The 60,948-nt window shown below is 37.8% G+C and overlaps 4 protein-coding genes and 1 non-coding gene across 5 annotated transcripts; 2 read left to right on the top strand and 3 right to left on the bottom strand.

Annotated features, from left to right (window-relative positions):
• Nucleotides 1-2,053: 2,053 nt before the first annotated feature.
• Nucleotides 2,054-4,334, top strand: LOC125203649 (cytokinin riboside 5'-monophosphate phosphoribohydrolase LOG3). The gene is made up of 7 exons (XM_048102041.2): nucleotides 2,054-2,335; nucleotides 2,755-2,852; nucleotides 2,999-3,029; nucleotides 3,532-3,631; nucleotides 3,714-3,784; nucleotides 3,857-4,000; nucleotides 4,090-4,334. Exons 1-7 carry the CDS (start codon nucleotides 2,216-2,218, stop codon nucleotides 4,180-4,182), a joined length of 657 nt encoding a protein of 218 aa, XP_047957998.1. The 5' UTR covers nucleotides 2,054-2,215; the 3' UTR covers nucleotides 4,183-4,334.
• Nucleotides 4,335-4,398: 64 nt separating this feature from the next.
• LOC125203648 (Phototropic-responsive NPH3 family protein) lies at nucleotides 4,399-6,757 on the bottom strand. The gene is made up of 4 exons (XM_048102040.2): nucleotides 6,583-6,757; nucleotides 6,342-6,411; nucleotides 5,044-6,261; nucleotides 4,399-4,968 (listed from the first exon to the last, which is right to left on the bottom strand). The coding sequence occupies exons 1-4, from the start codon at nucleotides 6,639-6,641 to the stop codon at nucleotides 4,516-4,518; spliced, it is 1,800 nt and encodes a 599-aa protein (XP_047957997.1). The 5' UTR covers nucleotides 6,642-6,757; the 3' UTR covers nucleotides 4,399-4,515.
• Nucleotides 6,758-25,619: 18,862 nt separating this feature from the next.
• Nucleotides 25,620-27,882, top strand: LOC125208071 (CASP-like protein 5A2). Its single transcript, XM_048107622.2, has 3 exons — nucleotides 25,620-26,058; nucleotides 26,631-26,763; nucleotides 27,369-27,882. The coding sequence occupies exons 1-3, from the start codon at nucleotides 25,856-25,858 to the stop codon at nucleotides 27,558-27,560; spliced, it is 528 nt and encodes a 175-aa protein (XP_047963579.1). The 5' UTR covers nucleotides 25,620-25,855; the 3' UTR covers nucleotides 27,561-27,882.
• Nucleotides 27,883-27,891: 9 nt separating this feature from the next.
• On the bottom strand, nucleotides 27,892-29,064 carry LOC125208072 (acyl-CoA-binding domain protein). Its single transcript, XM_048107623.2, has 4 exons — nucleotides 28,639-29,064; nucleotides 28,414-28,525; nucleotides 28,218-28,280; nucleotides 27,892-28,137 (listed from the first exon to the last, which is right to left on the bottom strand). Exons 1-4 carry the CDS (start codon nucleotides 28,770-28,772, stop codon nucleotides 28,051-28,053), a joined length of 396 nt encoding a protein of 131 aa, XP_047963580.1. The 5' UTR covers nucleotides 28,773-29,064; the 3' UTR covers nucleotides 27,892-28,050.
• A 16,370-nt stretch (nucleotides 29,065-45,434) lies between these two features.
• LOC125208724 (U6 spliceosomal RNA) lies at nucleotides 45,435-45,537 on the bottom strand. Its single transcript, XR_007174205.1, has one exon. It is a non-coding gene; the product is annotated as a U6 spliceosomal RNA (small nuclear RNA).
• Between the last annotated feature and the right edge of the window lie 15,411 nt (nucleotides 45,538-60,948).

The raw sequence follows: 60,948 nt of genomic DNA, 5'->3' as shown, positions 1-60,948 counted from the left end.
TAGTTGGGTGATAACACTAAGATTTTAATTATATACACATGTAGTCATTTCTATAATTTAGAAATATAAAGATGATTTAATAATGAAATAATTGGATGTGAATGACTATAATTATTTATTTGGATGACAACACTAAGAAATTATTATACATACATAAGTCGTTTTTATAACTTAGAATTTTAAATATTATTTAATAATAAAATAATTTAGATGCGAATAATTATTTCTTTGGATGACCACTAAGAAATTAATATACACATAGAGTCATTTTTATAATTTAGAATTTTAAAATAATTAGATGTGAATGACTATATATTACTCCCTCCGTCCCATAAAAGTTGAGTCGTATTCCTTTTTAGTCCGTCCCAACAAAGTTGAGTCATTTCCTTTTTTAACTAAAGACAAAACATCTAATCACTCTTACTTTATTCTATATTTACTTTACTTTCTATTATCTTTCCTACTTTTTTCATATCTCCTATTTATTTAATATAAATTCTTAATCTCCGTGCCCAAAAGTTTTGTCTCAACTTTTATGGGACGGAGGGAATATTATTTTGTATTTCATTGGATGCAAATACTAAGAAATTAATTATCTATATATAGTCATTTTTATAACTTAGAAATGTAAAGATAGTTTAATATTAAAATAAATAGTGCAAAAGATAATTTAGTTTGTAGGGGAGAGTTTAAATTTAGTTTAAATTATGTAAGAAGAAATTATGCAACTAATGTATATTATCTACATAATTTACATAATTTAGTTTGTTGGGTAGAGTTTAAATATCGAGAATAATATATCTACATGATTTAGTTTGTACGGTACTGGAGTTTAAATTTTGAGAAATATCCTCTTTCTTGTTAACGGAAGAAGAAATTATGCCACTGATATAAACTACTCCACTATTTACCTGATTGAAGTGTGCAATTGATTACAGAAGACTTAATTAATCTTTCCTAAATGATCTTAGAAGGGTAACTCGGTAATACATGAAATTAATTAATAATTATAACTTTATTTTACATTAAAATACCTAAAATGTTCAATTTTGTATATACAATTTTTGTTAATTTATCTCTACCCTATAGAAAATTAGAATGTATTCATCCATAAAATCAAATGCTATTATGATTGAAGAGTTTCATCAATTTGACCCGGGCGTCATAATTTATAGCACCAAATCTAGGATATTTATAGAAAATTAGAATGTAGTATTTCTCCATAAAATCAAATCGGTGTACTATGGTGGCGCAAAAATGTGCTCTTCAGTCTTCATTTTATGATCCGTCAGTATCATTCTTTTCCTATTTTATCGTCAGATGAGACAGTGGTTCCAATTTAATTAATTTGTGAATCTTGTCCCCACTCGAGCATTGCTATCATAACATTAAAAAACGAATATCACGTCGAATTAATTGTTCACATTGAGCAATGCAATATTGAGATTAGTCTATTTCCTCTCGATTTTTTCTTTTTTCATTACTCTACATTTTATTGACAATATGCATTAATTTCTTTCTTGTTATATACTTCTCCCGTCCCCTAAAATAGAATTTTTTCTATTTTATCCGTTCTGTAAAAATAGAAACTATTTCTTTTTGATATGGTGAGAATCATTTTTCACTAACACACTTTTCGTTTATCTCTCCCTTACTTTATTAATTTTATATTAAAAATCATTTTAAATATTTTTTAATTATTTTATGAGACCAAAGAGAGTATTTTCAATTGGGGGAGGAGACAATGGAAGATTGAAAGAATGAGTGACCATGAATGGACGAACTCTAGCCTCTATATTAATATGGAGGGGCGGATCTTTTACGATTATAATTTTGAGAAATAAAATTTGTGGAGCATATGGCAAGTTTGAATTTTAAAAAAAATAGAAATAAAAATAAAATACTACTCCTAGTAGTAGCATAGGAGTATTACATAAAATCCAAAATAAAATAATGCAGTGGTCCACACGTGCCAGTTACGCAGCACTTTTAACACGTGCCAATGCCCTTATAAATAAAATCCTTAGCAAGCAAGAGTTGTCTCTCATTGCATAAGGCATTATATAGATGGTTTTGTGCCCACAAACTAGTTAGGTCCATAGACTACATTAGAAGCCAGAATCTTATTATATCCAAGTTGTAGCCTACGTCGGGAGATAAAAGACAAATATATAAAGTGGGGTGAGAGAAGAAACAAGAAGAAGAAAAAAAGGAAATGGAGAGAGAGAGTGAAATGAAATCATCAAGATTCAAGAGGGTCTGTGTTTTCTGTGGCAGCAGCCAAGGCAGGAAGGCTACCTACCAAGAAGCTGCTATTGAACTTGGCCAAGTTCTGGTAAATAAAATACACATCTCATTTTCTTCAATCTTCATATTTTCATGCAAGTCTTTAAATCATGAGCTTTGCATGTTGAATCCTTCTTCAGATTGTAAGAAAGTTACAATCTTTACATGTTTTTGGCTTCGTATTTTCTGTAATCCACAAGTCTTGTTACTTTCATCAAAAGGGTCTCTCTCAGTTTCTACCTCAAATGGATAAGAACATGATATTTGGGTGTACTATAACAAGTAGTCTTCACATACACATAGTACTATCTGCAGTTAACCATGGTAGAAACTTGAAACCCATTCAATTTTTGCCCCACACTGTAAAAATCTATGTGGCCCAACTATCTTTTTTAGTTGATATTGAGAAAAGATAGAATCTTTTTTTATATCAAAAAGAAAAGTAATGAGTTTGGTGTGTTTTTGAAGGTTTCAAGGAACATTGATTTGGTGTATGGGGGCGGCAGCATAGGCCTCATGGGGTTGGTCTCACAAGCAGTTCATGATGGCGGTCGGCATGTCATTGGGTGAGTGAGCCTTGCATTCTACTCTTATCCTTTGACCACTTGTCTCAAATGATTAGATGGATTTAATCTGTCATTAAAGTTTGTGTTTTTATGATTAATTCAAATAAAACTGATTACTTTTTGTCATGTTATTGTCTCCTCTGCAGGGTGATTCCCAAGACTCTCATGCCCCGAGAGGTATGTTCTCCTATGGTTGAAAATTGTCTCTCCCCTTTTTATCATTTTTTTTTTTTTCTTGAACCGAACACACTTTAGTTTTAGCTAAAAATTGCTTCCTTACTTCATTTTCTCTTTTCCACCTCTTTTGCTATTGGCTTTAAACATGGATATTTCTCTAACTCGAGTATGTTGATTATCTTGATCTGATTTAAATGCTCTTTGCCCCTTTTCTCTGGTTCATGTTCTGTAACATTAAAAGTTGTTGGTTGTTAGTTGGTTCCTAATCCACAGACTGAGGTTGCATTTTATGGAGTACTTCCTCTGTTTTGACGTTTTCCCATTTGATTAAATTAATTGCACTTAAATCCACCACAGGCTCTGACATTAGTTATTTTCACATTTACTTTTGTCTGCAAAGATAGAAAACAAATCATGATTGCTTGACTGCACTACAACCAATACAATTAAACTCAACTCTACTCTGCTCATGCTTTTTCTTTCTTACTTTATGTTTTTGCAGCTGACTGGGGAAACAGTAGGAGAAGTGAAAGCTGTTGCAGATATGCACCAAAGGAAAGCTGAGATGGCAAAGCATTCTGACGCTTTTATTGCCTTACCAGGTTTCCACTCTCAAATCAAAATCATCACAACCTCTATTTTTGCAATCCTATTGTTGTTTAAAGTGTGGTTTGATGTGTGCAGGTGGTTATGGGACTTTAGAGGAGTTACTTGAAGTCATAACTTGGGCTCAACTCGGCATCCATGATAAGCCGGTATGAAATACGGAGTATTACATTTTGCGAAAGATGGGAAATGCACAAGTAATATGTATTGCCATTTTGCAGGTGGGATTGCTGAATGTGGATCAATATTATGACTCTCTGTTGTCATTCATCGACAAGGCCGTAGAGGAAGGCTTCATTAGTCCAAGTGCCCGCCACATCATTGTGTCTGCACCAACCGCAAAGGAGCTTGTCAAGAAATTGGAGGTAAATTTATACTACTACTATAGTCTATATACTGGTATATTAGTAGAAACAAGAAAGTTGTGGTCTGAATTGGTGAATTGTGGCTGCAGGAGTACGTGCCTTGCCACGAACGAGTTGCTTCGAAACTCAGCTGGGAGATGGAGCAGCTGGGCTACTCTCATGATTATGATCTGTCGAGGTGAAAATTGGACCAGTTTCAAGAAAGCTAACCTGGGATTTTAGGAAAATCTTTTTTTGTAAATGTAAATGGTAATCAGCTATTTGCAATCTGTAACTACTGAATTGCATTATGTAATATCCTCACTGATGGAAAAGTATCATTCCCTTTATGTAACTCCATTTTCATTTTGCATCTGCACATACTTTCATTTTCTCATCACAAAACAAAGCACAAAAGGTAAGCCGTAAGAGACAAGTGATATGCATTGAGGAGATTATTTTGCAGGGAGTTGTTTTAACAGATGATGAAAAAATTGTCTTCTTCATTAAACCATTCATACAAAGCACAAAAGCTTTTAACTTGCCAACTCGCTCTTTTGATGATGCTTCTTCTCGTTGCTGCATGGTTTCTGGGCCTTAGCATTGCTTCTTCTCCAAAAGATATTCCAACTCCTCTTTGCTTTAAGCTTCCTGAACTCCTCTCTCATGGCCTGGCACTCCTTCTCAAGCTCACTTACACGTTCCCTCACGTCGTCCATGTCCAATGTCCTGTCATCCCTATAGCGCCACTTGGATGTTGGAAGAACCGAGCTCGGATCCTGGGAGCTATCTAGGTTGTCTGAAACAAAGAGCCAGCCGGAGATTGATGTGCGCAGCCGCAGCTGCTCAAAGAACAAGACTTGCACAATCACCCTCAGAGGCAGCCTCTCATTTTGTGCAGCATGAGTGCTGGCCTCCAGCGAAAGCTTTTGACAGTTCATCAGTCGACACATTTGCTCCCTTTCAGCGTCTCCCAGCCAAGCATGCGCCTGATCCAGTAAAAAATACTCTAATACAAAGATGCATAGATATTGTGTTTAAAGTGAGCAGTGAGATCTATTTACCTTGAGATATATATCAATAGCGCGATAAATTCCATCAGCAATCGGCCTAGCATAGTCAGGAATGGCAGCAGCAAGAGAAAGGAACTTTGGAAACTTCAAATTAATATCAGGAGCAACTTCAGCAAGATAAGCATCTACAAGATTAGCAACCATGGTTAAAGATGTCAATGAATTCGTCCCGTCTCCTGCTAGCTGACTTTCTTCCGTAATAATGCACGGGGAAACAGCCGTTGAAGCCTGTTCTATCGACATAAAATGGTCCAGAATTCTCTGAAAACAGTCTATATCGTACAGCGTTTCCACAGAATATCCAATGTTTGGTATCAAAAGATCCTCCAAAGCAGATTGATCCAACTGCAGCCCAATTCGCCTCTCCAGATTCTCCCTGCACGGCTGACTCGCCTGCAGCACCATGGCAGTTCGTAGCAGCCTGAGAAGGAACCTCGTATGCACCACCCCTTTCTTGTAAGGCAACAACTCCACTAGCTCCTCAAGGAGCGACCCTTGGTCCGACTCAGATGGGATGGAGATAGTCGAACAAGTCTTCAAATTCTTGAAGCTGGACTGCCTGTTCATCTGCGGTATATACTTCTTGGCATAGAACACTACTGCCCCTGCCACATTCTCAGCCTTCATCCCTCCTGCCTCCACAGCTTGGATCATCCGTTTATACAGAGGCATACTAAGGAAGGACACATCCTCATACCACCAATCATCAGTCACTGATAGGTTCTTCGAACCAGTGCATATCCCGTTCCAAAACCCAGCCCCTGAAGGCCGCCCTGCCTCGCTGCATCCTGCTACAGGCCAGCCAAACAAATTAGGATCCGCGCACGCCTTCACTGCCAAAGAATGTATGCATCTATCCACAATGTGGAGCTCCTCCGCGTGCACCAGAACCTCCTCACAAGTCTCAAGAGCCTTGATCGTGTCCGTCCAATTGCCAAACACTTCGGTGAGAAAAGTCTCGGTTTGTGCAATCAGATTCCCCTCTCCGTACTCCTCACTCATCTGAAGGTACTCAGATGCACATCGAAGACTAACCACATTCATCGATGTGAGCTCGATTTTGACACCATAGCAGAATTTCGCAACTAGCTCAAACGATTTCGCTCCACCGGGAAGCTGACTCAATTGTAAAACACAAGGCGATCCATCAGCATTAGGCATTTCCGAAATAAGCTTCTCAAGCAGTCCACTTCTCGATAGCAGAGGAAACTGTAACATGTAAACAATTCGACATCTATCAACTTCTTATTTATTTAGCTTTCCATGAAATCTTCAAAATTAAAGTTCACCTTGTGAAGATGAAACGACATTTCCCCAATTTCAACAGTTACATCGCTGATTAAACCAGAAGTGCACTGCCTGTAAAGGAAAAATCACTATATTATTAGGAACATCTGTTGGCATTACATTCGATTCCAACCGATAATCGATGAAAAAAAACGAAAATAAAAAGCCTAGTTCATATACTGAAATAGAAAAAAGCAGAATGAGTATATGAACACAGAATTGGAGGCGTGAAATAGTGGTTACCAAGTATGGCCGTCACGATGAAAGGCTTCAGATTTGGAACCAAGCCGCATGTAAGCCATGGATGAAGCAGTATAGTGAAAAGTGCAAAAAAAGAAGAAATTTGAGAATTGAAGGGTTTAGTTAAGTTTTATAGTGTCAACAACTACAAATATGAAGGCAGTTATCCAACTGTCCACCTTCTCCTTCTTTTTTGTTATAAACCAAGTCATATCTGCAACACTGACACAGTCTTCCTTTTACTATTTCTTTACTTACCACTCTCACCTCAATATAATCAAATTACTCGTATTTTATCTGTTAACCTTGATCACTTTCAATAAATTCATTATTAATATCTCGTCATATACTCATAATCTATATATATCTATACATTATACAAGGGGAGTTTTCCAGATATTTACATAAATGTTATTGTAATTTTCTTCATCTATATAATAATTATAAATCCAATTTCCAAGTTCCATTATGGCAGTTTAATGATATAAATGTATTTCACTTCTCAAATTCCAATCACAAAGTTAATACAGTAAATGCAATCCACGTCTCACTTCTCAGATTCCAATAACAAATTTCATGATTTAGAGACATAATGTGTCTATACCATAATATCCCTATGTCTATATGTCATAAGTATAATTCTTACTTTGACTAATTTACCCTAGGAATGCTATTTAAAGATAGATTTGTACCATTGAATACTACTCATTATACATATTCACTTCTTTGAATATTGAACAAGATTTGTATTTATAAATTACCAAGATAGATTTAAAAAAATTAATCCGATTATAAGATCTGATATTAAAACAAAAGTTAGTAAATAGTAATAACTAGCATCATGTTTATATATTTAATCTAAGTATAGATAAAAGTGGTTTTTTTAGCTTATGAAAGCAAAAGTGCAAAACGTCTTCTTTTATTTAAAAGTTTTGTTTTGAAAATTGTAATGTTAATTTTTAGTTTTGAGTAAGGAATACCAAATTCATATCTTAATTTTCAATAAACAAACATCAACTAATTTTAATTTTAAAGTTAGTTTCTTTTTGCAACTTTCTCCTAAAATACAATCTTTTAAATATTATTTCAAATTGTTTCCATTAAACTTCACAAACATAAGAATTAAAACTTTAAAAAGTAAGAATTAAAATTAAAATTTAAAAATTCTTAAAATTAAAACTGTAAACTCAATTTGCATTAATATATTATATATTCCATAATACAATGAATAATTATAAAATCTTTTTAAATAGAGTATTATTAAACAGATGAGTCAAAAACCATGTTATTATTTTGTAATCGATGTTCAACATAATTCCAAAAATTCAGAAATGAAAGAAATCAAAAAAAATTTCAAGTAAAAAATTCAAATTAAAATTATAAAATTCTTAAAATTAAACCTTAAACATATTTACTATTATCATATAGTATCAAATTTTAATTTGTTAGATAACACAGTGAATTGAGCTAGGAACTCTAATATTTTACAAATAGATTAAAAAATATTAATTATATAGCTTGAAAATGTTAAATAGATGGGTTAAGATTAAGAACATGTAAATACTTTAAACGTGGTTCGACTATAACATTCCAAGAATTAAAAATAAATAAATTAAATTTTTGTCTAAAATTCATAAATCAGCAGTATACCCCATCAGTATTCATAAACTACTCATCATATATTAAATTTTAATTTGTAGCATGTTATAGTGAATTGAGCTAAGAATTATAATATTTTACAAGAAACAAATAAAATGGTTGCAATATAGCTTTAAGATATAAAATACATGAATTATAAGCAAGTGATTATTTTTTGGAACGAAGTTTAATGTAACGTACTAAAATAAGAACTTAAAGAAATTAGAATTTTGGAAAGTAAAGAATTAAATTAAAAACTATGAAATCCTAAAAATCAAAACAGTAAATTAACAGTTTTTATTTACAATATAATACTAATATTTTAATATGTTGCATGTTATAATGAACTAAGATAAAAAACTCTAATATCTTAGAAAGAAAAAGAGAACATATTAATTTTATAGTTTTAATATATAAAATAGGTGAGTTTAAATATATAATTAGTAATTTTTATAAGATTCGATGTAATGTTTCAAAGATCAGGAAATTAAATAATTAATATTGGAAAGTGAAGAATTAAAATATCAGAAACTGTTAATTAGAAGCATCAAATTTTAATTTATTGCATGATACACGGATTGAGTTAAAAGCTATAATATTTTAAAAATAAAAAGAGAAAGTATTAGATAAACTTGACCAAAAGAAAAAGTAGTACTCCATAAATTTTATATTTGTATAATAGTGAAATTATTAAACTTTTTCATACTATTAATTCTTACACATTACAAAATTTTTAGGTATTCAATATACTTTTTCTTATAAATTTATGAAAGATTTAATTATCATAAGATTCACCCAACTTTGCGTAAATATGCCGTCAACATATATTTCCCATGATTAAGGTATTCTAATTCATGACCTCATTTAATACTCCTTATTAATAGTTTAGGGGCAACAAGGTATATATACAAAATGTAAAAATAATCAAAAACTAAATATATGGTGAAAATTACTATTATATCCCCATTATGGCATTATGGCTTGAAGACATTATGTCTTTAAAACATTTTCCTTTCACACACACACACACACATATATATATATATAGGATTGTGATCAATTTGAGATTTTTTATGTTAATTGAGAAATGAGATACAATATCAGCCACTCATTTTTATTAAATGAGTGGTCCAGATTTTTTCACATGGAAAATATCTTTAGATTAATTAATTATGAAAGGGCAGAATCGTAATATCATGGTAAATTTTATTCAATAAATATTTTTTTTAATTTATTATTATTATTTTTAAATTTTTTTAATTTTTTTTAAAATTTTTAATTTTTTTTTAATTTTTTTTAATTTTTATTAATTTTTTTTTAATTTTTTAATTTTTATTTTTCAACTACATATACAATTCATGTCAACTACACACATATAATTTCAACTATGTGTACAATCCATGTCAACCACACACACAATTCATGTCAACTACACACATATAATGTCAACTATGTGTACAATCCATGTCAACTACATATACAATTCATGTTAACTACACAATATAATGTCAACTACATATACAATTCATGTCAAATAGTATTTATTGAATAAAGTTGTTGACATTTGATGTGTAGTTGACATGAATTGTATATGTAGTTGGAAAAAAATTTAAAAATAAAAAAAAATAAAAAAACAAATTTTAAAAAAAAAAAAAATAAATTTAAGAAAAATTTAAAAAAAATTAAAAAAATAAATAAAATTACAATTATGTCCCTCTGTTGACATAAACTACATGTTGTTGACATTTCACAAATATTCTGGATGAGTGGCTGAGATTGCATCTCAATTCTCAATTAGGTTCATAAATCTCAACCTAACGAGACCCTATATATATATATATATATATATATATATATATATATATAGGATTGTGATCAATTGAGATTATTTAGGCTAATTGAGAAATGAGATGCAATATCAGCCCCTCATTTTTATTAAATGAGTGGTCCAGATTTTGCCACACAATAAATATTTTTAGATTAATTTAATATGAAAGGGCAGAATAGTAATTTATGGTAATTTTAAAAAGCCACTCTAAGCCACTGCACCAGCTTCAGTCGCTTATCCTTCAAGCTTCCGCCGAGCTCGCCTGATCAAGTGACGGCGATGAAACCGCACCGATCATCGGACTTCTCGTTCCAGACGCAGAGAGCGGAGATAGAGAGGAAGATCATGCGCCTCATCGATCATCCGTTTCTCCCTACACTTTTCGCCGAATTCGAAGCTTCGAATTTCTCCTGCGTCGTTATGGAGTTCTGCGTCGGCGGCGATTTGCACACGCTTAGGCATAAACAGCCGCAGAAACGATTCTCTCTCAGCGCCGCTAGGTAATTGACAGGTCCGAGAAGTGCAGTGCAGATTTGTACTGTGATATGTGTCACACGATCTAACAGGTCCAGAGGATTCGACTAGACTTCAAGGGCTAGAAGATCATGAAACTTGCCAGAAAGGGGTCGTTGGGTGCACTCTGTCCCTTCAAAAACCTCAACCCACTATACTATAACTTAGCACAGGGAAGTAAAGGATCGATCCCACGAGGAAGCAGGTGCTACGGAACTGCGTTTGAGGATGTTTTGGAAAGAAGGGTTGGCTGCTGCCACGCAATTTTTGTGGGTCGAGAACTTAAAACTACTGGGTATGAGAGATAAGCGAAACCTTACTCTACCTATTGGGTCTAATAGATCAGGAGAACTTTACTCTACCTACTGGGCCTAAGAAACGAAAGCGTACGGAACATACATGACTCAGAGAAAGTGAGATATTTTAAAATTCTAAGACAGTTGGGGTAAACTTGACTAGACAGACTTTCCTAATTTGGACAGACAAGCATAAAGCAAAAAGCAAGACAAATTTCCTCAAACTACCAGGGTCTGGAAAGCATGCAGAAAAGTAAAAGAGACAAAGTAGATCGTACTGACAGATCTAGCAGATATGCAGAAAAAGTAAAGTACATGCAGAAAAGTACTGACATAAAGCAGATCTGGTTCTAACTACCAACAACTTCATCTTCTTCGGGAATCAAACGAGAATAGCAGATAAAACAGGGTATTAAACACCATGAAAACAGAGCAACCTTAAATCTAAACTTAAAACGAGACTTAAAACGAGAAATTAAAGCCTAAACTAACAGATCTACGCTACTGGACCTAAAGGATGCAGAAACAGAAAGTAAATAGCCATAATCATGCATAACGTAGACATCAAGCACCAAATATGAGAAACTCCAACTCCGAAACACCACGATTCAACAAATCCAAACATCTTCATATGCAAATTCCCAACCTCCAACAACAAACACAGATCTCAGCTCCAAACATTCAACAACAAACAAGAACAAAAGCTAAAGACAAGATATTAACATAAACTCAGAGATATCCAACCAAAAGCAAACATAAACTTCCATAATACTAGAAATAGGTCTGAATCCAGTAGATCAAAGCAAGAAACTAGAGTTGCGAAACTAAAAACCAACAAGTTTTAAACGAAAGCAGATAAGATTGTTTCTTCGCCGCCACAAGGCGGTGTTACACAGCAAAATGACAACGACGATGATGAGAACCACGGTGGCCAGAATCCTCCATGTCCAAGTGCGCAGCAGTCGAAGATGAAAATTTGAAGTAGGGAACTAGAACTAGAGCTAGGAGAGCGTAGAAGTGGCTGTTCGCATTTCTCTTCTTCAAGGTTGAGCTCTTTATATATGTGAGGCTCTGATCCCTAGGGTATCCCCTCTGGTGATTTTACGCTCCTGCCCTTGAGTAAGACTCTTTAAAATAATTTGCTCTCGCTCCATTCTGCTCCTGTCGCCAACTTTTGATTCTCCCAGGTCTGAACGACGACTTCTGATTTTTGCTTCAATTTCATCTCTTTTGCATCTGCCAGGTCAGGTAACAACAACTCCTGGATCCGACAGATTTACTACGCACCTGAACTCAATAACGCACATTAGCGCCCCAAATGCACAGAATTTTAACCCTAAACCGATGCATGAAACGAGCCTTATCAGTAATATTCAGATTTTTCAAAATTGAATTCCACTTAATCGCAAATCCTCAATGAAATCAATTTTTAATTTACTAATTTAGTGTTGTTGCAATTATTTAATTAGTTAGAATTAGTGTATTTTTGCAGATTTTATGCTCCGATTTTGACCTCTCTCTATGCTCTGCCGCTGTCCTCGCCGTCAAGTACCCTGACTTCTTGCCACATCTGCCGTCACCGGCGAAATCCTCTGTCGCGTCTGCATTGACTCTGTTCTCCTGCATCTCCAACCGCTTCATTTGATCTGTGATTTGGTGATGGTAGTGGGGAGGAATTGGATTGGATTTGATTTGGTGATGGCAGTCGGGAGGAATTGGATTGGATTTGATTGGAGAATCAAGCTAAAAAAATGCACTCTAGGTGTTTGGTGATATTCCCCAATTGGAAATTAGTTGCTAAGAGTTAGATTTAAGATCTAACTATCTCCCTTTTTTTTAATGTTAACTAATGTCAACCACATACACAAATTCATGTCAACTATACACATATTTGGCTGAATTGAATTTTTTTATGCAGTTGTTCGAATTTCGATAAATCTCGTTGTATTTGCCTATGACTGAAGGTTCAATTCGTAGGAGAAATAGGCGTACATAGGAGTACACTGCATATTCGGTTCAATTCGGATCTTTTTGAGTTGTGTATATAAGGTGTTTGTGATATTGCCTAAAATATTATTGTTGACATAAATTATATAAGTTGTTGACATAAAGATGTTTATTTTTTACATGAATTATATAGCTTGTTGACATAATAACGTTTGTTGTTGACATGAATTATATAGGTCGTTGGCATAAATTATATGTAAAACGTTGTTGTTGACATAAATAATATACGTCGTTGACATGAAAATATTTGTTGTTGACATTAATTATTTGTAAAATGTTATTGTTGACATAATAGTTGACATAAATAAAGTTTGTTGTTGACATGAATTATATAGGTGGTTGGCATAAATTTTATGAAAAATGTTGTTGACATAAATTATATATAAAACATTGTTGTTGACATGAATTATATGTAAAACGTTGTTGTTGACATAAATAATATAGGTCGTTGACATGAAAATATTTGTTATTGACATTAATTATTTGTAAAATGTTGTTGTTGACATAATATTTGACATAAATAACGTTTGTTGTTGACATCGTAGTTGACATGAATAATGTTTGCTGTTGACATCGTAGTTGACATGAATAATGTTTGTTGTTGACATCGTAGTTCATATGTGAATTATAAGTATTATTTGTTAGTTGTTGACATTTTAATACGAGTTGTTGACATTCGATATTCTCGGTATTGATATGTGAATAGTAAGTGTTATTTGTTAGTTGTTGACATTTTAATACGAGTTGTTGACATTCGATATTCTCGGTATTGATATGTGAATTGTAAGTGTTATTTGTTAGTTGTTGACATTTTAATACGAGTTGTTGACATTCGATATTCTCGGTATTGATATGTGAATTGTAAGTGTTATTTGTTAGTTGTTGACATTTTAATACGAGTTGTTGACATTCGATATTCTCGGTAATGATATGTGAATTATAAGTGTTATTTGTTAGTTGTTGACATTTTAATACGAGTTGTTGACATTCGATATTCTTGGTATTGATATGTGAATTATAAGTATTATTTGTTAGTTGTTGACATTTTAATACGAGTTGTTGACATTCGATATTCTCGTTATTGATATGTGAATTGTAATTGTTATTTGTTGGTTGTTGACATTTTAATATGAGTTGTTGACATTCGATATTGATATTGAAGATTTGAATGTTGAAGATTTGAAGATTTGAAGATTTGAATGTTGAAGAAGATTTGAAGATTTGAACGTTGAAGAATTGAAGATTTAAAGATTTGAAGATTTGAATGTTGAAGATTTGAAGATTTGAATGTTGAAGATTTGAAGATTTGAAGATTTGAATGTTGAAGATTTGAAGATATGAATGTTGAAGATTTGAATGTTGAAGAAGATTTGAAGATTTGAAGATTTGAATGTTGAAGAAGATTTGAAGATTTGAATGTTGAAGAATTGAAGATTTGAAGATTTGAATGTTGAAGATTTGAATATTTGAAGATTTGAATGTTGAATATTTGAAGATTTGAATATTTGAATGTTGAAGAAGATTTGAATGTTGCAGATTTGAAGATTTGAATGTTGAAGAAGATTTGAAGATTTGAATGTTGAAGAATTGAAGATTTGAAGATTTGAATGTTGAAGATTTGAAGATATGAATGTTGAAGATTTGAAGATTTGAACGTTGAAGAAGATTTGAAGATTTGAATGTTGAAGAATTGAAGATTTGAATGTTGAAGACTTGAAGATTTGAAGATTTGAATGTTGAAGATTTGAAGACTTTAGAAAATGATTTCAAATGTATTTTATTTTTGTCCTCTACATTATTAATGAAAAGACAATTATACCCCATTGTTGACATAATGTTATAGTTGTTGACATTAAATTAATCTTGTGAATTAGTGGCTGAGATTGCATCTCATTTCTCAATTATGCCCTAAAATCTCATCCTAACAAGACCCTATATATATATATATATATATATATATATATATAGTTGTGATCAATGTCGAACCCTTCTTAAATACCGAACTAGAGACCAAATTTGGGCCACTCATTTTTCTTAATCTTATGGTTATGATTAATTTAGAATTTATTTAATATTTTTATTAAATAAAAAAAAATTAATTTATTTTTAAAATTTATTTTTTAAAATTTTAAAAAAAAATTAATTTTTTTTATTTTTTTTTAAAAAAAAGTTTAAATTTTTTTTAAATTTTGTTTTTAAATTTTTTTTTTTAGAATTTTTTTTTTCGATAAAAACTTGCTGGTTAAAATAATGAACTAAATGAATGTATTTTATGAAGTAATTTTTCGCATTCATTATATATACTGAATTTACTTCAACTGAAAGATAATTATATCATACTCCCTCCGTCCCACTTTAGGAGTCCCGGTTTACTACTTTTGGATGTCCCACTTTAGGAGTCCCGGTTGGAATATTCCATAATTGGTAATAGGCCCCACATTCCACTAACTTTTTTCCACTCACATTTTATTATAAAACTAATATAAAAAGGTAGGACCCACATTCCACTATATTTTTTCACCAACTTTCCTTTACATTTCTTAATATCCGTGCCGAACTCAACCGGGACTCCTAAAGTGGGACGGAGGGAGTAACACATTATGAAGTAATAAAATAATAAAATGAAGTAATAATATAATGAATTGAAGTAGTAAACTAATGAAATGAAGTAATAAACTAACGGGAATGAAGTAATAGCATGACTGAATGAAGTAATAAGCTAACGGAATGAAGTACTAAACTAATAGAATGAAGTAATAACATGATTGAATGAAGTGATAAACTAACGGAATGAAGTAATAACCCTAAACCCAACTGAAAGATAATTATGTCATAACACATTCTGAAGTAATAAACTAATGGAATGAAGTAATAACATGACTGAATGAAGTAATAAACTAACGAAATGAAGTAATAAGTAACAGAATGAAGTAATAACATGAATAAATGAAGTAATAAACTAACGGAATGAAGTAATAGCACGACTGAATGAAGTAATAAGCTCATAACAATAACATGACTGAATGAAGTAATAAACTAACGGAATGAAGTAATAACCCTAAACCCAACTGAAAGATAATTATGTCATAACACATTATGAAGTAATAAACTAATGGAATGAAGTGATAACATGACTGAATGAAGTAATAAACTAACGGAATGAAGTAATAAACTAATAGAATAAAGTAATAGCATTAATAAATGAAGTAATAAACTAATTGAATGAAGTAATAGCACGACTGAATGAAGTAATACGTTCATAACATACATTCATTTAGTTCATTATGTAGTGAATATAGTTCATTATTTACTCCATCAAGTTTTTAACGAATAAAAAAAAATTAAAATAAAAATTAAAAAAATATAAAAAAAAAATTTAAAAAAATTTAAAAAAAATAAAATTAAAAATATTTTAAAAAAAAATTAAAAATAAAAAAATTTTAAAAATTCAAAAAAAACGTTTTTATTTAATAAAATATTAAATTAATTGTAAATTAATCATAACCATAAGATTAAGAAAAATGAGTGACCATAATTTGGTCTCTAGTTCGGTCTAAATGTATATATATATATATATATATATATAGGGGTGCGTTAAAATGACAACACTCTTAAAATGACAGTGTGACACCACGCTAGACTGCAATATTATATATGCTAGACTGCAATAGTATAAACACTAAACTGCAATCTATAGATTGCAGTCTAGCGTATTGGATATTGCAGTCGGAAAAAAATTGCAGTTTAGTGTATTGGATATTGCAGTCCGTGAAAATTTATCCTTGAGCAATTTTTATGATTGCCACATGGCAGCTTATCATTCGTCCACATGTACAAATGATTGGCTAGGAATGGTGGTATGGTGTTACTTTAAGAGGTGTTATCATTTTAACACAATCCTATATATATATATATATAGGGGAGTGTTATATTGCTAACTCATAACTTAATTGCTAACTACAACTAAATAATAGCCATTAGATATTTAAATTAAGGGCTTAGATCATTAATTCATAAATGTCAATACGATTAACGAAAAACGTCAATAAAGCCATAGTATTAATTCCAAAAAATATCATTAGGGGTATTAATGTCAATTAACTACATGTTTAATTATAATTAAATTTTAAAAGAAATCCCAAAACTTTTAATTCATATAACATATACCAAATTAAAGATAATTTCATAAGGATTCCAATGATATCATACATGCATATGTTTCGACGTCAAAATTTGAAAAAAATTTCAAAATTTTTTAATTTTTTCGTATAGCAGAAAATGTCAACATGTAATATAAAATATGTCAATATAATATATGTAGAATGTCAATATAAGCAATGGGTTAACATTCTTAAAGCATTGTGTTGACATTCTCAAAGCATTGTGTTGATATTTTCGAAACACTATATTGACATTTTCATCCAAAACCTTAATTTGACGTTTTTTTTAATTTTTTTCGATTTAATTAATAAAAACGAAAATTACACGTGGCAAATTGTAGACCACACGTTTTTTAAAATCATGTGGCCTTAAATTAGTTGTAGTTAGCAATTAAATGATGAGTTAGCAATTGATCACTCCCATATATATATATATATATATATATATATAGGAGTGATCACTGTCTCAAGGCCATTAATCACTGAGAAAACCAAAGATATTGCGCCTTTTCCAATTCTTTCGCAGCTAAAAATGACGATGTGTTTGGATGTAAAACCCAACGATCAGAGTATTTTGCTGGCATATAGAGTATTATTCTTAGATTATATACATTCCTGATCAAATTTTCAACTTATTTGGCATGATCATTAAAATTCTTTTGCAGTACGGACTATATTAAGTGGAAGGTTCAACTTACTAATACAAAATATTCCTATAAGCCGCACATACAGAACTAAATTATAGTAGTAGTGCTTTTTGTTTTGTCAACAACAAAACAAGATATTTTTCTAAATACATTGTAAACTCTTTACATTTAATTAAATTGAATGGGCCATAGACATTAAAGGGAGATAATCAAGAAGGCACTACTAACCTTGTAAACAAGCTTCCTCATATCTTCGCAATAGAGTAGCCATGCTACGTTCTACACCTGATCATGTGTTACTACCAACACTATTTTCGTTTTTTTTTGTTCCTATACGTCATATCATGATTATGAAATTTATATACTTTGTCATCTACTATATATAATCTTAGTATAGTAATAGTCTCATAGATATACTGATATAGTCCATCGCATAATATTAGTCACTTTAACTTTTTGTACATTGTGAAATCCATATTTTACGTACTAACAATACTCTAATCACGTTTTTTTTCTATTTTTTTTTACTTTACAAATTATGCATTAAAACTCATTTCATCTCTAAAATCTCTATTTTTAAGGAATGAAAAGACTTTGAATTTAAATACAAGTAGTTGAGATGTTATTAATTGAGAATGAGTAAAACCATATTAAAGAGAGAAAATTACTAGAATAGGAGAAACCTAATTTTTATGGACAGATAATATGACTATTGATCGTGAATATATAGAATATTGCATAAAAATAATATTTTATTTTTTTAATTTTTTGTTCCTCTCTTGATACTTGATAGGAAAAAAGAATAATGCCCCCAATGAAATATTAATAATTCTGATCATTAATCACAAGAAACTACTCTTAATCTTAATCTCTGTGTTTAAAAAGTTTGATTCAATTTAATTAGGAAAAATTGAGACATAATTATATGATAAATTGAATAAAATATTATACTATGTGTGTTAGTGGATTTATTGCACTTAAATGCAAGAAATTTATAGCCCAGACAAAGTTTTATGACCATCTTCACTTTTCACTTCTCTCTATTTTAAAATCTCCACACTTCCCCTAATTATTATAAGAAATAAAAAAAATCCTCTTTACAGAATATTCCCTCTGGCCCATTCAATATATCCACAATCTTGAATAGAATGGGATTTTAGAAAAAAATTGTTAGGTGAAATAATTGAGAAAAGTGTAGTTAAATATTTTAATAAGGAGACAGGAAAGAGAAATTTATTTCTAAATATAAAAAGTGAACGTCTTGAATGAGACAAATAAAAAAGAAATGTGAACATCTTGAATTAGACTAATGAAGTACTACATCTTCATTAAAATAATAGTACAAGATATATTTAATTTATTTTAAATATACAATATGTAGAATAGGGTAGTGAAAAAATGCAAACTCTAATATTGAACAAACTACAAACAATGATCTGAATCATCAGAAAATGTCAACAAATGACAAGATAATAGTAATAGAAAATGTCAACACAATGTCAACACAACATCAACCGTTGACACTGTGTTGACATTTTTTTTGCTATTATTTTGTCATTTGTTGACATTTTTAATGGTCTAGATCATAGTTTGGAGTTTGTATAATATTTAGAGTTTGCATTTGATTACATCCCTGTAGAATAACTATAATACTTAAATATAAATGATTTAACATTTATTCTGGAGTAATACATTTTTTTGTTAATTATAAAAGGGAATGTTACTTTTATTGTTATGTATATTATGTAATGGGTTATTGGCGTATAAATACATAGACTTTAATTCAATACTTTTTACATTTTTTTACCTTAATTTTTTTTTGGATGTAAATGCATGAATTTTGAAATTTTTTGTGTTTTGCTCGACAAACAATTCTGATTAAATTAAAGCAGATGTGCAGTACACTTTGCAATATTACAATCTACGTGGAGAAAGATAACAAATTAATTTAACATTTTATTAGCCGGCAAATACACGAAGTTTCAACATTTTTTGATATTTCACTTAAACTTTCATTTTTCTTAATATAAATACATTAACAATGAGATTTTCTAATTTAGTGAATTATTTTGTGAATTGCTCTAATTTTACCCTTATCTAAAGTGTAGTTTTTTAGACAGAACTTTTTTTAATTGTAAGGAATTACGTCTAATGTCTTGGAAATTAATACGGAATAAATTTTAAAGATGTTATAATTGAGATATTTTAATTTTTATGTTTCAAATAGCATTTGGTTAAAATAATACTCCCTTCGTCCCCCATAATTTGTCACCATTTGACTCGGCACGGGTTTAAAGAAATGTAATAGAAAGTGGGTTGAAAAAGTTAGTGGCATGTGAGTCATACTTTTATATATGAGTTTTATAATAAAATGTGAGTGAGAATGGGTTAGTGGAATATGAGGTCCACTACCAAAAATAGTAAAAGTGAAAGGTGATAAATTTTTAGGGACGGACGAAAAAGGAAATATGTGACAAATTTTCAGGGACGGAGGGAGTAGTTTTTTCATTTTTTTTTTGGCTAATACTCTATTGTGATTTACAGTGATTATATAAGAATTTGCAACATAAATTTTCATTTAATTAGATAATTTTCTTTATTTAAATGATGTATAGTTTAAAAAGTTAATGAATTATTATTAAAAAAGTGCTTTCTTCATAAATTAAAATAAATATAATGGAGTACTTATTGGGAATTAAATCAAAAAAATCTTAGGTGAAAAGTTAAAAAATCAAAAAGTTTGGGGGAAATTATAAAAAATTTCAAAGTTCAAAAAATGCCCTTATCATCTATTCAAACGACGTCATTTTAATACTTGTCATTTTTTTCCACACTGGCATTTCCGACGAATACGCCAACTTCAATTTAAAGAAAAAGTAATTGTTGAGTAAAAAAATCAGATAAACTCAAAGTTCATGTATTTAGATTCAAAAATTAAAATTTGGGTGAAAAACCAGGAAATGTTGAAAGTTCATATAGTTACAAGCCAATAATATTCAAGTAGATCCCACTAGGGATGGGCATTCGGGTTTCGATTCGATTTTTTGTCAATCCGAACCAAACCCGAACAACCGAATTTAGTTCAAAACCCAAACCGAACCGAACCCAAAAAATCAAAATCGACAAACCGTAAACCGAACTTCAAAAACCGAACAAAACCGAAATTTTCAAAAAAATAAAAAAACCAAAAAAATAGCATATATATATATATAATTTAATTTATTTTATATATACTAATAGAATATAAATATATATACTCTCTCCGTCCGTCATTAGGAGTCCCATTCATGGGCGGCACGGGTTTTAAAAAATGTTAAGAAAAGCGGGTAGAAACGAGTTAGTGGAATTAGGGTCCCACTTGTATATATTAGTTTTAAATGAAATGTGAGTGAAATGAGTTAGTGGAAGGTGAGACCCTATTACCATTTATGGTAAAAGTGAACCGGGACTCTTATTCGCGGATGAACTAAAATAGAAAAATGGGAAAAATTAATAGAATATATGAAATACATATTATATAAAATATATTAAAAGAATATATATTATATATGATATAATATATGAAATTAATAGAATAAATATATATAATATTATATTTAAAATATAATTCGGTTTTTCAGTTTTTTTTTCGTCCGAACCGAATTGAACCGAAAAACCAAAATTTTTGTATTTTTAAGACTGAACCGAAACAAAAAACCAAAAAAATTGAACCGAATTTCAAAATTTCAATTTAATTCGGTTCGGATATTCAGTTTTCGGTTTTTTTCTCACCCCTAGATCCCCCCATCGGGTTAGTCCTACTCGAATTGGGGGGAATTGGGTATTTAAAAAAATTACATACTCCCTATCTGTCATTAAATGTTTCATTTTTCATTTTCCGTCTACTTATCAATAAATGTTTCATTTCACTTATACTATTTTGGTGTGTGGACTTCAAATTTCACTAACTCATTTTATTCATATTTTATTATATGATCAGTACTCAGTTATGTCCCCGGTAAATGCCTCATATTTATCTATTTGGATGTATCCCAATAAATGTCTCATTTTACTTTTACTATTTTTAGTAATTGGACTCCACTTACCATTAATTTATTCTATTCACAATTATTATAAAATTAACACTATATAAAATTATAGCCCACACTCCATTAAATCTTTCTATCTATTTCATTAACAAAGTTAAAAAATTTGTTAAAACCTGCGGTGTGGTCAAATATGGGACATTAATGAGGTCCACAAAGAGTATATAAATATATGACCCCAATTTCACTATCATTTTTTGTTCACTTTCTTTCACATTGTCAAACAATTTTTTAAAACGCAAGCCAACAATTTTTTAAAACACAAGTCAATCCACTGTGAGATACGTTATTTGAGCTATTTTTCTATTTCAAAAAGTTTCAAGTTAATTGAGGCATTTTTATCTTTTGGCAAAAAGTAACCATCTCTCTTACTTTATTATCTTCTCTTATTTATTCTCTTTTCATCTCTCTTACTTTATTCACCATCTATTTAACATACTATTCTTAGTCTATGTACCTAAAAAAAGTGTCTCAATTAACAAGCAACTGATGGAGTATTTATTTCTGGATAGAGAAAGTACAATGTAACACTATAGAAAAAAGAACACTGCAGAATATTGTGTTAATATTTCTGTAAAAATATTTCCCTCATCTCACTCTAAGTAGTAGAGTATTTCTAACCCGACACAAGTTTTTATGCAGTTTTATTTTGTGAATTAAGTTAAAAGATAATCCGGTAAAAGAGAATAAAATAAAGATAATATGTACTCCCTCCGTCTCCTATTAATTGTCTATTTTTGTTATCTTCGCTCGTCTTCCATTAATTGTCCACTTTTACTTTTTACTCTCTCGTCCGTGAAATGTTGTCCACATTGTTTTTTTTCCACTTTTGATAAATAAAGCTCACTTTCCACTAACTCATTACACTCGCATTCTATAATAAAACAAATATATAAATGTGGAACCCACATTTTACTAACTTTTTCCACTCACTTTTCTTTACATTTCTTAAAATTTGTGCCAAATCAAAGGTGGACAATATTTTTGCGTACGGAGGGAGTATCATAAATGGTAGGTCTCACATTCGACTCACATTATACTCCCTCCGTGTCTTATAATTTGTCACCATTTGACCCATTACGGGTTTTAAGAAATGTAATAGAATGCGGGTTGAAAAAGTTAGTGGAATGTGAGTTCTACTTTTATATATTAATTTTATAATAGAATGTAAGACAGAATGAGTTAGTGGAATGTGAGATCCACTATAAAAAATGGTAAAAATGAAAAGTGACAAATTTTTAGGGACAGACGAAAATAGAAATAAGTGACAAATTTTCAGGGACAGAGTAGTATTATAAAACTAATATACAAAAGTGAGACTCATATTCCACTAACTTATTCAATTGACTTTACTTTATACTCCCTCCGTCCATGAATATAAGTCCTATTTACTTTTTAAATAGTTAAAGTGGAGAAATGATAAAGTAAGACATAATAATGTACACAAGAGTAAAAAAGTAAACGGGACTCTTATTTGTGGCCAGAGGGAGTATTTATTACCCCCTCCGTCCTTGAAAATTTGTCACTTATTTTCATTTCCGTCCGTCCTTAAAAATTTGTCACCTTTCACTTTTACCATTTTTGGTAGTGGACCCCATATTCCACTAACTTATTCTCATCCATATTTTATTATAAAATTAATATATACTTCCTCCGTCCGCGAATAGGAGTCCCGTTTTTCCATTTAGGTCCGTCCGCAAAAAAGAGTCCCTGTTCACTTTTACCATAAATGGTAATAGGGTCCCACCTTCCACTAACTCATTCCATTCACATTTCATTTAAAACTAATATATACAAGTGGGATCCCTATTCCACTAACTTTTTTCCACTCACTTTTCTTAACATTTCTTAAAATCCGTGTCGCCCATGAATGAGACTCCTCATGGTGGACGAAGAGAGTAAAAGTAGGACTTACGTGCCACTAACTTTTTCAACTCACTTTCTACTATATTTCTTAAAACCCGTGCTGGATCAAGTGGTGATAAATTATGGGGGGCGGAGGGAGTACTAGAGTATCTCCAATGGCGGCTAGCGGCCGGCTAGCCGATTCCCAGGCGCTGGCCGGTCCACTAGCCGACCATTGCAACCTGCGAGCGGTAAATCGGCGAGCCGATCGGTTAGCCCACGCCGATTTGCGGGTGCTAGCCGATCCGCTGGCCGCCATTGTAGGCTCCCGATCGACCAACGCCATTTTTTTTTTTAATTTTCGAATCTCTATATATACGCGATATGCACGTCATTTTCATTCGCACCACTTGTTTTAACGAATTTCTCTCTCTCTTAATTTCTGTACAAGAGCAATAACGTGAAATGGAGAACAACAACAACTCTCCTCAAGTGCCTCTAGTCACGAGCAGGTCGCAAACTCCCACGGTACCCGTGGGAGGTGGATAGGGTCCGATGGGCAGGTACTACAATATGTACCATTGGCCGCAGATGATGCTGGGGATGGCAGCCGGGGGTAGTAGTATGTCGGGGTGACATGGGGTGCAGGGCGTGCAGGGGGTGCCGGGGATGCAGATGATGCCAGGGTGTATGCCGGGGATGCAGGTGATGCCGGGGTGGCAGCCGGGGATGCAGGGGATGTAGAGGGTGCATTCGGGGCTACAGGGGATGCCGGGGGAGGAGGGACAATGTCATCGCCCTAGTCTTGACTTTTTGACTGCTTCTTCCCACACATCGACCCCAGTGGAGACACAATTCACTGGGATTGAAACTTTCTCCTTAGAGGAGTTGGGGATAGATCTCGAGGATGCGGACTCTCCCATTCAAATAGGGGGAGTAGGTCGGGGTCGGGGCGCACCGAAGAAGAAGAAGAGGGGCAAGGGCAAAGGGGTTGTCGGCGAGTCGTCGCAGCCGGTTGAGGACGGCAGTTCGGGTAGGGTACGGAGAAAGTGGACGGATGAGGAGAACGTCGCGCTGTCCAAGGCTTGGGTGAGTGTTTGCGATGATCCCCTCTAGTAGAACAATCAGATGATCATCAACTTGTGGTCTAAAATAACAGCATCCTACAAACATTTTGCCCAGACGGGAAGCCACACAGCGGGGGTAGTGCCGGAAGCAGTGGGATCGAATAAGGGTCGCGATCTCCCAATATGCGGGCTTGTACTCCAACAACCTCCGCATGAAGACCAGTGGCCAAACTGGCAATGTCTAAGGAGGATGGCGGAGGCCGCCTTCCCCTTGAAGGGGGTTTATAAGGAGTTCACCTACTGGAACTTCTATGAGGTGCTGATGGATTCTGAGAAGTTTTGGGCGGGTGTCGATGCTGGCTGGCCAAAGAAGCAGCGGTTGAACCTCGCCGGTGATTACAGCAGCAGCGGTGGTTCCCATTCGCTCCCCGACGATGCTCAGGAGTTCCCGTCCCCTCCATCGTTTACTCGCCGCACTCGCCCGGTTGGTCAAAAGAGGGCGCAATGGGGAGCTAGGGGAGTCGCTTACGGGTCCTAGGAGGTCCAGGTGGCATCCCCCTACTGCCAATCGTCAGCCGAGCTCTCCCGCCTCGCGCGTCAACAAACGCAGGTGAACATGTGGAAAATCATAGGTGAATGGCGGGCGGCAACTGACCCTGTGGAGAAGGGGTTTCTTCATGATCTCCTCCAGAGTGTGCGGGCCGATTTGGCTAGCACACGTAGGGAGGCGGGAGACGCCGGGGACTCAGATGCGGCAGATTTGAGGTTCCCAGGTAGCGGCGACGAGGAGTGAGGCGGGGCTCGTGTGTGGAAGCTGGAGAGTTTCTTTTAATTATGTAATGTTTTTAATATAATTTTTTTTAATTTAAATAAAATTATTGCATTTTCCTTTTCCCCGTATCTTAAAGTTGCTAACCACAAAACACGCTTCAAGCAAAACCACTTGAAGCAGCAGCAGTGGTGATTGCAACTTGCAAGCTTGCTTAGTTTATCAGACACCTGAGCTTACCCACCCACCGTCGTCACCACTCTGCGCCTCCGCCACATTTATTCTCATTCCTTTTCCACTATAACAAAACCACAATCAATCAAATTTTGTCTTCTTCTCTTCCCATTTTATCGTCACGCTTTATAAACAAACATTTATTCCAAGTGTTGAATCGATGGGCGAATACTGAAGGAATAACCAAATGAGCGGCCCGGCGGTGCACCCGGTGGAGGCTCCTCCGCCGACCACGGAGGCCGCGCCTCCTAGGGTTAGGATGAAAGATGTTCAGGGAATGTCCGGCACCACCGGCGCTCTCGTCCTCCGCCTCTGCCAATTCGCCTTCGCCGCCATTTCCCTGTGCGTCATGGCCACGACTTCCGATTTCCCCTCCGTCACCGCCTTCCGGTGAACATTTAACCGACCTAATTTCTCGATAATTTGATATTTTGCCTGTAATTAGGGTTTAGGGTTTGGTAAAGTTTTTATAAGTATTGAATTTTGCCTGTAATTTGATATATTGAATTAAAATCTCTCCTTTTTTTTAGCTTGTGGTTATAGATGGTGTTGATAAACGATAACTATCTCGGGATTATGCAGTAGATGACTAAATGGCAGAGCAATTGTAGTGTTTTCTAAGTGTTGCTAGTTTAGAATTTGCCCTTAATCACCATGAGGAGACCTGAATATGCTTCTTTTTGTGAATATTTATGTTAACGGAAAACTTTTATGTTATCATGGCTTCATCGAAGGTGAAATGAAGTTGCTATGTTAGATCTTTTATACTTTTTGGATGTGTTGTTGGTTGGGGGCAATGTGGAATTAGCTCGTATACTTGGCCGGGATGGTGCATTTAATGAAGTTGCAGTTTATCTCGTCTAACCTTTTTATGCTTCTATTTGTAGACCACTTTTTCTTCTTGATGAGATGTGGTATTTTTCGGAACAGATTATTAATAAAAAGAACTTCTTTTGTGTTAGCTACCTTGTTGGTGCTGTTGGTTTGCAAAGTATATGGAGCCTGTCTCTGGCCCTCACTGATGTATATGCTCTCATGGTGAGGCGAAGTTTCAGAAATTCTGGAATTGTCAGTTTATTTGCTATTGGTGATGGGGTAAGAAACTGTCCTAAAAGTTCTTTAGTGAAGTGCCTTTTTTTTGTAAATGGTTTCTTTGGTAGTTATGTGTTTGGCCTTGATCATTTTAACCTTAGCATGTCTAGACTCTCTTCTTGTAGTTGTAAAAGCCACACATGTGCACTTAATTTCAACTTTAGGTGTTGAGATAGTATGTTACATTGATATAGTTTTAGTGATACTTGTTACTTTATTCCTTAGCATGTCTGTAATGTTTGCCAATCTAAAAGATGCAGTACTGCAACTATAAGGTGATTTTTTGGTGATTTTTTGTCAATTCTTTATAACACACATAGTATTAAATTTCATTATTTAGTCATTTGAGTTATTTTCAACTATTAGCTGTTAGTTGTAGTGCTGTACTGGAGTTCCCTCAAGCTCTTATATGTGGTCAGTATTCACTTACATTCTTGTATATGTCATTTTCTTTATTAACTAATCACCCTTGCAAAATTTTCAGTCGATTTTGAAGCTTATTTCTAATGCTTATGTTAGCTGAAGATTTTTGCACTATACAATTGTATCTCAGTCCAGTGCGATGCACCCTATCCCATTCTTCTAAATGCATATACTGTCTACTGCAGATCACTTCCACGTTGACATTCGCTGCAGCCTGTGCATCAGCTGGTATCACCGTCCTCATCGGAAACGATCTTGATAAATGTAATCTCAACCACTGCACAAGGTTCATGTCGGCTACAGCCATGGCTTTTCTGTGCTGGTTTGCTGTGTCTCCTTCATTTCTACTGAATTTTTGGTCTCTGGCTTCTCGATAGCATGTTATACAAGCATCGCAAAATAAGAAGTATCGCGAGACTTGATGATTGATTGCATTTCGCTACTTGTTTCTGCACCCTTTTGCCTCTATTGGTCAAGCAAATAGATAGATCCCTATCACTGATTCGGTGGTTTTATAGAATTCGTGGAAAAGTTACTGTTTCCACATCCGATGCTGATTATCGAGAATAGGTGTGTGTTTAGATCTTGGTTCCAGTTTTGTTTTTAAATCTGGTCACAATGTGAAACAGTGTTGTTTTGAACATACATTTAGTTTTTATGTGGAATGGAAGTTTGGATGAGAAATCATCTGCAGTAGAACCATATTCGTTTATAGTAGCGCTGAAAAACATATTCGCATTCATAAATCTGTTGAAATGCAAATACAAACTGGCATTGGCAGCACAAAATAATGAGCATTGGTATTGGATCTGAGTCTGGGGATTTGAGGATCCAAAAATGTTTGAAAACGCCAAGCGAAATCGGGCATCACATGTTGCGCAGACTGCATTTTAGTTTCTCGGATTCAAGCTCTTGTTTTAACGACTCTACTCGCTCGAGCAAATCCACATTTTCCTGGCAATGAGCATTTTCAGACGAAGTAGTAAGTATCTCATAAACCAAAAATATAGTAGCTGAAAAGATGAGGGAGGCACCTTTTGCAACATTTCCATTTTCTTGTTTAGGACCTTTGTCTTTTCTCCAGTGGCCTTCTTAATCTATGCAAACAAGGAGGGGCTAACGTAAAATACAAAAAATAACAAACTAAACAATGTTCCTAAAATTGGTTAATTTAGCAATTTCAATGAAACATATACTAATAAAATTCTGGGAAAAAAAAGAAGCACAAACTTGGTCGAGTTCCGTATAGCACTTGGCAGCCTTGTCAAACTCCAAATCAAACCTTCTTCTCCATTCTGCAGATTCATCCATGGCTTCTCTGTTAGCAAGATCAAATTGTTGCCTACAACCAAGTAATCGAACACACTAGTCAAATGTTTGAATTCACCTAACATCAATTCACCAACAAATTCTGATTCAAAAAATGAGTAAATTGAGCAGCAAAAATGAAGAAACCTCAAAAGCTGGGAATCGTTTGAAGAGATTATCCGATGGATAGCCCAAAGGCGGAAGTGAATGGCGATTCCCAAAAGCAAAAGGAACCCTAGAGCTATGAATATATGGCGCCGCTGAGGCTGAGCCCTCCCCATTTTCTTCAAATTTTTTCAAATGTTTATGCAATTGATTTGTGCCCTATACACCTATACATATATCCCTACATTTCTTCCCACACAATTCATCAATCAACTCTTTTCTTTACTTGTCTTTGTAATATTCTTTTCAATCCAATCCTTCGAAAACAAACCTTATAGATATAGGTCAAATCTCATCTAATTCATCTCTGAAAATCAATTCCCGTCAAATCTTTAACTTCAACTAAAATCAGAGTGGCTCCAAAGTCCAGACAACCAAAATTTATCGCCTTAATTATGAAAATGTAAATTTTCGGAATCACACATTTTTCATATATGTGTGTGCTAGTATTTGAATGTATCATTTAGAATGGGCCTCGTACAGGCCATTACACAATTAAATGGGCAATGGTTTAGATTTTGAGTGTTTTTAATAATCTGCCATTTGAATGGGCCTCATATCCATGTTTATAACAGCGTCCATTATAGTTAAGCCCGTGGCCGGCCCTGGGCCAAGCCACAAAACTTGGCCGATGCCACAAAACTTGTCCGGGCCACCAAAAAACTTGTTCACACTATAGTGGACAAGCCCAAGCCATCAAAGATTAATTTTTTTTTCATTTTTTGAGGTATTTTAATATAACTACAATAAAAATTAACGGACTATAATAATTATAAAAAGATGCATAATTTAATAAAAAACAAAAATTAAAACCAAATCTTCGTTGTATTATAGAAAGGGGTAAAATTATACAACGATTTTTTTAAAAACACTAAAAAAACACCGAAAAGACACACCGCCACCGCCGCCTACTCGGTAGCGTCATCAGAATCTGCCGCTTCTTCTTCACCAGCTGCATCGCCATCGCCGTCACCGTCGCCGCCCTCAGCTCCCGCCGCCGCCGCTACCTCCCACCCCAACCTCGACCTCAGTCTCAATATGAGTTAGTAGTACATCCGCTTGGTGGGTGGGTCGGCCGACTTCTCATACAAGGACAAAGTATCATGAAGTTGCTTCATCATCTGCCCCTCCAGGGCGGGATGCAGACGCGCCTGCAGCAGAGTGTTGGGAGACAGATCTAGCGTCTCGGATTGAGGACTGCTTCTCCTATGGACGTGGGCGCCTGGAGAGTGATGCGAGGGGCTCCTCCAAAACATCGTCGTTGAGGTCGAAGGGATGTGAGCCGCTACTACTGCTGTAGTTGCGGGCCCTGTCGAGTCTTGTACGTTTCGCCCTAGGAGCAATCTCTTCCTCATAGATGGCTTTGAATTTCGAGGAGTCCCGCAAACCGTGGAATTCTTCCCAGTAGGCGAACTTGGGGTTGACTTCAGTATTGTACAACTGCATCGACAACGCTTTTATGTCGTCTAAGAAGGGGTTGGCAGCGGAAGCGCTCACATAAATCAATTACGTAATAATTCTGATCTATTTAGCAGATTATTTAGACAAATTCTATTCGCGTAATTATCACATGTATCATGCTCATAACTCAAATAAAACATGCTTTAAATTAATTAAAACCTAAAACATGATTTTCTACGGTTTAGCCATTATACCTTGATGATTCTCCAAAGAATTGAAGATAGCTAGCGCCTTCTCCACGTGAAGATCTTTAGTACAAAACCACAGATCTTCTGTTTGGTTCCCGGACTGTGAACTGATATCTGGGTGGGCTAATCTCACCAGTGTACTAGGACTTAAATAAAGAAGACAAAAATCCTTTCCCACGGAGGAGAAGAAATCGCCCCTTTTCTATGAAGAGAGGGGTTCGAAATTTTTGGAAGAACAATAAGTGTGTTTTCTGTCTCCTTTATTCTCCTATTTATAATAAGACACATATTAGGCCCAGACAGGGATCTATGGAAGGCTTTGGATATGGGCTCCTCCAATTAGCTTTTTACTAATTAAATTAAACCCAATTTAATATAAGCTTATAATTGGAATATTACGAGCAGCCACTACAGAAGTAATATTGCACTCCCCATCCAAATCCAAAATTATAAGTACTTCGGGTTTCCATTACTTGATATTTATTTTCCGCGCTTAAGATAGAAACATCCATTAATTAATTATTGTCTGCTATGGACTTAATTAATTAATATCTTATTTATTCCAAGAGAGGACTCAACAAGAAAATCTTATTTATTATTCATAGAGTAATTAAACTCCAACTAGCTAGGTTCCGAATAATAAAACCTTATTTCAAGCTTGTCTTGAGGATGTTATCAAACGAGACTCACCTCGCACACGATTCAACATAATAGCAATCCTAGCACCGCTAGATATTAATCACCACTACCCAATATACCAGGCTTATTGGGTTGCGAAAAACCCACACCATTTGGTAAGTCAAAGTAGTGCATAATCAATACTGTATGCTCAATGCTAACGTACATTGATTAAGAAATAACAATTTACAAGACCTCGTCTTTCAGTAGATAGCATAAAGACTGTCTCGTTGTTAGATCCATTCAGTGCTATACCACACCAACGTCATCTTATTTCAGTAAGACTTAGAAATAATCGGACTGACATTGCAACCTTTCACGATATGTAGTCTAAGCCTATCTAGGTTGTGAAATTCTTCTTTTTCTTTGTTTAGAACTGAACCGTGTTACCTTAAAGTGAACGACGCCCACAACCGGTCTACTAAAACAAAGACTTAGACTTTTTTAAGTTACTTATACATTTAAACATGTAATAAACATCCATTAAATGTAAAACATAACAACATTGTGACAAAAATAATCTGTTTATTCCTTTGGAAAATAAAATAAGAGTTTTAACAGTATTCAATCACTCGAAAGGTGATTTCTAGTATACAAACTCTAACAATCTCCCACTTATACTCAAAACAGCCTTCGAGTATACAAAAAAAATATGCACTACGTCAAATTCTCCCACTTATACTGAAAGCGAGTTGAGGTCTCGAGCGAGTCGAACTCCCTTTCCTTCTACATGGCGCTCGAACGGTTTGACCGCCAATGCCTTAGTAAAGGGATCTGTCAGGTTGTTCTCTGACGCAATCTTGACCACTTGTATGTCTCATCTCTGCACTATATCTCTAATTATATGATACTTCCTCTCTATGTGTTTGCTCACTTTGTGAGCTCTTGGTTCCTTCGAATTTGCCACAACACCAGAATTGTCACAATAAATGGTGATGCTCTTGGGCAGATTCGTAACCACACCTAAGTCCATAAGAAAGTTCTTGAGCCATACAACCTCCTTTGCAGCCTCCGAAGCGGCCACATATTTGGCTTCTATGGTAGAGTCTGCAATGCATTTCTGCTTTACACTCTTCCAAATTACGGCTCCACCTCCTAAGGTAAACACATAACCAGAAGTAGATTTTCTCGAGTCTTGATCAGCTTGAAAGTCTGAATCAGTATATCCCAAAGGACATAGCTCGCCTGCTTTGTAAACTAGAACATAGTCCTTAGTCTGTTTAAGGTACTTGAGTATGTTCTTTACTGCAGTCCAGTGTCCTTGGCCCAGATTTGACTGATATCTTGCTACCATGCCAACAGTAAAGCAAATATCAGGCCTTGTACAAAGCATAGCATACATGAGACTACCAACTGCCGAAGCGTATGGTATCCTTCTCATCTCTGCTATCTCAGATGCGGTCTTAGGACACATCTCTTGAGATAAATGGATGCCATGTCTAAAAGGCAAGAAACCTTTCTTGGCATCTTGCATGCTGAAACGACTAAGTACAGTGTCGATGTAGGGCTCTTGAGATAAGCACAACATCATTTTGTCACGGTCCCGTAGGACCTTGATACCTAGAATGTGTCCCGCGTCTCCCATATCCTTCATCTCGAACTGGTTTGACAACCACGTTCGTACTGATGACAACATCTTTTTATTGTTTCCAATTAGAAGAATGTCATCTACATACAAAACTAAGAACACCACATTCCCCTTCTCAACCTTCTTGTACACGCAGCTCTCGTTAGGGCATTTTTTGAATTCAAACTTGTGAACAGTCTGATCGAAACACTGATTCCATGATCTAGATGCTTGCTTGAGACCATAAATGGTCTTCTTAAGCTTCCAAACCATGTGCTCTTTGCCCTTGACGGGGTAACCCTCGGGTTGTTCCATGTAGATGGTCTCCTCAAGAATACCGTTCAAGAACGCAGTCTTAACGTCCATCTGCTATACATCCCAATCCATGTAAGCTGCTATAGACAACAGAATCCGGATCGATTTGAGCATGGCCACTGGGGAGAAGGTCTCGTCGTAATCGACACCTTCCTTTTGGGTATACCCCTTAGCCACTAGTCTTGCCTTAAAGACTTTAACTTGTCCATCGGGTCCACGTTTACGTTTGTATATCCACTTACTCCCAATGGCAGTACAGCCTTCGGGTAGGACAGATAAAACGTAGACGTCTTTGTCTATCATAGATTGTAGTTCTGAATTCATTGCACTTACCCATTGGCAATGATCGACATCCGCCTGCGCCTCTGCAAAATTCCAGGGATCTAGTACATTGTTGTCCGAGGAGTGATCCATAGATTCTCTCAAACCAATGTACCTTTCAGGCTCATGAGAGACCATCCTACTGCGGCGCGGCACTACTGCGGCGCGGCTCATGAGAGACCATCCTATAGGTACTTGTTCTTGGTTGATAGAACTTATGACTGAAGTGAGCTCTTCAAGAGCCACCTCATTGCTGGGTTTATGATTCATAACAAAGTCTTCCTCTAAGAATGTCGCGTGAGTACTCACAATGACTTTCTTGTCTTGGAGACTATAGAATTCATAAGCCTTCGATCCTTTGGGGTATCCTATAAACAAACATACCTCTGTCCTTGAGTCCAGCTTAGTTGGATCCTTTTCCAAAACATGAGCTGGACACCCCCATATCTTGAGATGCTCTAGATTGGGCTTGCGCCCATTCCACAACTCATATGGAGTGGCAGGAACAGATTTTGACGGTAAATTGTCTAAAATATGGCTCGCGGAAAGCAAGGCATGTCCCCAAAACAAAATAGGCAGTCGTGCATAACTCATCATCGATCGGACCATGTTTAACAAGGTCATGTTCCTTCTTTCAGCTACGCCATTCTGCTAAGGTGTGCCCGGCGCAGTCAGTTGGGATTCAATTCCCTCAACCGATAAGTAGTCCAAAAACTCGGCACTGAGGTATTCGCCTCCGCGATCAGATCGCAGGCTTTTGATACGTTTTCCATGATGCGTCTCAGCATAAGCCTTAAACTCCTTGAACTTGTCAAAAGCTTCAGACTTAAAGCGCATCAAATAAACATATCCAACTTTCGAGTAATCATCAATAAAAGTGATGAAATAGTGAAAGCCGCCTCTTGCCTCGGTTGACATTGGTCCACACACATCAGTATGAACGAGTTCTAGTACTTCCTTGGCCCTATTACCTTTCATCCTAAAAGGTCTCTTAGTCATCTTGCCTTCCAAGCAGGATTCACACGTGGAAAATGATTCAATATCTAGTCCTTTAAGAAGGTCTTGATCCACTAGAGTTTGAATCCTCCTTTGGTTGGCATGACCAAGTCTAAGGTGCCATAAGTACGTTTCGTTCATTGAACTTGAAGGTTCCTTTCTTTTCTTTGAAATTTTCGATGCATTATTAAGTTCTAATTTGCGATTATTAAATTGTGTAGATATGATTGTGTACAGATTGTTTTCCATGATACCACGACAGATATAAGAACCATCTTTCTTAATAACACAACTGTCATTAAAAGAAATCGAATATCCATCAAAAACCAATTTAGAAACTGAAATTAAATTTCTTCTAAAAGAAGGTATCAAAAAAAATTCTTCATAACCAAAAATCTATCACTACTAAAACGCAAATAAACGTCTCCCACTGCAACGGCCGCCACTTTAGTAGCGTCGCCCAGCTGGACTTCGATCTCACCATCATATAGCCGTCTTGTCACCTGCATTAAGTCAGGATCAAAACAAATATGATCAGTAGCTCCAGTGTCTATAACCTAAGTATGAGATGAAGTCGAAGCCAAACATGACTCGACAACTAGAGCTTGGTGCATACCTGTAGCCTTGCCCTTTTTAGGTCAGTCTGGCTTCCAATGCCCCTTCTCTCCACACTTGAAACACTTTCCTGTTTGCTTCTTTCCCGACCTCCTCTTTCTCTTTCCTTTAGCTTCCTTATGTGCGACCTGGTTCGTCACTTTCTTCTTTCCTACACCAGGCCTAGGGCCAGAGGAACGATGTGACAAACTAACCATCGCAGCCTTAGCTTGGTTCATGAGATCCTCTGCCGACTGAAGTTTAGTCAACAACTCAGCCAAGGTGTAATTTCTCATGTTCATCTCAAAGTTGAGCTTGAACTGGTGAAAGCTAGGGGGCAGACTCTGAAGGATGATAGTAACTTGGGACTCGGCGTCAATGACACCTCCCAAAACCTCAATTTGATTGAGGTGGCTCATCATCTCGAGGACATGGTCCCGCACAGACGAGTCTTCCTTCATAGTCTTGCACATGATACTCCGAAAGGCTTAAGACTTAGCCGTTCGATTCTGAGTACCAAAGAGATTTGTGACATTTTGCATAATATCGGCAGCAGTAGCCATGTGATGCACTTTTAATTAGCACTAAATAAACTTGCAAGTATACAGAGTATATATAGTATAGCTAAAGGTTAGTACCGGATATCGAACACGGGGAAGACGAACACAAAGTGTCTATCCTCTACTAAGACTCAATTACTATCTGGAAAAACATTTGGGTTTTGACAAATTTTGAAAAACTAAAAGCAATAAAAAGCATAGATCAACTAAAAGCAAATAACTCAGGAGAAAGACAATAGAGATAAGGGAATTCCAGGGATGTGTGTTCACAGTTATGGTTATACAAAATTCCAACTACAATACCCTAGCACAGTTATTACTTTGATAGAACGAGTCACCTAGCTTATGCTCATGCGATACAAACGTTGATTACAAGATTAGGGTTGTCAATCCTAACACGTAACTCCAAAAAGCTCCTAAGACCTTTGAAAAGTCCTCACTCTCAATTAACAGTGCCGTTTTAAGGGAAGCTAACTGTAGTGTCTACTAAGTGGATCTAACTCGCTAGAACTCTGTCACAGTTATGAAGCAAGTTATATTAAATCATACACGATTGTGTCACTCAATCATGAAGCATCAAGATTAACTTAGGGAAGAAACAAAGTAAAAACAAAACGGATATTAAATAGAAAACGGAACTTGTATAACAAAAGTCGTTACTAACACATCCCTAGAATCCTATGAGTTTAGTTACACATAATTGAATAAGCTAAAAACATAGATTGAAGGGAAGACAATTTGAACATAAAACTAAAGCAAATAAAACCCGTAGGTTGAATCCTTGTTGTTCTTGATGTTCTTGAAATCCTTCTCCAACTCCTTGCACCAATGAAGTACTCTAGGTCTTGATCTCTATGAAGTATTTTGCAATTGGAAGTTCTCTTTTTTGATGAAGCTTGAGGTCTTATTTATAGGGGAAAGCCATGACTTGTTGTAGAAGGAAAAAAATCTCCAAAATATGGTAAAACTGGGCGCAAATCTAGGGCTTCTCAGATTCGCCGCCTTTCTCCGGCGGGCCGCTGCACCTTGGCCGGCGGTCGCCGAGTTGGAGTCCAGAGAGTCTGTTCCCTCGGCGGCGGACCGCCGCACATTTTCCGGCGGTCGCCGGACGAGACTTCTCTTCCAAGCACATTTTTCCGAGGCGGACCGCTGCGTTGATCTGCACGCCGGGTGCCGGCGGTCGCCGCACACATCCGCGGCGGTCGCCGATCGCCGTCTGACCTTAGATTTCCAAACTTGGCGTTTTGGTTCCCTTTTTTGGTTCAATTATGCACATTTCTCACAAAACACGTCAAAATACCAAAATAGACAAAATATGCAAATAATGGACGTGTAGAGTGACTTTGACATAAAAAACGGACCAAATAATGGCCTTAAAACATTGCAAAATCCGAGCGTATCAACTCCCCCAAACTTACATTTTTGTTTTTCCTCAAACAAAACAATAAATACACCCAATAGACGCACGGAATGCACAAGGACTAGACGTCATAATTGCCTCAAAAGATGGAAGAACAATTTAAACATGTATTAACGCAATCAAATCAAGCATGGCTTATTAGTGCACTTTCATTACTAACTCGTGGAACACCTTGAATTCAATCTCTCACATGTGGCAAACTTCCAAAGATGGGAAGTGTTCTCTCACTCTCAAAGCGTATAAGGGTAATGTGTACATAAGCACTCAAATCATGCATCATGCAAAGTTTACCATAGGCTTGCTCAAAGTCTACTCCCTCCTCTACTAAATGTGATTAAGCTTCAAAAGTCCAAAATGTCTTTATCATTGGTTGTAATGTAGACTCTTTGGTAGGTGAGGAATATTTGGCTAAAAAGTGACTAAAAATAAAAATATCCCAAGTAGAGTAAAGATAACTCCACTTTTCTAACCCAAGGCACTTTTAACACTTCATTTATTTTTCTCCTTCAACTCTCTTTTCAATCCTTTGATTTTCTTCTTCTTTTCACAACCTTTCACACTTTTTCTTTTTTTTTTCTTTTTCTTTCTTACACATCCTTTCTTTTCTTTTCTAAGATCAAGCACATACTTGGAATTTTTCTAAACTTCACAACTTGTACTTTCTTTACATTAAGCACACTACTTTTATATTCCCCCCTTATCTCACCAATTCCTTTACAAAATAAGATAGTAATGACTAACTAACCCAAGGAATTGTCCCCATAATTTTGGCTTCCAAAGAAAAGGATTAAAGGCTCAAACTTGGCTCCGAAGGGAAAAATTTTGAATATAAAATTTTTTAGAGGGTCATGGTGTTTAGATAAAAGTAGGCTAAGAAAAGATGGCCAATCATCCTCCTAAATCGACTTAAACACTATGTAAACTTAGGCAAGACTAGGAGCAAGTTCTAGAAACATATACATGCATGCAGATAAATCACACAAGAATAAATTTTTGGCTCAAATCCTCACAAGGTATAAGCATGATTGAAGGCGAACAAGCAATTCACTAATTATGCACCTTTTTACCAAACCATCAAATCGAAACGTTAAGCCACACTTAAACATTAGATGGAATGTAATATCATCGGTAACTCGATCTAAAGTATGTCCCTAAGCATGCGTGTTTCTAAGTTCTTCATGTTGAGTTCACGACATGGATTCACGAAAACATTTTTAGAGCACAAAATTCACCTACGGGGTTTTTGAAAATAAAAGCAAAAACTAAACTCACGGTCCACCACTTCATCCCCCCAAACTTATTTACAACAAAGTGTAAAATAAGTTTGCAGAGTTGGTAGGGACGTAAGTGAACTACTGAAAAAAAACGTACCTGGAAAATTCTCGCGTTGAGGCTTGACCGGGCGAAAGTTGAGAAACTTCGAAAAAATCACGTTGGGAAAATACGCCCAGGCGGCGGCCCGCCGCAAACTGTCCGGCGGTCGCCACGCGACAACAGAATGTTCCAGCGAGTATGTGGCGGACCGCCGCAGCACATGCGGCGGTCGCCACGGAGAGGTCAAAACCTGCGAAAATTTTTCAACGCACAAAAATTAGAACTAACACTAAAAACACTTAACTTAAAGCAAAAAATGTCAAAAACAAGAAAAGAAATTGTCTTGAAACATCCAAAAGTATGATACAAATGCTCATTTATAGTCATTGAGCTTGACTTCTTCAATCTTGAGGAGGAGGGGGGTAACGGGCATTGAGGTCGTCGAATGCGCCAATAAGATAGGCGATATCACCTCTCATTGTTTGGCGCTCTTGTCGAGCCTCGGCAGCCATCCTTTGAAGCTCTTCGATTTATTGACGGCGATGCACGTCTTCTAGTCTTTGTTGCTCCCAAAATTGTTGTTCGGCCGTGCGCCAATCGCCTTGAGCCGTCCATCCTTGGCGGTTGTAGGCGTTCTCCCTTTGTTGCTCCGCCCATCGGGTGTCCCAAGTGTTGGACACGTTTTGCATATAGGATTAGATATCTCCTAGTTGGGCGGAGGTGTTTGCTTGAAACTCCTCGTCGGGGTTCGGCCTTCCACGTCGGCGGTTCGCTTTGGTCCGGTGGCGATGTCCTTCTACTTCTTCCTCCTCTTCTTCCTCTTCTTGGCGGCGTTGGGGTGGTGGCGACGGCGGCACTTCACTCTCTTGAGCGTGCGAGTGCTCCCCTTCCTCGGTGTAGTGATCAATAGCCTCGAAGGCGGAGTCTTCGTCGGCCTCAAAAATGGGGATGCGAGCCGGGATATTCCTCTTCCTAAACTCCCCATTGACGGGGTTAGCCTCAATGGCTCTCCGGTGCGCCGGGGTGTTGAGCTTCCAATTAACTTGGTTTGCCCAATCGTCGACCTTAGTCAACTGCGGGATGAGAACGGGGAAGTGATCCCCCGCCACTTGTAGGAAATATCCTTGCCCCCAAGAGTCGGTCCTCAAGAGCCCCACCGAAAATAGCACCTCATAAGTGATGAAGCGCTCCCCGCCATCTTCCGTCAAACCCGCGAAAGAAACCTCCAAATGTTCGGCGATTGCCGTGATCAAACCACCACAGCACATGACGCCACCATCCTTCTTCGTGATTCGATCAACATAGATAGTAAAAAGGGTTCCGTAGTCGAACCCCTTCTTGTTGAGGAGGCACCAAATCACATTTAACTCCGTTTGGGAGACACTTCCCCCGTCGACCCTAGCAAACATCAGTTGGGTCATAGCTCGGTGGAGATATCGCAAAACGGGGTTGCGAATTGAGGAAGACTTGGCGTAGCCCGCGGCGTGCTCGTGCTCATTCGTCATCGCACCCCAAACCTCATCAAAATCATAATCATTGTCAGTCTCGGGGTTGGGGTCAAAGCAATGGAAGATTCCACAAAGATCCTCCATGGTGAGCGAGTGCCATTGGTTTCCTAGACGGAAGTCGATGCTAAGCGGAAAGTTATGCCGGCGATCCTTTGTGACTTTCAACGAGCTCAGGAATTCGAGAGTATACTTCCTGAATGACGGCCACTTCCTCTCAAACATGTACCGGAGGCCGTTCCCTTCTCCAACATCGCATAACGCCCAAAAGTCCTCCGCGATCCCCAAAGTTTGAAGAGGGAAATCGTGGGGGAACCTCGAGGGCGTCGTCTCTCGTGCCGACAATTTCTTCCACATAGCCTTATGCTCATCCGAAGCAAGGCTGACACCATAGTTCTTCGCATTCTCGGGCTTCCCCTTTGATCCCATATTCCTACAAATGAAAAGTACAATAATTAGAAAATATACCACTAATGGGAAAAATCAAAGGTTCCCCTAAACTTGCACTCTTAGAAACAATATCAACGGATCAACATGTAGAAGCAAGCTTAGGAGTAAAAATTTTCCTAGATGGTAACATGGAAACATGTAAAACATAAACTTCCAAACTAGGAAATACAAAACCATCGCCCAACATGAATTCATCCCCCATGCAGAGACGTATCAACAGTATTTCAACATATAACAACAATCTATATAGGATACTCAAGTATTGCAATTCATGGAAATAATAATAGCCTCACAATGCTATGAACATGATTGCAACATAGGAACAAGTATAAACAAGAAGGAATCACTATTCACAAAGCTTCAAGATTATCACCAAAGCACACTACCACCATGGAAAGCCACAAATAAGGGTACACAATTATCCCCCATCATAAAATAAGTGTTTTCACTGAACAATTTATCCAAAACATGCTTAAATCCATGAAAGAAGTACAGCAAAACTCAGAAATTTAGTTAGGATTCATACCTTGTGTTGATTGAGAATTGGAGATGAAGACTCTAAACTTGAAGAGAATTGAGAGAATTATGGTGTGGGTGTGTGAAATTGGTGATTTATAAAGGTGGGGGTTGTGTCCAAGGAAGGAATTTGAGAAGGAATGGGAGAAAGAATGGAAAACATACCTTTTATAACTGCATTCCCGTCTCTGGACTGCGCGCGGCGGTCGCCGCATACTGTGCGGTGGTCCGCCGCACGGGCGTTTAAAATAGTGTTTCGTGGCGGGCCGCCGCGGCCCGTTCAGTGGTTCTTCCGGCCTGCCCTAAGCCTACCCTAAGCCCGACCTATCCTGCACATGTGAAAACACGTGTGGCGACCGCCGTGTTAAGTGCGGCGACCGCCACGCGTAAATTAATTTTTATATAAATATGAAAAATGAAAATAACGAAAATGAAAAGCATTGGGTTGCCTCCCAACAAACGCTTTTGTTTTTAGTCGTTAGCTCGACTTGAAGTGGCCCACTAATTGGGCGGATCAACGACCCGAGTGTTGAAAATAGGCAAAGGGAGCAGCTTGGTCCCTAGCTTCTTCCACCACTGATATTTCCCCGTCTTTGTTTTGATAACATAAATTTCGGGGTCCTCTCCGGTTTCCTTCTTCTTCTTTTGCTTCTTTTTCTGCGGAATAGAGGTAGAGGGATTAGTTTTTTTACCTTTTGGGAGAATGTCTTACCTCTTTTACAACATAGATGGTGGAGGTAGTATGTTCCTCCGCTTCAAAGGGGTCTTGTGGTTTGGTCAAATCCGTGACCATGACTGCCCTACACTGCTGTTCCATCTTTGCCCGCTTTGCTTCCTCAAACTTGAGCATCTCGCTCTCGATCTTATAGGTGGATTGGCTATGGTTGTCGCTAATGGTGATCTCGCCACGACCTACATCAATCAAAGCTTTGCAAGTGGCAAGAAAGTCTCTCCCTAAGATTAGAGGGACGTTCTTGTCTACTTTCATGTCAAGTACAATAAAATCGGCGGGGAAAATAAAATCATCTATTTTCACTAAGACATCCTCAATCATACCAAAAGTTTTGATGGTCGAGTTATCGGCCAACCTGAGTGTTACGTCTGAAGTTTTGAGTGGCCCAATGTTGAGCTTTTCATAGTACTTTAATGGCATGAGATTGATGGAAGATCCTAGATCGCATAGGGCCTTGTCAACCTTTCCCTCTCCAATCCGGCATCGGATAATGAATTAGCCCGGATCTCTCTGCTTTACTGCCTTCTCATTTTGGATGATCTCGCTGCAATGATGTGGTAGCTTAAGGTCGGCTTTTATTGGCTTTCTCTTCCTCATCACCGCCTCCCTTAGTAGCTTTGGGTACCTAGGTATTTCCTGCAACGATTCAACTAGAGGAATGTTAGTATGTATTTCTCTTCCTCATCACCGCCTCCCTTTCTCTTTGGCTGGAGAGGTAGCACAATCCCATTGTGCTGCACGAGTCCCTTCTGGGTGGGTGCGTCTTCCTTCTTGGTGGCGTCCCGCCGCGTAGTGTCCGGCGGTCCGCCGACGGCTGGGCAGACTCCATTCTGGGCTTCAGTGGCGGTCCGCCGCGTGGTGTGCGGCGGTCCGCCGGCGTCTGGGCAGTCCCCAGTTTTCTGCTTTGCCACCCACTTCTTATTGACGTCGTCCACTCGTGCGGCTGCCTTTGCCCTGTCCTCATCCAATTTCTTTTGGATTTGCTCCATTTGTGTGTTGATGTTGGCTATGGCAGTTGAGATCGTGTTCATTTCCTGCTCGAGGTTGTTTATCCTAGCTTCGACCACTCCGATCTTGGTGTCATTAACCTTCCTGTCTTGCGCGATTACTTCCAAGATCCTTGTGATCCCTTGTTCATACTTTTCCTCCTTCTTGATTGTCTCAACTACTCCTCCCTTGCTAACGTTAAATCCTGCAGGGGGTTGCAAGTAATTATTGTTAGAATAAGAAAGGTAAGGATGAGGTCGGTTCCCATTATAATTATTGAAATTACCGCCCCCTGGTTAGGGCAATAGTTATTGTTGTAATTTCTATTGGGGCCGCCTCCTTGCATGTAGTTGATTTCTTCCACTGTCGAGGTAGGAGTTTCAGGCTTAGAGACTGCTATAATGGAGGTTGGTGGAATCGGGTCCTCCTTCCTTGATGAATCCATTTGGTCCACCCTAACTCGAAGCTCGGCCAATTCCTTTGCAAAGGAGCTTTCCTCGGCTTCTTCAACTGCAACTATCCTTTTTAGGCTATGCCTTTCTTTCGACCACCCCCTGCTGTTGGTGGCGAATTCCTCTATCACTGCCATGGCTTCCTCACCTTACTTCCTCAAGAACCCTCCATTTGCACCAGAATCAAGCATAACACAAATTTTCTCGTTAATCCCATTATAGAGAATCCCTACCTGGTGGTCCACGGTGAAACCATGGTTAGGGAACTTTCGGAGAATGGCTTTGAAACGAGCAAACACCTCATAGAGGGGTTCGTCATGGCCTTGGATGAATTGGAAGATCTTGCTTTTGAGCTTCAAAATTGTGCCCGGCGGATAATACTTGTCGAGGAAGGCAGCTACAATGTCCTTCCATGTGGAGACCTTTTCTCTGGGCATATATTCAAACCACTCTTTAGCAGAATCAGTTAATGGAAAGGGGAAGAGTCTTACCCTTATGGCATCGTCATCGACACCGTTCAGTTTGAGAGTGTTTGCGATCTCCACAAATTTGGAGAGATGGCGGTTAGCATCCTTTGTAGCCCTACCTGCAAAAGGAGTTTGCTCGACCCTTTGAATAAGGGGCATGCGTAACTTGAAATTATTAGCGTCAATACGAGGTCCTTCGGGAAAGGTAATCATATTCCCATGATTGAACATGTTCATCACAGGTTGTATCTCCTGATTCTTCTTTTCCAGAGCCTCTCGGGCCGCCCTTTCCGCATCTCTCTCATCCATCAGTAGCTTCGCCATTTCCTGCAGTTTCTCGATGTCCGTTTGGTCACCCATTTTTCCTGATCCTTTTTCACTTCTTATTGTCCTACGAGTTCTCTCAAGTTCTAAATCGAGCGGTTCTAGGTTGTCCTTCCAAGAGCGCGTTCGCATACAAAACCTGCAAGAACCAAAACAAAAACGAATTAAAAACTAAAATTAAAAACTGAAAGAAATTAAAGTCCAAAGTAGCAAAATTATCCGTTTGAAGATATCACTCCAAAGTGAATTGTCTTCCCCGACAACGGCGCCAAAAACTTGATGCACTTTTTATTAACACTAAATAAACCTGCAAGTATACAGAGTATATATAGTATAGCTACAGGTTAGTACCGGATATCGAGCACGGGGAAGACGAACACAAAGTGTCTATCCTCTACTAAGACTCAATTACTATCTGGAAAAACATTTGGGTTTTGAAAACTTTTGAAAAACTAAAAGCAATAAAAAGCATAGACCAACTAAAAGCAAATAAATCAGGAGAAAGACGATAGAGATAAGGGAATTCCAGGGATGTGTGTTCACAGTTATGGTTATACAAAATTCCAACTACAATACCCTAGCACAATTATTACTTTGATAGAATGACTCACCTAGCTTATGCTCATGCGATACAATCGTTGATTACAAGATTAGGGTTGTCAATCCTAACACGTAACTCCAAAAAGCTCCTAAGACCCTTGAAAAGTCCTCACTCTTAATTAACAGTGCCGTTTTAAGGGAAGCTAACTGTAGTGTCTACTAATTGGATCTAACTCGCTAGAACTCTGTCACAATTATGAAGCAAGTTATATTAAATCATACACGATTGTGTCACTCAATCATGAAGCATCAAGATTAACTTAGGGAAGAAACAAAGTAAAAACAAAACGGATATTAAATACAAAACGGAACTTGTATAACCAAAGTCGTTACTAACACATCCCTAGAATCCTATGAGTTTAGTTACACATAATTGAATAAGCTAAAAACATAGATTGAAGGGAAGACAATTTGAACACAAAACTAAAGCAAATAAAACCCGTAGGTTGAATCCTTGTTGTTCTTGATGTTCTTGAAATCCTTCTCCAACTCCTTGCACCAATGAAGTACTCTAGGTCTTGATCTCTATGAAGTATTTTGCAATTGGAAGTTCTCTTTTTTGATGAAGCTTGAGGTCTTATTTATAGGGGAAAGCCATGACTTGTTGTAGAAGGAAAAAAATCTCCAAAATATGGTAAAACTGGGCGCAAATCTAGGGCTTCTCGGATTCGCTGCCTTTCTCCGGCGGGCCGCCGCACCTTGGCCGGCGGTCGCCGCGTTGGAGTCCAGAGAGTCTGTTCCCTCGGCGGCGGACCGCCGCACATCTTCCGGCGGTCGCCGGACGAGACTTCTCTTCCAAGCACATTTTTCCGAGGCGGACCGATGCGTTGATCTGCCCGCCGGGCGCCGGCGGTCGCCGCACACATCCGCGGCGGTCGCCGGTCGCCGTCTGACCTTAGATTTCCAAACTTGGCGTTTTGGCTCCCTTTTTTGGCTCAATTATGCATATTTCTCACAAAACACGTCAAAATACCAAAATAGACAAAATATGCAAATAATAGACGTGTAGAGTGACTATGACATATAAAACGGACCAAATAATGGCCTTAAAACAGTGCAAAATCCGAGCGTATCAACTCCCCCAAACTTACAGTTTTGTTTGTCCTCAAACAAAACAATAAATGCACCAAATAGACGCACGGAATGCACAAGGACTAGACGTCATAATTGCCTCAAAAGATGGAAGAACAATTTAAACATGTATTAACGCAATCAAATCAAGCATGGCTTATTAGTGGACTTTCATTACTAACTCGTGGAACACCTTGAATTCAATCTCTCACATGTGGCAAACTTCCAAAGATGGGAAGTGTTCTCTCACTCTCAAAGTGTATAAGGGTACCATTTCTCAATTTATGCGTGTCATCCTTGCGCAGGGGCCATGCTAATCTTCTCTGTATCGTTCCAATTTTATCAGATGTCCCCGAAGGGACAAGTGTATAAGGGTAATGTGTACATAAGCACTCAAATCATGCATCATGCAAAGTTTACCATAGGCTTGCTCAAAGTCTACTCCCTCCTCTACTAAATGTGATTAAGCTTCAAAAGTTCGAAAGGTCTTTATCTTTGGTTGTAATGTAGGCTCTTTGGTAGGTGAGGAATATTTGGCTAAAAAGTGACTAAAAATAAAAATATCCCAAGTAGAGTAAAGATAACTCCAATTTTCTAACCCAAGGCACTTTTAACATTTCATTTATTTTTCTCTTCCAAGCACATTTTCGGCTAAAAATAAAAATCACGCACATCTTCCGGCAGTCGCCGGACGAGACTTCTCTTCCAAGCACATTTTTCCGAGGCGGACCGCTGCGTTGATCTGCCCGCCGGGCGCCGGCTTTCGCGGCGGTCGCCGGTCGCCGTCTGACTCCAGATTTCCAAACTTGGCGTTTTGGCTCCCTTTTTCGGCACAATTATGCACATTTCTCACAAAACACGTCAAAATACCAAAATAGACAAAATATGCAAATAATGGACGTGTAGAGTGACTTTGACATAAAAAACGGACCAAATAATGGCCTTAAAACAGTGCAAAATCTGAGCGTATCACCATGGCGACATGCTGATGTCTAAGCACTGTTGACATGGAGGCCAACATATAACACTTAGCCATCTCATTCGCCTTATGCCACCGTCTATGCGTATCTCTCACTGCCTGCGCGGCGTCAGCCGCCGGCGCTGGGGGCCGTGGAGGAGTGAGCACAAACTTGTACTCATCAGCCGTGAGAACGATGTCCAAATTTTATTTCCATTCTATGTAATTTTGGCCCTCGAGTTTGTTTTCTTTAAGAATTGCAGAAAGAGGACTGAGTGACATGTTGACGATTTAGTTTGCACTGCAAAACATAATATTTACTATTTGTCATGAACTTATGTGATGAAATTGAGGAGATTAACCATAAAACTTTTCAAATTCTCACAACTGTAAAATTAAAATTTTGTACCCTCAAGCAGAGGTAAATACGCATTAAAATTTTAACATTTTTACTGGTCAAAACACCGACGAATAGTCCAGAGACCGCAGCACGGCATGGCCGCCAAATGTTGCCTAAGCACGACCATCAGATTTAGCATTCCAGAATCTCGTTTCTACAACACACTCCCATAACAATGCTCATGCGTTGATAACAAGACCAAACTATCTCGTAATTTCTTAGGATTATTGTCCCCATAGCATGGGTGGCGATAATATTGGAAATTACTTTCTAGTCCATACTATTTACATATGAGAAGTCCACCTATATGAACTCATTATTTCTTAGGATTATTGTCCCCACAGCATGGGTGGCGATAAGATTCAGAAATTAGCTTCATAAGTTGTGGACCAATCGATGGAGACCATATACAAACTTAGTTCGTAATTGTCGCTTATATATTTAAGTTATGGTTTTTCATTAATTATCCCTAGCCTTAGTGCAGATTAAAGGCTTAATTAAATTCTGTTGGTATTTAATTGACTGGATAATTAAATCTTTTATAATCTTTTAAACATCTTATTAAAGGATAATATATTAATTACTAAAGTTTAGTCCATATTCATGTCTTCTATAAGATTTATCTAAAATAATTAATTATTTATATCTTTGACTGACATGAATAAATAAACTTAAATTAATACATTATTAAGACTGGGAAGAGAATAATATATTTTATTATTTAATGAAATCCTACATATCTATCCTTATTAGCATTCTAGATATATAATATAATTAGGAAACTATTAAATTATTATTGTCCATATCATCTAGGAATAAAATAAATATATTTATTTTCATAGACATAGTCAATAATCTAAATATTCCTAAAATCTAGGGAAATCTTCCCAAATATTTTATTTCCATTAAATAATAATATTTTAATGATATCTTTTAATTATGGAATCAAATAATCATTAAAATAATATTTCATCGTTATCTTGTCGTACGAGGTTGGCATGCACGACGAACGACGAAAATCTACCGGCGAGTATCTCGCCGGAACGGCGATTTCGCCGACCAGCTGCTTCCTTCTTCCTCTCCGGCGCTTAAGCGCCGTGAAACTCCCTACGTCGACATCACCCAGCCACGCAGTCGCCGCCACGTAGCTCTGGCGCCTCCCTCCGCCTCAACGATTTCGCGCAAACCAGCAGCAGCAGTGAACGGCGTTGCTGCTTCTCGGTCCGGCTTCGCAAGGGCTGGGTTCGACTTGGGTTAGGGTTAGGGTTAGATTTAGGGTTACTCGGTGGAGGAATCACCGCTGCTCTCGGACAAGAAGCGGTTTCCGATCGTCTCCACCGACGTCGAAAGCCGCATGGCCGAGGGAGATCGCCGCTGCGGTCTGGTCGGTGGCGTGGACGAGCCCTCGCTCGTTTTCACGTCGCCGCTTGATCGCTGTGATGCTCCCACTGTTCGGCGGGTTTTCCGAGGCATTTCGGGACCGGCGTTCTCACCGGCGGCGCGCACGAGTCCTCCATCGTCTGCGTGTCGCCGGCGCGCACGAAACCTAAAACATGCTTTTCTACGGTTTAGCCATTATACCTTGATGATTCTCCAAAGAATCGAAGATAGCTAGCGCCTTCTCCACGTGAAGATCTTTAGTACAAAACCACGAATCTTCTGTCTGGTTCCCAGACTGTAAACTGATATCATGGTGTGTTAAGTTTGGTATACTAAAAAGCATGTTTCGAGCAAGTTTCGCTCGAATAGAATCTTGCTTGTATACGTAAAACTCTATAATCCACTTTTAACCCGATTCAGTATTATTTGAGCAGTTTTGCACGAATAGAATCAGTATATTATTACATTGTGTTTGCTTGTGCATTTATAAGATGTTTTATAAACATTTAAATGTATAAGAAGCAAAAAATGCTCTCCTTTTCACCTTCACTGTGTGAGATTTTCACATAGTGCTGGGCGACGGATTCTGGCTTGTTTTCTCCTTGTTTTGGCTTGTTTTTTCTCGTCGTTTCTCTGCCCTCTTTCCGATTGCTGGTTGCTGGTGGAGAGAGGGTGCTGCGTCAACGAGTAAGGTTGGGCTGGAATGGCGGAGTTGGTGGAGGAGTCTTCTGTGAGTGGCGTTGGTGTTGAGGGGAAATTGGAGGCTGTTGTTGATGATGGGGGCTCGGAATCGACGATTTGTAGGCGTTCGGCGAGGAAATTGACTCGATCGGCGGTTCCCCGCGGAAGACGGGCGAAATCGTGCCCTAAATCGCTTCTTATGAGAATGGCAGAAATGAGGAAGGGGGGTTTAAGAGGAAGGGCTTTGAGACAGACTGGATTGGTTGGGGTCGATGGGGCTGCTGCCAAGGTGGGTAAGGGTTCGAGAGGGGCTGGGAAAAGGGGAGAGTTGGTTCTAGCGGTCATCCCGGAATTGCCTGATATTGGGGGTTCTGAAGAGGGTGTTGGAGGAAGTTACGGCGAGGGTCTGCTGGAGGTCGGGATTTCTCTGGTGGGTTGCGGTGATGGGGAGATGGTGGTGGGTGCCGTTCTTGGTGAGGGAGTATCGGAGAAGGTTGTGGCTGAGGATGGTATTGGGGGGGCTGTGGGGGTTGCTGGTGGCTCGTTTGATCAAAGTCTGGCAGGTTTAGGGTCTCGTTTTGTTCGGGAAAGTTTGGAGAAAGGGGTGGGGAATGACTGCTCTGTTTTGGAAGGGAATCCGGATGTGAGTGTTATGGGTCTTTCGTCTGATCTTGCGCTGGATTTAATCTCTGCACAACCTTTGCAGGAGATGGCTTTTGTTGGTAATCAAGCTGCCTCTGTTTGTGTTGAAAAAGTAGGGGAAGATTGTCATATGTTAGAAATGGGGTCGGAGGAGAATTCTGGAGGGATTACAAATGAGAAGTTTCCCCCGTTAAGCAAAGAGAACCTTAGAACTGCTAAAGATAAGGAGAGGAACAAAAGTGTAGTGAGTAATGAGATGCATAGGGTGATTGATCAGGCTAAGGTGAACTCTAATGGTAACAAGGAAGGCACAAGTGCTAAAGCAAATGGGAACAGATGGTCAGGAGTAAGGAACTACAAGGCCACTTTGTCAGATGGTGGGCATACATGGGGGAATCTTCCGGTGAGTTTTGAGCCAGAAAAGATCAGGAAAATGGGTATGATGGGTGAATCCTGTGGGCTTCCTTCGATCCAATTCTCAAGTGAAGAGACTTCCTATCTAGCCGAGAAGATGGGATTTGCGATTGTAGGAAAGTTTTCTCACTCCATACCCTCGTCATTTCAGATTCAGAAAGCTTTCATGGGCATGAAATTCAAGGGTGAGTTTACATGGAAATATATAAATGCTAAGCATGTATTGGTTCAGTTTTCTTTAATTGACGACTATGCTAAATTGCTAAATGGGCTTAATGGGATGCCGGTATGGTTTGTGGATCGTCACCCCATGAGAGTATTTAAGTGGACAACGGATTTTGATTCATTCTTCGAATCACCTATTGTGGCGGTGTGGTGTAATCTAATTGGGCTACCCATTCACTTGTTTGAAAAATCTGCTCTATTTGCAATTGGTGGTCTTCTTGGTGTTCCTTTGCAGGTAGATCATGCAACAATTTCGCGATCTAGATTGTCCTTTGCTAGGTTATGTATTGAGATAGACATATCCAAGACACAAGTTCAAGAGAAAATCCTAAATATGCAGGGAAGGGAGATGAGACAATTAGTAAGATGGGACTGTATTCCGCTGTATTGCCAGGAATGTAAGCATGTGGGGCATTCTAGTGATGTGTGCTACGCGAATGGTAAAGGGGAGAAACCGGTTCGAAGATCTTTTGATAGTCAGGCTGGCTTGAAATTTCGTCAGGAGGGTGGGGTTGTTGTAGGGTTGGGGGCCTCGGCTGAGGGTGATGTGCTGGGTTCTGCTGGGGTTTTAAATTCCGGTGGAGAGGCTGGAGATGTGGTGGTTCAGGGCCCGGAGGAGGCTGTGTTGGGAGGGGGTTTTCAGCTGCAAAGGAAAAGACGGGGAAGGCAGGGGAAGGGGGGCATTGCAGGCGCGCCGGCGGGTTCCTCTGGGTCTGGGGGGCTGGGTGGTTTTGGTCCTTTGCGGGGTGGTTCGGCAGGTGATCCGATGGAATCTTTGGCATCTGTGCCAGAATCTTGTGGTGGTGTGGGGGTTTCGGATGGTGGGGGAGGTCGGAGTGGGGGACGAGAGCATCTCTCCTTGCTTTCCTCTGCTAATAGGTTCTCGGTTCTGTCCTCTTTTGCAATGGACTCGAATGAAGCTTCTTTGGGGGACTTAGCTCGAAACCTTTCCTCTAAGCCTAAATACTTAAAAATGCTTCCTAATGGGGATTTTGATACTGAAGAGTATGACGATGAAAGAGAATGGGATGAGGAGGATGATATGGAAAGTGAATCTGAAATGCAGCTGGATCAGGGGGTGGAAAAAAGGGGAGCTGCTTCGGATTTGTTAAAGATTGAGGAGAAAAATGTGTCAAAGAAAGGTAGGAGGAGTGGGGGGACTTCGGTTTCTTATGTCGCTTAATATTTTGATTTGGAATGCCCGGGGTGTGGCTAATGTTAACACCCAAAGTATCATCAAGAGAATGGTAAGAGATAATAGAATTTCAGTTCTGGCAATCATCGAGCCTTTAATCAAGCCGAGACCTGATTTTTTCAGCAAGGTCTTTGGTTTAAGATTCAAGGGATCGAATTGTAATGGCCAGATATGGGTCTTTGTTGCTGAGGGCTTTGAGGTGGATAATTGGGATGACACGGAGCAGATTTTTCATGGCAGATTTCTTACTCCTGCTCTTCCTGCTCCTATATACTCCCTCCGTCCCAGAGAAGTTGGCACACTTTCCTTTTTAGTTTGTCCCACAAAAGATGTCACATTTCCCTTTTTGGAAAAAGTTCTCTCTCACATGAATATAAAAATTATATTTTCTCTCTCCATTTAACACACAAAACAAAACCTCCTAAAATCCCGTGCCATTTTCAAAGTATGCCAACTTCTCTGGGACGGAGGGAGTACATCTCAGTGGCATATGGGAAATGTTCTAAAGAGGGAAGAGAGGGAATGTGGACTAAACTTAGGGAACTTGCGGCGGAGTTAGATGGCCTTCCTTGGTTGGTGGGTGGTGACTTCAATATCTTTGATCTAAGGAGGAAAGGCAGGGAAGTGTGAGGTTGCAGAGAAGGAAAGTAAGAGAAATGGTAGATTTTGCAGAGGCAATTAGTGATTGTCAGCTTCTTGATTTGGGGGCGGATGGCCCTAAATTTACATGGGCAAGGGGGGACACTTTTGAAAGGTTGGACAGAATCCTTATTGGTGAGGGGTGGGCGAATATTTTTGAATCATCTAGGGTTACAAATCTCCCTAGAATTCTATCTGATCATTGCCCTCTTTTGGTCCTGGGCTCTCGGACTAAGCCATCATTTCGGTTCCAAAATATGTGGATACGGCATCACTTGTTTCTTGCGGAAGTGGAAAGGTGCTGGAGGGAGGAAACAGGTACTAGTGGTTTAATTAATGTTCAAATCAAACTCAGTCGACTTAAGAGCAGCTTGAGAATTTGGAATCGTGTGGTCTTTGGTAATATTTTTGAAAGGCTTAAAAAAGCCGAACAAGAGGCTAAGGAAGCACTTGAAAGATATGAGCAGAACCCGACTCCTGAGTTCCGATCTGAAATGAACAAATCTGCTGCAGAATACATTTTAAGATTAAAGATAGAAGATGACTATTGGTGGCAGAAGGCGACATTGAAATGGGTTGCAGAGGGAGACAGGAATTCAAAATTTTTTCAAGGTTGGGTAAAGCAAAAACGGGTAAAATCAAGAATCCTATCGATAGTGGATGGAGATCAGACCCTTACTGAGGATGCAGATATTAGAAGCTCAGCAGAAAACTACTTTAAAGGTCTTCTTTCTGATGATGTAGGAACTCTGGGAGAACCAGATTTGGGGATTCTCTCCACTCTCCCCTCTCATGTGAACATGGAATTGTTGGAGAAGGCTCCTTCGACAGAAGAGATAAGGAAGGTTGTTTTCAGCATCAATGCAGAGAGTGCAGCAGGTCCAGATGGGTATTCGGGCCTTTTCTTCCAAGCGTGTTGGGAGATCATAGGAGCTGATGTGGTGTCGGCAGTATTGGACTTTTTTGCGGGCTCTCAAATTCCAAGAGGTATTGCAGCTACCTTAATTGTTTTGATTCCAAAGAAGGAAAATCCCTCAAAATGGGCTGAGTTTAGGCCAATTAGCTTGTGTAACGTTATGAATAAGATTATATCTAAGCTATTGGCCTCAAGGTTGGCGCCTCTTTTACCCCTGATCATAGCTCCTAATCAAAGTGGCTTTATTAAAGGGCGGCTGCTTAGTGATAATGTGTTACTGGCTAAAGAATTGTTCCATGAAATTTGGAAAGGTGTGACTTCTCCTAATATGGTTCTAAAGCTGGACATGGAGAAAGCTTATGACCGAGTCCAGTGGCCGTTCTTGCTCAAAATTTTAAAGAAAATGGGCTTCTCTGACAGATGGGTAAAATTCATTGAAAATTGCATTTCTCCATGTTGGTTCTCGATCCTTAATAATGGGAGTGGGGCTGGTTTCTTTAAATCATCACGAGGACTTAGACAAGGGGATCCAATATCTCCCTCTCTTTTTGCCTTGGCTGCTGACTATTTGTCGAGGTTGCTTGATCGCCTCATTCTGGGACGTAAGGAGATGATGTACCGCACGGCAAGATATACTATGGGGATATCTCACTTGGCTTATGCAGATGATATTATTATCTTCTCGCAGGCTCAAAGATTGGCTATTTTAGAAGTGAAAGATTGTTTAAATCACTACATGGAAGTCTCGGGACAGAAGGTCAATGTGGAGAAGAGCTGCTTCTATCTTGATAAGAAGCATCTCGATTGGGCAGAAGAAGTGAAAGAGGTGAGTAGCTTTCAACAAGGATGTTTCCCTTTTCTATACCTTGGTGTTCCGATCTTTAAGGGACCAAAGAAGACAAGTTTGTTTATGTTTACTAGAGAAAGAATATCTGCGAGAATTCACAGCTGGGGCCACAGACACTTATCGTTTGGGGGGAGGCTGACTTTAATAAGGAGCGTGCTTGGAGCCCTCCCAATTCATATTTTCCAGGTATTGGATCCTACAAAGGGGGCCTTGAAGCTGATAGAGCAAGTAATGGCCAGATTCTTGTGGGGGTCGTGTTATTCCTCAAACAAGACTCATTGGATTAAGTGGCAGAGAGTGTGCCTTCCCACTTCTGAGGGGGGCTTGGGTATCCGTAGCTTAGCAGATTCAGTGGAGGCCTTTAGCATCAAGCTGTGGTGGAGGTTTAGAGAGCTAGATTCCCTTTGGGCTCAATATATGTATCAGAAATATTGCTCATATTCGTTTCCTTTGGTGTTGTACAGATCAAATAGGTTCAGCCCTACGTGGAGGCTTTTCAAGGTGGGAGATATTTGTCGGGAACAGGTCCGCTGGGTGTTAGGGAATGGCAACATCAGTGTTTGGTATGATTCATGGGTTCTAAACTCGCCCCTTGCAAGCCTATGCAGTTTTACGCCTTCTTGTCCTTCTCTGAAAGTTAGTGAGCTATGGTGGGAGGACCAGTGGGATGAAATGAGGGTGAGGTTGTTGGTGGAGGAAGAGGGTTTGCCGGAGGAGATTGCTGAGAAAATTCTTCAAATCCCCTTTGATAGGGGAGCTAGAGACCGGGGCCGTTGGAAGCGATCTGGTAATGGGGATTTCTCAACAGCCTCGGCTTGGGATTTGGTAAGGAAAAGAGCGGGGAAGAGACTGATTTATGAAATGATTTGGGGCAGAAGCATTGGATTATCTATTTCGATGTTTCTATGGCGACTCTTAGCCAACCGTGTTCCGGTGGATACAAAGATGCAATGGAGGGGAATTTCTCTAGCCTCAAAATGTAGATGTTGTGTTAAGCCTCAGATGGAATCTCGATTACATTTGTTTGTGAATGGGGAGGCAGCTAGAAGAGTGTGGCATCACTTTTCGAGGTGGTTTCCCCAGGTACCGCCTTTTGTGGAGGTAGGAGATAACATAGAATTAAGGTTTAGATGGTGGCAACGCCATCTGGGACATTGATCTGGGGAACACCTTTGTACCATTATACTGTGTTTGGTTTTTTGGTTCATTTGGTTGGAAAGAAACGAAAACGTGCATAGGGAAAAGTCTTTTGAAGTTGCGAATGTGGTTAAGAAGATTAATGCCCAGCTAAGGAATCTGGTTTTGGCTAAGATACTAGGCCCTGTTCATTGGAAGAATTGTAGCCCGCAACTGGATGTGATGGGTGGTGAAGCTTGTGGGGTGCGTAGGAGGGCAGTTGGGAGGGTTCAGTGGAGACCACCGGATGAGGGGTGGCTCAAACTCAACGTTGATGGAGCCTTCTCTCAGTCGCTTCAAAGGGCTGGTGGAGGGGGTGTTTTGAGAAATTTTAAGGGTGATATCATTGCTGCTTTTTCTGCAGGTACTGAGGGGAACTCAGGGGTGGAGGCGGAGGCTGCGGCCTTACTCCTTGGAGTGTTGCTGGTCAAGCAGCACGGTAGCAGGATCTGGATCGAATCTGATGCGGATTTGATGGTGAGATGGTTGGCTTCTGGACAGCTCGGTCTGGTGGAAATCTGCACAGATCTTTTGAGGATCAGGAAGGAACTGATAGGTTTGGAATGGAAAGTGTCGCATATCTTTCGGGAAGGTAATAAAGCTGCTGATTTCCTTGCAGGGGTCGGTCTGCATTCGAGAGAACAGGTTATTTTATACAGGTTCCTCGGCTCCTGCACGAGTCAAGGCATTATGTCGATTGGATCAACTTGGTCTTCCAAACTTTCGGTTTTGATATGGTTGGCTTTCAGCCTCCTAGCCTGATTTTAATGGCTGATCTTTTAGTTTCGGGTTATAGAGATGATAATGTAATAGAGTTTTTGATAGCTTGTTTCGTGTCGGACTATTCACTTTTGGGATAGTTTCGTTGTAAACATTCTGGTTCTGATGATATATAGGGGATGAGGGTCCTTCTTAACCCTCCACCGTAAAGGTGTTTGATAAAAAAAAAATGTATAAGAAGCAAACAAAGTCTAAGTCTTTTGCTTAGTAGACCGGTTGTGGGCGGCGTCCACTTTAAGGTAACACGGTCAGATCTATACAATGCTTTGCAAAAGAAAAAGAAGAATTTCCCAACCTTGATAGGCTTAGACTACCTATTGTGAAAGATTGCAATGTCAGTCCGCATATTTCTAAGCCTTACTGAAATAAGATGACATTAGTGTGGTATAGCACTGAACGGATCTAACAGCAAGACATGTCTTTATGCTATCTACTGAAAGACTAGGTCTTGATAAAATACTATTTCTTAATCTACATATGTTAACATTGAGCATACGGTATTGATTATGCACTACTTTGACTTATCAAATGGTGCGGGTTTTTCGCAACCCAATAATCCTGATATATTGGGTAGTGGTGATTAATATCTAGCGGTTCTAGGATTGTTATTATGTTGAAACGTGCGCGAGGTGAGTCTCGTTTGATAATGTCCTCAAGAGGAGCTCGAACAAGGTTTTATTATTCGAAAAACTGGCCAGTTGGAGTTTTATCGCTCTATGAATAATAAATAAATGTTTCTTGTTAAGTCTACTCTTGGAATTAATAAGATGTTAATTAATTAAGTCCATAGCAGACATTAATTAATTAATGGACATTTATGTCTTAAGTGCGAGAAATAAATAATAAACAAAGTGGAAACCCGGATTACTTGTAATTTCGTATTTGGATGGGGAGAGTTCAATATTACTTCTGTAGTGGCTGCTCGTAATATTCCAATATAAGCTTGTATTAAATTGTGGGTTCAATTTAATTAGTAAAAAGCTAATTGGGGGAGCCCATATCCAAAACCTTCCATAGATCCCTGTCTGGGTCCAAAATGAACTTAATATAAATAGGAGAATAAAGGAGACAGAAAAGACAGATTATTATTTTCTTAAAATTTTCGTCCACTCCATCACAGAGAAGGGGATGATTTTTTCTCTCCAGCTCTCCTCCGTGAAATCATTTTTTCTGTCTCTTTTATTTAAGTCCTAGTATTTTGATAAGATCAACCCACCCTGATATCGAAGATCATCATGTGGAGAAGGCGCGATCAATCGTCGATTCTTTGGAGAATCAAATCGGTAACCCTAAACCGTAGAAATCGTGTTTAGGATTTATATTTTTCTAAGCATGAATTATTTGCGTTCTAGCATGCAATTATCTGTTTAATAAACATGTGAATTGATTAATCGCATAATCCGTCAAATAGATCTGTATCTGATTTATTTGTTTTGTACAAGTCTTCCGCTGTGCAAGGGGCACCAAACCCCAACAATTGGTATCAGAGCCAGGTTTTTGGCTCTGATCATATGGATTAATTTCATGTTATGTGAGTTGCATGAACGTATGTGTTTTTCGTTGCTTGTTATATCATTTATAATATGCATAACTCGAAAAGCTAGATATTTTCGCCGATAGCTGCGTGATCCGCCCAAATTCAACGAATTGGGAGAATTATTTGTCCAGAATCAATTCTTAACACCCAACTTTTTAATTAATCTCAACCATGTCATGGATTTAATATTGAGAGCCGCAAGTATGGACTTCTCTTGGACGGTAGAAAACAAGTCCCTTCATGAATGGATTGATTCCTCGTTTTGATTCTCGGGGATGGCTGGGATGTATTCTAGCTAATTGCGGTAAGGGAAGATCAGTTAGGTGGAAGAGACTCAGCAGCACTGTGGCAGGCTGGGCGTGACAGCAAGCTGCCCAGGAGCGCTGCTGGCGCATCCACAAGATTCGCCGGAGGAGAAGCTGCAGCAGTCCGTTGTGGCAGCAGTGGAGACCGGAGAGAGGGATGCCCGGGCCCTCGGGCTGGGGCTGTCTCGACTGGGTGCTGGCAGCAAGCTGCGACAACGCAGCGACTCGAACGGCTAGCTGTGACACTGGGCAGGTGATCAGCGAGCAGAGGCGATGCAGCGGTGACGAGTTCGACGCAGCAGCGACGTTGTCACGCAGGCAGCAGCGGCGAAGTTTGAGTGGGAGTACGACGGCGCAAGATTAGGGTTTTCCTATGCGCAACATCCCGTTCTTGTTACTTCGCTTTCCAAATTTAAACTAGGGTTTCCTAACCCTTAGAATCAATTTGAAAATAAGATTTGAATATATCTTTTGTAGATTTTGTATATTATATGAGATTTAATTATGAATTAAATCATGGATTAATTAGATTTTTTCTTATTTATGGATTCATATGGATTTTATTCCGAGTTGAATCCTAGTTATATTTGGAAAATAATAATCTAACTTTTATCTATATCCTATGGATTTATATGGATTTATTCCTAGACGAATCCTAGTTCTATGGATTTATATGGATTTATTCCTAGACGAATCCTAGTTGGATTTAGATAATGATAATATTATTTTATTCTTATCCTATGAGTTTATATGAATTTATTCATAGATAAACTCTAGAGATGGATTTGGATAGTGATAATATAATATTTTATTCTTATCTTATAGATTTATATGGATTTGTTCCTAGATAAATCTTGGATAGATTTGAATAATTATAATATAATATTATCGTATTCTATGGATTTATATGGATTTAATCCAAGATAAATCCTAGATGAATTAGGATAAACATTTATGTTAATTTATTTTATCCTATGGATTTGAATAGATTTAATTCTATTAAGACAAATCTTAGATGGATTAAAATAAGTATTAATCCAAGTTATCCTTATCTTTTGGATTTATATTCTAGATAGATTAGGATAAAGATGATATATAAGAAAATCCTTATTTAATTGGATTTAAATGAATTTATTTATCTAAGAAATCATAAGTAATGTTTGATATATTATGGATGTCAATTCTTAATAGAATCAAGATTTGTATAAATCTTGGTTGATTGGATTTTATTTATCTTAAGAATTATGATGGAAATGTTTCTATCTAGTAATATCCTAATACGATTTAAATAATCATAATCCTAGATCAACGTTATCTTGAATTGTAGGATTTGATTTTATCGAAATAAAATCTTGAATAATCCTAAATGGATTTAGATAGTTAACTCTATCTTGATAAATCCTATCAGTAATTGGATAATTATGATCCAATATAAAACTTAATTATTTAATTGATTCTCCATTGACTAGATTAAATAATATCGATAATTATGCAAAAAACTATATAAAAATATCTATTTTAAGTGGATTATCTGCTTTATCTGTTGATGTGATAATTATGCAAAAATCATATAAAAATATCTAAGTGATGATTACAACAAGTGCGTTGTATACGGTCTCCATCGGTTGGACTGCCAAATTTTGTGAAGCTGATTTTCTAATATTATTGCCACCTGCTTTGTAGGGACAATAATCCTACGAAAACAGTAAGTTCATGAGGGCGGACTTCTCACACAATAAATAGAATGAACTAGAAAGTGGTTCCCAATATTATTGCCACCTGCTTTGTAGGGACAATAATCCTAAGGAACTGCGAGTTTCAGGGTTCAATCAGAATTTATGAGATAGCTTGGTATTGTTATCAGCACATGAACATTGTCATGAGAGTGTGTTGTAGAAATAAAATTCTGTAATGCTAAATCTGATGGTCGTGCTTAGGCAACATTAGGCGGCTATGCCATGTCTTGTGGTCTCTGGACTATTCGTCGGTGTTGTGACCAGTAAAATTGTCAAAATTTTAATGCGTATTAACCTCCTTTGGATGATACAATTTTTTAATTTTGCTGTTGTAAGATACATAATTGTTTTGTGGTTATTTGTGATTATGTATTGAGCATGAGTATGTGATAATAAGTTTATTTGCCAATTCTTCATTATGTCATTTAATATTTGTCTGCGATCCTTAAAGAAAGAAAACTCGAATGCCTAAATTATGTAGACCGGAAATGAAAATGGATAAGTTTCTCATCAATGAAAACCTTGAGTTTATACTCAATGATTCATGTCCTCCATTTCCTCGACATAATTCCACGAAGAATGTTCGAGATTCATTATGCATGTACTTGACAAGCTCTTTGAGGAATAAGGTCAAGCTACTTTCCTTTAAGTAGCTTGACAAGTCTTGGTTAATGACGATGAAAGATGGATATCAATAGAATCCGTCAAGATGATTCGATTGGAATATCCTAGAGTGACAGAATGTTTTGAGGTTCTTTTGATCATTCAAATAGTTTCTGACACAAGTCATCGCCTAAAGTAATAAGAAATGACTACAAGAAGGTTTAACTGAAAAGTTGAAAATTTTCAGAATAATAGTCGTTATGTTACTGTTAGAGGAAAGTAACATGATAGATGACGAATTCATAAAGACTGCATTTTTCTTAAGTCCTAGTTCATTTGAACAAAAGACTAGATATGGAAATGGGAGAGTCTGGATTGTCATCGAAGTTTGTTTAAAGCGAGAAAATATGTTTTGTGAGTTGGATTGACCTATTTTATAGAAGGACAATGACTTACATGACAATGCAACTTCTAAGTAAGAGATCTTGGTCCAGTTAGGTTTTTGTTGCAGTGGGAGCTATTAATGCTCAACTATTGTTTTATGGTTGATGCTTAAGGCATCATAGTATTAAAATAATATAAGTGCGACAAGGTTGAGTATTCAACAACACATCAACTTCTTAATCATTGAATGATAAAGTATTTATGGCTCTTAGCCTTAAGGCCAAGAAAATACTTAGAAATTGTTCGAACTGATCTAGACTATCAAGATTTTAACATTTCGTTAAATAGCTTGAGAGTTGAGAAAGTCTATTTGATGCACTATGAGTTAGAATCATTTGATTTTTCAAGAGATTCAGAATACTTATAGAAGTGCAACATAGAAAGACTAGCAAGTCTCAATGGTTTACACCATAAGAAGACGAGCAAAGGGTTATGATCAGTAGTGGGAGTCTAATCTCCACTAACGAATCCAAGCATTCATCTAATGAATGAGATAGTTATGTAAGAAGGAATCGAAGTCTTTCTAACACAAGTTTGGTTATGTGATGAGTTGTACTCATTAAAATCTTATCATTGATGGGATAAACATTAAAGAAACTACCAACATCAGTACCTTCTACAAAACACGAATTGTGGACTAGAGCGTCTCTAGTATAGCACATCTCAAGGTGTAATGTTGTTCCAACACGTGTTGGAAAAGTGTCCAAGAAATTGGAGTTGAGTACTGAGGCATGTTTTAAGGTTTGTCCCAAATGATGTAAGGTTATAAGTTCTGTAATCTTCAAAGATATAATTCTTGTATGAAGATTAAGAGATGAACTACAAGCCTAACAGCGTGATAACTCTTAAAATAAAGAGAGAGATATCGGATTTTCCACATTACTAAGAAGTCATA

The sequence above is a fragment of the Salvia hispanica genome, chromosome 6, assembly GCF_029641045.1.
Source record: "Salvia hispanica isolate PSC_SH4W2 chromosome 6, Shi_PSC_v1, whole genome shotgun sequence".
NCBI lineage: Eukaryota > Viridiplantae > Streptophyta > Magnoliopsida > Lamiales > Lamiaceae > Salvia > Salvia hispanica.
Note: the sequence above shows the minus strand (reverse complement) of the source record. Positions and strands in the feature narration are given on the sequence as shown.

Coding starts and splice junctions, on each gene's coding strand:
- LOC125203649 (XM_048102041.2), top strand. CDS start 2,216: ATGGAGAGAGAGAGTGAAATGAAATCATCAAGATTCAAGAGGGTCTGT. Junction 2,336..2,754: donor TTGAACTTGGCCAAGTTCTG/GTAAATAAAATA, acceptor GTGTTTTTGAAG/GTTTCAAGGAACATTGATTT. Junction 3,785..3,856: donor TCGGCATCCATGATAAGCCG/GTATGAAATACG, acceptor GCCATTTTGCAG/GTGGGATTGCTGAATGTGGA.
- LOC125203648 (XM_048102040.2), bottom strand. CDS start 6,641: ATGGCTTACATGCGGCTTGGTTCCAAATCTGAAGCCTTTCATCGTGAC. Junction 6,262..6,341: donor TGTCGTTTCATCTTCACAAG/GTGAACTTTAAT, acceptor TACATGTTACAG/TTTCCTCTGCTATCGAGAAG. Junction 4,969..5,043: donor CTATTGATATATATCTCAAG/GTAAATAGATCT, acceptor TTACTGGATCAG/GCGCATGCTTGGCTGGGAGA.
- LOC125208071 (XM_048107622.2), top strand. CDS start 25,856: ATGAGCGGCCCGGCGGTGCACCCGGTGGAGGCTCCTCCGCCGACCACG. Junction 26,059..26,630: donor CCCTCCGTCACCGCCTTCCG/GTGAACATTTAA, acceptor CTTTTGTGTTAG/CTACCTTGTTGGTGCTGTTG. Junction 26,764..27,368: donor TATTTGCTATTGGTGATGGG/GTAAGAAACTGT, acceptor TGTCTACTGCAG/ATCACTTCCACGTTGACATT.
- LOC125208072 (XM_048107623.2), bottom strand. CDS start 28,772: ATGGGGAGGGCTCAGCCTCAGCGGCGCCATATATTCATAGCTCTAGGG. Junction 28,526..28,638: donor AACGATTCCCAGCTTTTGAG/GTTTCTTCATTT, acceptor ACTTGGTTGTAG/GCAACAATTTGATCTTGCTA. Junction 28,281..28,413: donor GCTATACGGAACTCGACCAA/GTTTGTGCTTCT, acceptor TTGTTTGCATAG/ATTAAGAAGGCCACTGGAGA.